The 72,089-nt window shown below is 36.2% G+C and overlaps 4 protein-coding genes, 1 non-coding gene and 1 pseudogene across 5 annotated transcripts; 4 read left to right on the forward strand and 2 right to left on the reverse strand.

Moving 5' to 3' along the window:
• The first annotated feature begins 203 nt into the window (after nucleotides 1-203).
• Nucleotides 204-276, forward strand: TRNAV-UAC (transfer RNA valine (anticodon UAC)). Its single transcript has one exon. It is a non-coding gene; the product is annotated as a tRNA-Val (tRNA).
• Nucleotides 277-1,304: 1,028 nt separating this feature from the next.
• LOC136233333 (general transcription and DNA repair factor IIH subunit TFB2) lies at nucleotides 1,305-6,945 on the reverse strand. The gene is made up of 15 exons (XM_066022968.1): nucleotides 6,484-6,945; nucleotides 6,220-6,387; nucleotides 6,040-6,108; nucleotides 5,553-5,640; nucleotides 5,284-5,384; nucleotides 5,149-5,194; nucleotides 5,000-5,059; nucleotides 4,241-4,309; nucleotides 4,037-4,120; nucleotides 3,868-3,951; nucleotides 3,474-3,559; nucleotides 3,224-3,314; nucleotides 2,463-2,543; nucleotides 1,857-1,931; nucleotides 1,305-1,714 (listed from the first exon to the last, which is right to left on the reverse strand). Exons 1-15 carry the CDS (start codon nucleotides 6,594-6,596, stop codon nucleotides 1,580-1,582), a joined length of 1,350 nt encoding a protein of 449 aa, XP_065879040.1. The 5' UTR covers nucleotides 6,597-6,945; the 3' UTR covers nucleotides 1,305-1,579.
• Nucleotides 6,946-15,849: 8,904 nt separating this feature from the next.
• LOC136232086 (uncharacterized) lies at nucleotides 15,850-20,489 on the reverse strand. The gene is made up of 5 exons (XM_066021122.1): nucleotides 20,331-20,489; nucleotides 18,918-18,971; nucleotides 18,232-18,335; nucleotides 17,609-17,647; nucleotides 15,850-16,320 (listed from the first exon to the last, which is right to left on the reverse strand). Exons 1-5 carry the CDS (start codon nucleotides 20,404-20,406, stop codon nucleotides 16,174-16,176), a joined length of 420 nt encoding a protein of 139 aa, XP_065877194.1. The 5' UTR covers nucleotides 20,407-20,489; the 3' UTR covers nucleotides 15,850-16,173.
• Nucleotides 20,490-27,632: 7,143 nt separating this feature from the next.
• LOC136234253 (allantoinase) lies at nucleotides 27,633-36,108 on the forward strand. Its single transcript, XM_066024066.1, has 16 exons — nucleotides 27,633-27,894; nucleotides 27,980-28,073; nucleotides 28,170-28,290; nucleotides 29,189-29,262; nucleotides 29,400-29,476; nucleotides 29,882-29,918; nucleotides 29,992-30,077; nucleotides 30,340-30,399; nucleotides 30,632-30,777; nucleotides 30,910-31,036; nucleotides 31,152-31,307; nucleotides 31,410-31,520; nucleotides 31,596-31,706; nucleotides 31,851-31,949; nucleotides 32,105-32,253; nucleotides 35,844-36,108. The coding sequence occupies exons 1-15, from the start codon at nucleotides 27,805-27,807 to the stop codon at nucleotides 32,231-32,233; spliced, it is 1,518 nt and encodes a 505-aa protein (XP_065880138.1). The 5' UTR covers nucleotides 27,633-27,804; the 3' UTR covers nucleotides 32,234-32,253; nucleotides 35,844-36,108.
• Nucleotides 36,109-46,870: 10,762 nt separating this feature from the next.
• On the forward strand, nucleotides 46,871-55,505 carry LOC136232456 (uncharacterized). Its single transcript, XM_066021635.1, has 6 exons — nucleotides 46,871-47,442; nucleotides 47,518-48,478; nucleotides 48,567-49,091; nucleotides 49,626-50,087; nucleotides 50,398-50,690; nucleotides 54,775-55,505. Exons 1-6 carry the CDS (start codon nucleotides 46,955-46,957, stop codon nucleotides 54,776-54,778), a joined length of 2,733 nt encoding a protein of 910 aa, XP_065877707.1. The 5' UTR covers nucleotides 46,871-46,954; the 3' UTR covers nucleotides 54,779-55,505.
• A 12,035-nt stretch (nucleotides 55,506-67,540) lies between these two features.
• The window catches only part of LOC136232024 (uncharacterized), a 4,560-nt pseudogene continuing 11 nt past the window's right edge, over nucleotides 67,541-72,089 (forward strand).

Here is a 72,089-nt window from a genome sequence, read left to right on the forward strand (position 1 = left end):
ATATTTTGATCAAAGTTACTGAGTCTGAGACTCAGAGGGATTCGTTTCCATACCAAATCATTTCATTTTCAGGAACCAAAACAAGTTAACTATCAAATGATAGTAAAATGAGAAATGGAAATTTCTTGGAACCAGGCTGTGTTAGGGTCGTTGGAGACTATTATATCCGTTATATATAAGTGTTAACTATCATGTCCATCCAAGCTGCTGTGGTGTAGTGGTTATCACGTCAGTCTTACACACTGAAGGCCCCCAGTTCGATCCTGGGCAGTAGCATTTTTGTTTTTCCTCTTTTTTACAACTATTTCGCAGCCTTTAGCTCAAATTTTTATGCGGAATGAAATGAATTCAATTAAATTATTGATTTATCTGTTTTAAATTTTTTTAAATAATGAATTGAATGAGATATTAAAATCAAATTCCTTTAAGATCCATCAAAATAAATATCTCCAAACAAAATTAAATTATTGATTTGTCTGTTTTAATTTTTTTTAAATAATGAATTGAATGAGAAATTAAAATCAAATTCCTCTAAAATTCATCAAAATAAATATCTCCAAACAACTAGTTTAAGTTGTTCAAGTGGTTTCTTAAAAAACAAAAAAAAAAAAAAAAAAAAAAAGTTGTCCGAGTGGTCTAATTCATTAAAATTAGGTAGTGCTCATATATATACCAGTTATTACAACCAAATCAATTCAACCGGATCAAACCGTTTCAATCAAGGGCGGACGACACTATGGCTGAGGCCTTGCCCCTAGACCGCCCAAAAATACATTTTATTATGATGGATGAATGATTTTGACCAGTTAAAATTCTCAATCCAGACCAAGAACTCCCTTTATTTTCCAAACCCATCAATCCCTTCTCAAACAATTTAATTATAGATGATTTTCATAATCTGAAAAAACGAAATATATTATGGATAATATAATATATTTTGATCTGGCAATAAAAAAACAAATTACTAAAATTTTTTACCCCCTTCCAATCCTTAGAAATCTATACCTTTAAAAACCAACCACTAATAAAAAATATATATTTTATTGTTAATATAATTTTTATTTTATTATAATACAAAGTTAAATGAGAACAGAAACACTATTTTCATAAGATTTTTGGAAATCGGTTCCGATTGAACCTGTAACCTTTAATCTTTTCCAATCCTTTTAACCGATCCGATACATAAAGTAGGTTTCACATGACTGTCACTACAAACTCACTTCTCCGCAGCAATAGTTACTATATCCATCCCATCGTTCACAGCTATTAGTTAAAAACTAAACCAAAAGAGGAAAAATTTAGCATTTAAACCAAATAACAATAACCATTATGATATCACATATTAGTGCTAAAAGATGTGAACCTTTTGAATTTTGAGTAAAATGTTGTAAAACGCTTAAGACTGTCTAACAATCACAGGTTTTGGATGTGTATTTCAAAAATGTAACAAGGCGATTGCTTGTTCTCTCTTTCTTCTTTCTTCCTAGTAATAACTTATAAGTTTCTTGGGCGATTTGGAATATATACATGTACTCGAACTCGAACTCGTTGTCTCAATATTCACAATTGACTCGCCTGACTACTTCTGTCCACGTATAAACTCTCTCATGTTCATGTGAATTTCTGCCTTCACTACTATCCGCATTTTCTTTGAATCCTCCCAGAGTAAACCGCCCCACTCGCGTGCAAAGTCACAAGCCGCCTCGTAGACATCCTGGAGAGCCATGTACAACATAAGAGCATGAAAAGGAAAAAATCTAGAACGGTCTGGGACCATTCAAATGTTGATATGTCGTCCAGGACTAGACCAAACCGACCAGACCAAACTGATGCAAACAAGAAGATGTTTGACTTACCCTGGAGGGGAATTCATCATAGAGATGTGCAGGGGTCGACTCAACTCTATTCAGATCTGATTCCCAAAGTCTTATCTATCAAAACAACAACAAAAAGACCCACTTTGAATAGTTTGAAAATCATTCCATTTAGAAAAGACCAGATAAAAATCACCCATGACCCCTTAACTTTGACGTTGATGACCCTTGAACTTCAAAACTAGACATAAAAATCTCTGAACTTTTGACATATATTAACATTAAAGTCCAAAAGGCTATTGACCAGTGTAAATAACAGTTGACCAGGTGAATTGTCGGTATCACACTGATTTGTTCATGGACTATCATGTTAGTAGCGCCAAAATTGAGGGGCCATGGGTGTATCTTACCCGTGTAATTTACTGGCAATTAACCTAGTCAACTAGCATTTACATTGGTCAACGGCCATTTGGATTTTTATTTTAGTATATGTCAAGTTCAGGGACTTTTATGTCTGATTTTGAAGTTAAGGAGATATCATGTTAGTAACGCCAAAGTCAAAGGGCCATGGGTGTATTTTACCCAAAAAAACACCTATTGAAACGCCATCACAATTGAAGATTTTTTTTGTTGACATATCATCTTCACCTGATCTGTAACATTTTCAGGCACAGAAGGTAATCTCTCTGCAACACGTGGATGAGCATTCTGCTGAATAAAAGAAATTATCTGCAAAGGAAAGAACGAAAGTAAGCTGTAAGCCGAAGCATAATAGTTCCTTAAGTTGCAAACCAGGGGAAAGAACAAAAAAGAAAGAAATGAAAAGATTTTCATGTTAGACTTCCAACATTCCAGCATCAATGAACATCTAAAGACCTTTTGCAAGAGAGTAATCAGTTGATGTGGGAGTAGCAAGGATAGCTTCGATTTGAAAGTTATCGAACATCATGAATTGTTCACTGAGGAAATGGGGATGGCAATTTCTGACATGATAACACGATTTATAGTGACAACTCGACGACTAACATGAGACGATTGACACGGTTATCATTTTTCTTACATTTATATCATATATAATTATATGAAACATATAGATAACATAACACGATTTTGGCACGATAATCCGAAATTGCCACCCCCAGTGGAGGTGAGGAGGAAGGCGCAAGGTTAAATGTAAGTGCCAAGGCATGATTGGGAAGACCATGGCACCTAAGTGCAGGGTGTCAGGGATAAGGCACAAGCATGTGGCTCACAAAGGTGAAGCACGGAAATATAAATATAAAATTAAAACCAACTTTATTACATAGACAATTAGGTATGCATATACTTGGGTACTCAGGATTGAGCCTCATGAGCCTTCAGCCTGAGGCATGCTTTTAACTACTGTAGAGGGAGGTTGGGAAGCTCACCTGATCTGCTGTGATGCCATTTTCGAAAGCATTATACAAACTTTCTTTTGTTATTGCTCCAACAATAAGGTTTGGCAGTTGATATTCTACCCTGCAAATACAATCAGAACGCTTTAACTTCCTTACTTCGCAAATCAACAACACAGTAACCATAGCTCTGAGAATACGTACAAAGCAACTGTTTATGAGATAATACATATGAGCTAGTAGATTCAAACAAATAGTTCTTTATTTTTCGGCGGTCACATACCTTGCAAAAAGACGAAGAATTTCGCTGTGCAGCTTAGATGTTGAGTATGCATACAACCTAAAGTTTGTTTCCACCATAACAAATCCCTGAAAAGATGAATAAGCAGTGTAAGATGATGTCACAAATAACTCCCTCTCTGTCCACTATCAGGTCCATGTGTAGGACACTTCTGGTTTTCCAAGGAAGTCACTGAAATTGTCATTTTGGCACATTAATCTACATTTTTTTTAACTGCACTGAAGTCATGTTACATTACAGTGCATAATAAAAGCCACAACAATGACCAGGAGGTAGATGTAAATAAAAAAATCAAAGAGAAGGGCACACTGCCGAGAAATGAATTGGGCCAAAGGCCAGGCATTCACATTATTGATATAGACATCATTTAATGTACCTGTTTTCGTGATGAGGAATCTGTTAAGCTCACTGAAAGATTAGTTGCCAATTGAGTAGGTATAAACCAACTCTCTTTCCTGCCCTGAAAAAACAGATATTAATAAGCAGGCAATACTTGTCACCTGCAACATCACATAGAAAGCTTATTTAATAACAGACTAGATCACCTGCTGAAGTTTAACCAGTCCCAAGTCTCCAAGGTCTTTTATTGTGGTTCTCTGAACCTCAGTCAACGTATTCATATTATATCCCTAATTCATGAAGCCATAGAAAATACAACTCAATGTCAGATTCAATATCAGATGTTTATTTTTTTGCAATAACTGATAATCCATGATGACAATTATAAACTGCAAAAATGCATTCAATACCTTGCCAGTGATATGAAAACTAAGCTCTAGCAGAAAGGACATTAGATCTGCAGGATCTATACCACGTTCCTGAAGCAAAAAAGAGAAAATCTGAATATAAGATAGACAACACGGAAAACAAAATACATAAGATACATGAAGTGGAACAAAACTGTAATTTGTAGCACAAATAAATTAAACATCTAGCTACTATGAGCTTAAAACAAGTTTAACTGAAGGCAGGTTCAATTCGCATTACCCATTGTTACAAAAGTTCAGTGTAATACGCCAAGCTGACCAAGAATACACAAAAGTTCAATGTCATATACAAGTGATGAGAGGGCTTGGATGCTCATTATCCACAAGTCTCATACTAATGTTAATCATAGCCATGAATTAACAAAAGTTTTCAGCTGCCAGTAGTGCCAATTCTTACTTCTTACCAGCAACATAAACAGTAAAGAATACAAATATTCACAGATTATATTAATAATAGTTGAAAGGAGATGAACAAGCAGGCCGTTTTTTTTTATCTTAGAACAAGTTTTGTGGAACAGAAATTCTAACCATGTAGACATGAAAAGAGAAAAGAAAAAAGATGTCATATGTTAACAGTAAATAATAATAGTCTATAGGCTTAGTAGAAATTTAACTATACTAAACTAAACACATGGTTAAACGCTAAGATGGTTCTATATGATAGAAATCATCAGAAGTCTAGTACCAGTAGGGGCAAGAGACAGAAGCAGAAATATCTAAAGTGAGCTTACAGATTCAAACCTCAGAATTAGAGATATATTCCCTGATAATGTACCATAGTTGTCCATTTGTATCCATCAGCTGTAATTGCAAAGGTTCAGAAGATATTTCAAATTCCAGTAACAAATAATAACTAGGGAAAGTAAGTCCTTGTGTAGCATGATACACACCAGAAACTGGAAACCACTCTCTGTCAATCGTGGAGCTTCTTTATCCCTATAGAAAAAGGCACATACTCAGCACGTCATAACATGAAATGCTGCACAGCATCAAAACAAAGGGCTGCATGCAACAAAAATGAATACCTTTGACTCAAAAGACCTCGCCGAAGAATATTTATCATGGAAGAGCTGAAGTTAGTAAGCTTTTCTGCTTGGCCCGAGTTTATAAGTTGCAGCAAGAAACACTGGTTGAACAATAGCAACCAATGAGAGAGTGGTATAAGCGAATCAATGGCCCAACTAAAACACTGATATTATTTCATATTGAAGCGATAATGTGGAAATGATAACTATCATACAGTTCTTGATACACAATGCTGAAGAGGAGTACATATTGAAAATAAATTTCACACCTCCCATTGTCCAAGAGCATATGCCTCAAGTTCCTCCAAGCTTGGAAGTTTTATAGTTGAATCCATTGGTTCCCTTGGTAAAACTCCACTGCGGTGATGACAATTCAATGTTGAGCACCAATAATAAGCTAAGGTTCCCACATGATGGCATCAATTAGTGGAAGAATAGTACAACTTAATAGTAGATAACTTCTTAAGAAATAAAAATTCAAAAGACCAAGTGTTAGCTTAAGGTCATGTTGATGAGCTAAAAAGCAGGAACAAAAGTTGCAGAGAAGAGGAAAAAAATAAACATACCATATAAAATAAGATAGTTTTCAATCTCTACTTATCAGATTGCCATTGATTTGAGCCAAATTTCTATATGCAGCATAAGAGTTCAATGAAATACACAAAGGAAGAAAGGTTATCTCATATTCTTCTTCAATTGAAACCACTACTTAATTAATAAATGCATTCTAGTTATGATATTTGATATACAACTCACCCATTTATTATATGCTTCCTGAGGTGAGTTTGAAATGTAGGATTTAATCTATAGCTGGTTTCCTTCTTCCTGCCAATGTTCAAATTCACTATTTCAGCGAAGAGCAAAAGGTATAGCAGTGAACAACTTTTTGCACATATCATCTTCATTGATCAGAATCCAATAGATTAAGCAGGTTACCTTTCCACAGTTTCAGTAAAAATTCTCAACTGAATCAAACGATCAATTGCAACCCTATGCTTGCTGGATCCATCATCGAGAACCCACTCCTCCAGTGTCTTGGCTGATACTGGACCATCTATGTACAAGATTACCAGCACATACTTCTTCGCTAAAGGAGGCAAAGACCTAAAAATCATATTCGATCAACATCGTTCATTGAAGAATGAACAATAACAATAATAAAGTAATACCAATCACAATGTGAAGTGAATTGAGAAGGACCTGAGGATGGCTTGGCAGATGAAAGGATTGGTGTAAAGATGATCGAGCTTCATTGCTGGCAAAGAGCCCACCATGTCCATAAAATTCTTAGCAATGATTCTCACCTGAGGCATTTTCCCCTTTTTTTGGGATTATCGTTCCACCGGAATAGACTTCAGTTGCTCTTTTAGGGTTCTTATTTGATGGAAGCTCTAGATTAATGGTACTTGATATTCACGAAAGCAACGGCGTTTAACGGTTGTATTCCTGCTCGCCGGTTTCTGCTCTTGAGGAAGATGGAGATAGGTTAATAGGAACGAACTTTGAAATGAGGGATGATGCTGGAGTTACAATCCTCTGCAACTAGCTACTATGATAAACCAATCTACTTTTCTGCTATATCTTGATCTTTGTAGTTGTTACTCGCCGGACCAGTCAGAACCACTTTCGCCGGAGACTAGTTTGATAGGCGGCGTTTATATGCGCTATATATCTATAGTTTTTTTTTTTTTTTTTTTCTATATATCTATAGTTTACTCGCGCAAATATTTGTTATCGGGTGTTGTTAAACCCAGCCCAAATTCCCACCCCTAGCCCCGTGAAAGAACGAAAATACCCTTTCATGGGTTTTGGGGAGGAAAAAGCTATTTTTTTGCTCTCCCGACACGCGGACGTGTGCCTATCACGCCTCACCTTGTGGTCGGGCGTGATAGCCCCACGCCTCATCGTGTGGTCGGGCGTGATCGCTACACGCCCGACCACACGGTGAGACGTGGGGCTATCACGCCCGACCACAAGGTGAGGCGTGATAGGCACACGCCCGCGTGTCGGGAGAGCAAAAAAAAAATAGTTAGTCCGTTATTGAATTAAATCCGTAAATACCTGTTACGTAAAAAAAATTAGTCCGCTGTTGAATTAAACCCGTAAAAAAATTAGTCCGCTATTGAATTTAACCCGTAAATACCTGAATTAACAAAATAAAAATTTAACTAAAATTAACAAAATAAAGATTTAGTTAAACTAAATTAAACAAAATAAAATTTACAACAACTAAAATTTACAACATAAAAATTTTAGTTAAACTAAATTAAACAAACTAAAAATTACAAAAATTAATTAAATTAATTAAAACCCATCGGGCGTATGAACATCACGCCCGACCTATGGTGCGGGCGTATGAACATCACGCCCGAACCATAGGTCGGGCGTATGAACATCACGCCCGAACCATAGGTCGGGCGTGATAGCCTCACGCCCGAACCACAGGTCGGGCGTGATATTCATACGTCGGAACCGTAGGTCGGGCGTGATGTTCATACGCCCGACTGCGATTCCGGCGTTTTTAAAAAATCACCCACAAATTCAATTTTTAAGCTTAAATCAAAAAACAAAAACGGTAAATCTTATTATTTTCGCTTTCCCTTTACGGTTGTTGTTACACTCCATGTTTTGGTTTACAAATTAGTCCGGATTTGATCAAAGAGTATGTAGGGTATTTGAAAGGTTTTGTGTTTTTTCAAATTTTGGGTAAAGGGTAATTTGGTCTTTTCATGGGACTAGGGGTGGGAATTCATGGATGGATTTAGTAATCCACTTGTTATCCAAAAAAAACTGTATTCTTCAAAAATAAAATAAATAAATAACTATAGTAAACTATGCTAATAAATGTTATTCATTCAATCTACTGTAAAATTATAGGGTTAATTACATATGGTTTCATCAATTTTCAACGCAAATGCAACAATGTGGTTTGTAAAATTTTACATTTGAATTCACTTTGTCAGACTTCGAAATGAAAATTTTCAAGAATTGAATGATATTTTAAACAATTTTAATTCTTCAATTTTTTAGGTTTGAGGTTATTGTTTGTGTATGACAGGAAAAGTTAATGTTTAAAAGAAGAAAACTAAAAAAATGTGATTTTGAAAAATTAAAAATATGGTATGATACTAAACAACCTTAATTTTTATAAATTTTCATTTTGAATTCATTATCGGCCAAATTTGACAAATTAAAAAGAAATGCAAAATTTATAAATCACATAATGGCGTTTGTAAAGAAAAATATCACAAATAATCATCTGCAAATCTGTATAACCACATGACATCTACTTGTGATTAACACAAAATTATATTCTTTACAATAAAAAAAAAATAAGATTTTTATAGTTTTTTCTTATGAACATAGTAAAAAAGTACAAATTTATCAGGGATGAAATGAATAATATTATTGAATTTTACATCATTCATTTCTCAAAACAAATAAAATTTGCATGAATTAAATTATTAATTTACAATTAAATTGTTATGACATAATTATTGATAAATTTTTAAATTGCTGTGACAGGGCTGGTGTCTGATGCGGGGGGTAAGGCACCACCGCTGTCGAGAGCTGATGCTGGGCAGGCCGTAGCAGCCGCCGGTGATGCTGGGCAAGGCAGGTTGAGCGCCGGCAGCGCTGATGGGCACTGCGTATTGAGCGCCGGCGATGCTGCTGGGCAGCTCAATTTGAGCGCCGACGCTGGTTCGGGCACTGCCAGCAGGGTGCCGGGCAGTGTTGGGGCTGTGCAGGATGGGGCGGCGGCAGTGGTGCAGGCTGCCTCGGGACAAATCCAGGAAAATAAAGGGATGTCGGATAGGTTTGGTGATGAGTGTGGGGTTCAGATTCAGGGGAACGCAGTTTCCCATATCTAGGGTTGGGATGAATGGATTAGGGCAAATTTCTTGGAAGGATACGGTAATGGGGGTGGTTGAGGAGGAGCCTTGTATGGAGGAAGTGTTGATGGAGGGGGATTATGATGAAGTGTTCTCTGACTCTGATGAAGAGGATGGTGAACAAGACGATCCTCTTTGTCATGTGATTAGGCTTTCCTCAGCAGATAAGCGGGAGCTCAGGAAAAAGTGGAAGATTTCTTTAATAGTTACTGTGCTTGGGAAGAGAATTAGCTTTAACTACTTCGCTCATAGGATCCAAGCTCAGTGGGCGAAGAAAGGTAAAGTCAGTATTACTGACTTAGAGAATGACTATTATGTCATTAAATTTACTCATGTTGAGGATTATAATGTTGTGATCAATGGGGGTCCGTATATTATTTCCAACCATGTTCTGGCCTTGCGGCCTTGGGTTCCCAATTTTGATCCTCATGATTGCTCGGTGAACAGGATTTTGACCTGGGTTAGGTTTCCGGGCCTTCCTATAGAATACTATAGTGAAAGTTTTCTCAATAAAATAGGAGGTCTGGTTGGGAAGGTTCATCATGTGGACAAAACTACAGTTGGAGCTATTAGAGGTAAGTTTGCAAGGGTTTGTATTGATGTTGATCTTGCAAAACCTCTGTTGTCAAAATTTTGTGTTCATAACAAGGTGTACCTTATTGAATATGAAGGTCTACATAATATTTGTTATGATTGTGGTATGTATGGTCATACTCGGGAGGGGTGCCCTAAGAGGGATAAGGTGTTAGTAGAGGAAGCTGAGGGTGATATCGGAAGAACTGAAGGGATCCAAGGTGATGGGGGGAATTTTGGAGCCTGGATGGTGGCAAAGAGGTCTGCTAGACGAAGGACTCATCCTCCAGTTGTTCAAAATCGTCCCCCTGATATCAACCCTAATATAAAGTCTATCCTGCCAAATCCTACTGCTAATCCTAGTATTAAAGAGAAACCTAACCCCAAAGTCAAGGGGGATTCTAGGGCTGCTTCAGGTATCACTTCAGGTTCTAGATTTGGAGCCCTGACCATTGAGGAAGTCCAAGATTCTGACCAGGTTGACGAGCATATTGATCAAAGCATGCCAAGATTAGAATCTGTAGAACCATCAGTTAAGGTGATTGAAACTGTTAACCCCCTCTTTGTCTCCAAAGGTGAATCCCAGGTGGGGTCCCAAACTTTAGCTTATCAAAGGAAGAAGAAGATAAATGAGTTTAGTATTCCTAATCAGGGTGGTGATCCTGGTATTGGGAAGACTATGGGTGTTAATAAAACTAGTATGAAAAAGCTAAAAGGGAAGCAAAAAGGTGGCCATAATTCTATGGTTTTACCAGATAAGAGAGGGCCTGCGGGTACCTCGGCAAGGCTCTCAGGAGCCCCTAATAAATATATGGCTTAGGTTTGTGGGTATGGTCAGTTGTCCTCCTTTCTATGGATTTGTTGCTTTAGAATGTTAGAGGTGCGGCTAGCAAGGCTACCCGTATCCATGTTAATGATTTAATTAAACAATTTAATCCGTCTTGTTTTGCTTTAATGGAAACTAAGATTAGTGGAGATAAAGCAGACGAGGTGGTTAAAAAGTTTAGGAACTGGAACTGTGTTAGATCGGAGGCTATTGGTCAGGCTGGTGGGATTTGGCTTTTCTAGAAGCCAGATCATGTTCATTTCGATATAATCAGTATGAATAAACAGTTTATTCATACTAAAGTGAGTGTTTCTGGTAATAAACCCTTTTTTATTACCCTGGTGTATGCGGATCTTGTGCTGGCCAATTGGAAACAGCTTTGGGAGGTTCTTTACTCTATAAGTATTAACATAACTGAGCCTTGGTTTGTTGTTGGCGGCTTTAATGATATTGCTTTTATGAGTGATTAGAGAGGAGGTTCGCATCACTATGTTAACCGTTGCCTCAACCATAAGAATAGCATGGATTTATGTGGGCTTTCTGATCTAGGGGCTTCTGGTCATAAGTTCACTTGGAAGCGCAATAGTACCTTTGTTCGGTTGGACAAAGTTTATGCTAATGTTTCAGCTCAATCTACTTTCCCTGAAGGTTCTGTGTTAAATCTGCCGTTCCGACATTCGGATCACTGTCCTATCTTATTCAGGCTTATGAGAGGTATTAGACCTAGGGGGGAGAGACCTTTCCGCTATCAGGTGGCTTGGGAGTCTCATCCTCAGTTTAAGGATTTCGTTCAAGATAATTGGAAACCTCACTCAAATGTCCTTCAAGCTGCTGATGGTTTCAGAAGGAATGTGCTGGGGTGGAATAAAAAGGTCTTTGGGCATATTATTAGGAGGAAGAATAAATTATTGAATAGAATTGAGGGCATTCAGCGTAGGTTGGAGGTTAGGTTTGATCACAGTTTGGATGGCCTTTTCAGAACTCTTCAGAAGGAGTTGGAAGCTGTGCTTAGGTAGGAGGAGCTTCTTTGGTTTCAAAAGTCTAGGAAAGCCTGGATCAGAGATGGGGATCGAAATACCAGGTACTTTCATCTCTCTACCATCATTAGAAGACAGAGGAATAGGATTGATGCGATTAAAAACTCTAATAGTGATTGGGTTTATGAGGACGAAGATATTCGGAACTTGGCTCTGGATTTCTATAGGGACCTGTTTAAAGAGGAACCTGTTGATCTAGATAAGGCTCATTCTGTTGCCACTTTTCCCATGGTGGGAGAGGATAGAATTCTGGAGGCCTTCCATCCTATATCCCTGAAAGATATTGATCAAGCCATTTTTAGTATTGGGGCTACTAAAGCTCCTGAGATTGATGGCCTGCCTGCTGGCTTTTTCCATAAACACTGGGAGGTTGTGAAGGAAGGTATTTATAACTTGATCAAATGTGTTTTTAATGGCTCTCAGGATATCGGGCTGGTGAACAGAACCCTTCTGGTTCTGATTCCTAAAGTTGAGAAGCCTTCTTCTTTCTTACACATGAGACCTATCAGTCTTTGTAATGTTTTATATAAGACTATTACAAAGATGGTGGCAAACAGAATCCGTTGCATTCTTCCTGAGATCATTAGTCAGAATCAGGGAAGCTTTGTGTCGGGTAGACAAATGATGGATAATGTGGTGATTGCCCAAGAGATGGTCCACACTATGAAGATCAAAAAGGGGAAGAAAGGTATTGTCGCTCTTAAGTTAGATCTGGAGAAAGCCTATGATCGCATTAACTGGAGTTTTCTGATGGAGAGTCTGGAGAGAGCTAGGATCCCGGACAATTGGAGAAGGTTAATAAAGGTTTGTATTTCTTCTCCTGTTTTTCAAGTTTTGATTAATGGGGATATGTCGGAGGAATTCTCTCCGGGCTGGGGTATCCGTCAAGGGGACCCAATGAGCCCCTTCTTATTTGTTATTGCAATGGAAAGGTTGTCTCACCTAATCCAAGATGCTATTGATAATGGGAAACTCCACCCGGTGGCTATCAATAAGTTCTGTCCCTAGATTACTCACTTGTTCTTTGCGGATGATGTTCTGATCTTTATGGAAGGTAATGAAGAGCAGTTAAGTGTTATTATGGATATTCTTGATTGTTTCTATTTTGCCTCTGGTCAGAAGCTCAATGTCCAGAAATCCAGGCTGATGTGCTCTAAGAATATGAACCAAAGAGCCTGTAAAAGAATGAGTGAGATGTCAGGCATTCCTCTGACTCGCTCTCTTGGGAAGTATCTGGGTATTCCCCTCCATAGTGAGAGAGTGTCGAAGGTGTCTTTTAAAGATACTTTGGATAAAGCTAATATAAAGTGTGCCACGTGGAAAGCTAAGACTCTCTCTCTCGCTGGCCGTCTTACGTTGATTCAATCTGTCAATTGTGCGACCCCCAATCACATTATGCAGGCTTGTCATCTTCCGGAGCATGTGCTTAAGGATCTTGACAAAATTAATCATAGGTTCCTGTGGGGAGAAGCCGAGGAGGGGAGGAAGATCCATCTTGTTCCTTGGAAGGAGGTTTGTCAACCAAAGGATATTGGAGGTCTGGGCATTAGAAAAGCCAAAGATAATAATAAAGTCTTATTAATGAAACTCCTGTGGCGAACGTGGCAGTCTCCTTCAGCTTTGTGGGTTCAGCTTTTATGCGGTAAATACCGGAAGGACAAGGTGTTTGGGGGTCCTAAGGATAGAGTGCTTAATTGTTCCTTTCTTTGGAAAGGCATTAGTGCGGTTTTTGCAGAGTTCTGTTCAGGGATTGGTTGGAATGTGGGTAATGGCAGGTCCATCAGTTTCTGGAAGGATATTTGGATAGGGAAAAAGCCTTTATTAGAGGTTTGTACTTCTAGACCGCCGTTGGACATTCAGGACTAGAGGATTGCTGATGTAGTGGCGGAGGGTGAGTGGATTTGGGCAAAATTTGAGTCATATCTCAGTCTGGAATCGCTCCTTACAATTAGAGGTGTTCAGATTAGTAGTCAAAGTGAAGACAAGGATAGTTACTGTTGGTCTTTGACGAACAATGAGGCCTATTCGTGTAAATCTGCTTTTCAGGCTTTCTATCAGGAGTCGGATACCTCGACCCCAGGGGTGTGGATGACGATTTGAGCTTTAAAAGTGCCTTACCGTATTAGAAGTTTCTTGTGGCTTGGGGTTAAAAATAGATTGCTTACTAATTCGGATAGAAAAATGAGGCATCTGGTGGAGTCTGGAGCTTGTGGCAGATGAAAAGATTATGAAGAAACTTTGTGTCATGCTCTCAGGGACTGTGAGAAAAGTAAAGAGGTTTGGAGGAGAATTCTCCCTAGGGATTTGCTTTCTTCTTTTTTAGCCCACTCTGAGAATGATTGGTTTGTGGATGGGATAAATGGGATTCTTCTGCCTGAATTGCATCAGAGTGTTCTTTTATTTGTGGTGGTTTGCCATCAGATTTGGAGATGGAGGAATGAGGAGATCTTTGGAGGAAATATGGTGTCTGTGCCAAATGTTTTAGATTTCTTTTCCAGAAAGATTAGCACCTTGGTGGAGAGCTTTGTTGAGGATCCCTTTGCTAGGACTACTCAGAGGAAGGAGGTCCATCTTTTAGGCTGGTGTAGGCCGGGCGAAGGTGTGGTGAAGCTTAACACTGATGGTTCTTGTCTGAGGGACGGGAGAATTGCCGCAGGAGGAGTTCTTAAAGATGATGGTGGCAAGTGGGTTTCTGGTTTCTCTCAGAATTTGGGTGTTGGGTCGTCCTTTTCTGCAGAGCTTTGGGGGATCTTTTCTGGCCTGAGATTAGCAAAGAGTCTGGGGTGAAAAAGCTTCTTGTGGAATCTGATAACCTTGAAGCGGTCAAGTTGATCTCTGCGAGCAATGCTTCTTGCTTTAGTAGCCTTAACTTAATTAAAGGCATTAGAAGGATTAGTTCCTCCTTTGATTCCATTAGTTTTGCTCATATTTATAGAGAGCAAAATCGTGTAGCAGACCGTCTTGCGGTGGAAGGGCATTCTAGAATGTTGGGTCTCTCTTTCTTTTCTTCTCCTCCGACCTTCATTTCTGCTTTGATCTTGAAGGATGTGGTGGGGGTCAGTTTTCCTAGGCTGATCCCGGGCTGAGTGGCTTTTTGTTTTGTTTTTTCATTTCTTATCCTACCCAAAAAAAAAAAGGAAAAAAAACTACATATAGTAATTAACAAAAACAAGAAAAATCAAATACTACCTCATAATACTTTTTGCTTTCATAAATCTACACAGCACATTTGGAAAAAAAAAAAAAAACAGCTAAATGAGTTCTTTCAAGAAAAAATTTATTCAATGTATAATTTCGTAAATGATCACGAATTTTGAACTTTACGAAACTATGGGTCGTTTGGCTCACCGGTTTCTGTTTGCTTGTTACTAATTGGTAGTAGATATTAATTGATTTTTCTGCTAAAAGCAATTATTTCAAAATTTTACAAACATTTTTAGTATAAGATGCAAAAATACTTTTAACATTTACAGCTACAAACAATTTTGCTCCTAAAATCTAAAATTGTGCAATTTTACCCCAGTTAAGAGCAATTTTACTAGTAACGTTAACACGTTGGGTCAATTTGAGAAATAATTTGTCAAAATGTCTTCTAGGTCATAAATATTGTCCTCTAAACTTCTCATGATTTGTAACATATCACAAACATATGATTAGACATGAAAAAAAAACTAAAAATATATTGCCTATTATACGAGTTTGACAAAAAAAAAATCGAATATTTCGTCGAATTTATAAATATGCAATTAGTGCATAATAAGGAACAAAATATCTGTGTTTTATAATAATGTTTGAAATTGAATCAACTTAACAACGTTAGGAGTAAAATTGTTCTTAGTTGTCAACGTTGAATAAAATTGCACCATTATAAACCTTAGATTTACTCCTGATGATAAACGTTATAGATATTTTTACACATTCTACCAACATTTTTTTATCGGTTGTTTAAAATTAAAAAGAAAAAAATAGTTTCGAAAAACAGAAACAAACAAGCACTCATATAAATAGTCCTCAAAATTTGTTTTCCTCTTTATCTTTTTACCAGAAGAAAACTCATATTTGAGTCGAGACATTTGAAATATATTTTTTCATACTGAAATAACATAATCAAAATTTTGTTTCAATTCTGTTCAAAGAAACAATAATATTATACATATCAAACTTTTATAAATCTTCTCATTTAAAATCATTGTCTATCCAAGCAGAGGGTAAAACTTATTTCACCAAAATAAACAAATTCATGCTACAGCAGTACAGCTGATTTTCATAACCACATATATAAAATTAGTTTGATTTTCATAACCACATATATGAAATTAAAATTTATGGCATACATTAGGACTCGAACTCATTAACTTTACAATTGTTAATTCAAGGTGTGCTACAAAAACCTTGTAATTTGCCCTCAAGGATAAAACATAAGTTACTTACTACCAACAGAAAAAAGGGCCTAAGACTGGGAAGAACCATTGTTGAAATCTTCTTGGGTTATGAATCTATCAAAATTTGATTAGGCTTCTCTATCTTCTCATCAGTACATTATTTTCAACTCTCCCCTTTTCTATGCAGAAGTACAAGGCATGTCTTCAGCAGGTTCACCGGGTTTTTTGGCTAGCGGTGGCGGCGGCTTCCGAACTGCAGGTGAGGGAGGAGGCTTGCACGGCCTGTTTGGACGAACCTTGTCTACTTTGTCTGGTTCCATACCGAACTGCGATCCAGAAACAACAAGAATTTCATTATTGCATAAAGGGAATGCTACGGAACCAGGACAGGGTGCTGATGCAGCCCCTCCTGAGACGCAACCCCAACTACCGTAGCACCTCTTAGGGTGTCGTTGGCAGCTTGGGGCCGTGACCCCCTGGTTCTTCTCCTTATACATGGCCATATGAAGTGTTTATGTATTTACAAAGAACATTATCTAATTCTAGTTTGCAAGTATTTCGGCAAATAATTTCATAATGATAATTTGAACAAGTGACACCTGAAAAATGATTCAAAAAAAGTGAAGAGATAGGAGGGAGGGAGGCGAAGGCGGTTCTGGTGAAGGGGGAGGGGAAAAAGTCATCAGAAAACTCGTTCTTTCTTCAACTTATTCATACAATGGGGTCGTTGATTCTTGTGGATCGTATTTAGCAAGTAATGCCAATAGAAATCCACACCATGAATCACCGACACTTCTAAAAGGTTAACGTACGGGTGTTGGACACTTTGGGGACACGGACACACCATCTTTTTTTTTTTTTAATATGGACACTTGGGGGACAAGAATCCTTGAGTTAATTATGTAAAATAAATATAGGATTCTTTTTTAACTAACTTCACAAAAAAAGGATTAAAAAAAAAAACTAAACATCTAAACCCTAGATTGCAGCCAGCCACACTATTATCCCTCTCTCTATATTTATTCCGTTAGGTCTCTTTTTCTTTCGATTTCCTATTTACAACTCTTTCCCCTTTTCTCTTCTTTTCTTCAAAGTTCAATCAATTTGGCCCTTTTAATTCCATGGATTATATAGTAATATATCTTTTCAAAATTTTCACTATATATATTATATAATTTGGTGTCTTTGTTTACCGTACTTGTACCCGTATAAGTACTTCATAGAGAATGACATAAAGCAAGATTCTACTATCTATTACATGAAACTAAAAGATAGCATGACAAACCAAAACAAAATGGGTTATGGTACAATTTTACCCCAATGTTTGTTGGGAAAATCATATTAACCCCTATCAATTTTTTTTTCATTTTCATCCTCAACGTTTTTCCCCTAGCTCAATTCCTTCTGCAGATTTGTAATTACTGATAGATTTTGGTTCGTTGGTAATTTTCATCATCTGTAGTTACTTGAAAAGGGACAAAACTGAGCTACGGTAAATGTTGAGGGAGAGAGAGAAAAACTAATTATTAGGGGTTAATATAATAATCCCCAAAAGCTTTGGGAGTAAAGTTGTACCTTAACCCTAAAAAAGGATAACCATGAGAAAAAACTCACCTTAAAACCACAGCCAGCTACACAGGCATGGAAGCATTCCTGTATGAAGAAAAAAGATCAACAGGAATTTAATTACAAAAACCATCACTCATTTTCTTTATGATCAATGAAATGCTTCCTTCCACATTATATACTCTCATCATTGAGAACAAAAATTCCCGAAAATACCAACTTCTACCATAAAATTTGACGAACAGTGACTCTAATGGACGATTAAACAAGTGAAAAAAATCTGTTAAAAGTGCTTAAACATGAAAAGGGTTGAAGGTGGTTAGCTATCTCCCAAGAACAACCTCTCTGTGATTTACTGTTCTTCCTCAACATTTGTTATATGTAACTGTAAGACAACCACATTCCATTTTAGCCAGGGAAGCAAGATTCTAAGGATATCGCTGTCCATACAGGATTAAAAAAATCTCGGCAGTCGTTTAGCTGGAGCTCAATGTGCCATGGCAAGATTCTAAGGCTACCGCTGTCCATTTACAGGATTAAAAAGTTCGCCACAGTCGTTTAGCTGGAGCTCAATGTGCCATGGCATACCCATTATCATAGACTACTACTACTACACTAAAGGTAGTTTTGCTTCCCCTCTTAACACTGTCTGTACATATCGGAAAAATTACCTCAGAGTAACCTGCAGCTCCAGGAGATCGGTCAATGTAAGCACTCCACTGCTGATCCTTAAACACAGGATCCTTGTAGCATATCTCATTGCACTCTGCCAAACCTGGAGGTTTGTGAAGTCAGATCCAAAAGCAGTTCATGTAACCAGAAAACGACACTACAAGGTAATATATATTTCCAAAAGCAGTTCATCTAACCAGAAAACAACACTACACGTTAATATATATTTCCAAAAGTAATTCATTCAACCAGAAAACGACACTACACGTCAATATATATTTCCAGAAGTTCATGCAACCAGAAAACGACACTGCACATTAATATATATTTCCAAAAGTAGTTCATGTAACCAGAAAACGACACTGCACATTAATATATATTACCAAAAGTAGTTCATGTAACCAGAAAACGGCACTGCACTTTAATATATATTTCCAAAAATTATATAAACTGAACCAAAAACGACACTGAAACACATTTTTGTCTAAAATACAGTTAAATCTAGTGAAATTCCATCCTTGTATTGCATAAATTGAAACGGATAAGAATATACGAATCATTTTCAAATAGAAACAATATCCCGATTCCTGACTTGGAGTAAGCCTATTGAGGTATCAGATTCTCTAGAAAAGCATAACCTTCAACTGTCAAGCATATGAAGTAGAAAAGTAGCTGAAGTACTCACATTCTTCCCATGTATCTCCATCAGCATCACATCCCTTCTTGCAAAATACTCTCCCTGCAAAAATCATATTGGTTAGACAGATTAAAGTTAGATTTTCTGTTGACCTATATCCATCTAGATTTTGGATATTCAGAAGCAAATGATTAAGACCGAAATTTGCAGCAAGAAGTATCCAATAGATCCTTATGATCTTGCAATCGCAATTAAAAAGGTTGAACAAAATGACTAATCTAATTATTCGAACCTAGTAAGTTGCAACTTGTATAATGTGCAATAACTTGAATATAGAAAAATGCTAGGTTTGATCACCTCTGCGTTTAAAATGCCGTTAGAAAAGCTCACAAGTAATTAATATATTCTAAATTTAATAAAAATTAACTTAGCAAATTAACTTCACAATTAGGTGAGTTAATTACATCCATGGTCTCCTAACTACCAGAAATGGAACATAATTATCATAACACTTTAATTGTTAACGAAAAACCCCAAGCCGTTTCACTTTTGTTTCTTCTGTTGACCGGAAATCAGTGAACCTATTTGCTCGAGATGTCGTGTGGGTCTCAAGTCACTACTATTTGGACATGAGAATTAAGGATGCAAGAAATTAATTTTTGTTGTTTTTTTATTTCTCACATGGTTAAAAATGGTTGACATGTTATCCAAGTGGCACCTCCGGAAAATGACAATTACTTGTTTGGTCAGAAGAGTCCTCCGGATATTTCGGTCTCTGATTAGTGATTATTCATAAGAAGAATAAGATAAATTTTATCAAAAACCTTTCTCTAAAAATTGTTAGGAAAGTTTTATTTAGGATTAAGGATGGAAAAAAAACTGTATTTTTCAACAGAATGATCCGTTCAATAAGGGATCATATGTTTTAGCTAAATACTGTTCTTTATCTTTAGTTTTACAATTACACAATCTAGTCCTTTTTTCAGTGTCTTTGAAGCAAGATATCCTTTATCTAGGGCTTGGAGTCTGTTTAGAAATCCATTACATGGATTTTTTTGTTGTTATTGTTGTTCATTCTTGTAATTCCAGCAAACAGCAAAGGATTTCTCATTACAAAATAAAGAGTTATGGTAGTTTCGTTCCATTTATAGTTGGAGGAATATGAATATGAATGTAAATATGTAATTAATCCTGATTATCACCATATATGAAGCAACTCCTTTCCTTTCAAGCACTTCTTTTTTTTCCAAAATTATGCACTTCATATATATGAAAACACGCATATAATTACAAAAATCTGCAACATTCATCCACTAGTCAAGTCAATTGATTAGAAATGCACCATTTAACGACAATAAATACCACATCTAAGATCTAATAACGATGAACGGAGAGTAACTAGAATCAATGAAATTTAATTGAAAATAGAAGGGATAAAGAGGTAGGAGAAGGATTACAAACATGGAATCTGAGTGAGAGCTGCGTACTTGTGGGTACATTCATTCCCACAAGGCGGTGCCCATTGCTGGGGAAGCATCTTTTCCGATCCTTTTCACGAGCTCGTTATTTCTCGCTGCTAACGGAGGGCTTGCCGATGAAAAATTGAAAATGAACAGAAAGACATTGAAATTATTCAGGACTAATTTGGTATTCAGAATAAATACAAGGGTATTTTAGTCTTTCTCTCCTGTTTTTTTGGGACTCTTGTTTCGCTTTGATGGTGGCAGTGAAACATGGAATTCTTTTTCTTTATTTGTTTAGATGGGTTATTTTTGGTTATTTAAAAGTTTTTATCTGTTTTTAGTCAAAAGAAAAAAAGTTTTTATCTAAAATTATGATCTCAAAATAATAATAAAAAAATTTGAAGAATTAGATAGAACCATATTTCTTTAGAATACGATTTTTAATTTTCTAAATTATAATTTTTACATATTTTTCTTTAAACATCTATTTTTTCTTTTCTAACCAAACAACACATAAATAATCTCAAAACGAAAAAAAAAAATTCAAGAATTACTAGGATATCATTCGTACCAGTTTTATAATTGAGGGTTATCTCTGGAGTGATCAAATTGACCATCACTAAAAAAAAAAGCAATTTTGTTAGTAAAACGTAAGGTTCACGACCATCATATTTAGTTTTGATGGAGCCATAATGAAAATATATGTAAAATTCAAGAATTATATGTAAAATTTACCCCCACAAATTTATCTTTTAAGTAGCAGAAAAAACACAATTTATATAATTATGTTTATTAATAAAATTCATTATTTAATATGGTGAAACTTCTTTAAAATTGCACTGTGGTTATCAATAAGAATTAAAATCTCCTTCGTTCTTTTTTTTGCGATGTTGCAATGGAGATGAGAAGTAAAATATTTCAGCGAAGATAATAAGGCTACTAATTTATAATAATATAATATTTTAATTTAAATAATAAAAAATTTATCTTTTTAACTGCTCGTAATATATTAACAATATATTTTCATACATTTTTTTTGAAACAATATATTTTCATACATAATTATATAGAAAATGATAAGTTACCTATCTACCATAAATTATTGTCATAATATTCGCTAAATTAATATATTAAACAAATTACTTGTTACATGTTACATTAAAAAACCAATAATGCTAGGGTTACAAAAAAAATAAAACCAATAATGTATCGTTTAACTATATTTCATTAAACTCTCTCAAAAAAATTATATTTTTCACTAAATCAATTAAGGTTTGTTTGAGTGGTTAGGGCATGGTATATGCAGAAAACTTTAGGTAGAGGAGGATCCACCTAAAGAGTATCGTATGACTCTCGAATTAAGAAATCGGATAAATTATAAAAATATATATATTTTTTTACTAAAATAATATATACTAAAATTAATTATTATTTTTTTATCAAAAAATTTAACTATTAATTTTTTCATAAATTTTAGTTTTATTGATAGGTTAGAGAAAATTACTATTTTATTTATATTTTATTTACTCGGTCATTAATTAATAATTAAAAATTTAATAACAAATATCACATAAAATAAATATTATATGAAATGTATTTATTATTTCAAAGTTAAAGTACTTAGATTTGTTTTGAGAAAAAAATACTATGATATTATAAATTTGATTGGATATTTTTTAATTAAAATGTACTAAATAATTATATAATATTTATTACTAATATTATTTTTAGGTGCCCGCTATGGTTACTTTGTTTTTTACAAAGTACCGTTACTTGGTGTGTTTTCACCATTTGATGATGGAGCATAAAATTAATCCAATGGTGAATATGAGCACCAAGTAACGGTACTTTGTAAAAAACAAAGTAACTATAGGGGACACATTATTTTTATATGAACATAATTCTTATCAAAAAAATATTAATATAATAAAAAAAATTATATACAACTTAATTAAATATATATAAATTATTTAGTGATATAAGAATAAAGTTATCATTTTATACAAATTTTATGAATGGATAACTGTTTGGCTGATATAATATGCACAAACTACTTAGGTAGCAATAAATTAGTTACCCTAGTAATAATGTATTATTTCTAGGATGAAAACTTATTATTTGGGTTCATTACACCAAAAAAAAAAAACTTGTTATTTTAATACTATTTTATGAATAGTTTTTAATTTAAATATATAATAAGTTGTGTATTTTTGTATGTCGGAAAAAACAAACAAAAAATTATGAATCACCCACTACTTTCTCTTGTTTGTTTTTTTTTTTTTTTTTTGCCGAATAAAATAAGATTTTTTTTTGAAACAAATAAAATAAGATTGATGAAACAAACTTCATTCATGCATGCCATTGTTTTTTAGAATTGTGACAACGACGGTTTCACCAGAATTTAGTCATTATTTTTGTCCTATTCACTTTTGAAAATTGGATAGAATTATAATGGAATAAGGAGAGTCCTTAGATCACAAGAGATTATATAAAGGAAGACAGCAAAACGAACCCCGTTTAAACTGTTTAGGTATTTGAAATCGAAAATTCATTCCGATTTTCTTCGATTAGTCTATCTAAACGCTTTTCTTATTCTAAGACGATTTTTAATCGATTGGGTTCTGCCTAGACCACCTCAATGCTGCTTAGAGCATTTTGAATGATTTATACTCACAGCTACTCAATATACATGTAACATCATCAATTTAATAAACATCATTTTATTAAACTATCTAACTCTAATGGTTAAACTCTATAACCACTCAATCATAATGGGATCCACCGATCACAAAAGATCCACCAATTAATTAAACCAATCATAATGAATCCATCAATTAATTAAACCAATCATATTATTTTAAAAATAAAAATATATAAATATATAAATAATTAAAAAGCTCAATAAACATTAAGTGGTTGATAAAAGCTCAATATATTAAACTCACTCTAATGGAAGAGAGTTTATTAAATGAGCATAATGAGTGGTTCATTATATCCATTGGAGATGCTTTTAGAAATGATGGACAAAAGTATTTTTTTATTATAAATTTATTTTTTGTTTTATTATAATTCACTTTTGAGTTGTTTCAATTATATTGTCGTTCAAATGTTAATGTTTGCATATTTTTTAAAATATATGTTACAAATGTACGTATTTTTTATATATTAAATAATTTTATATTATTATTTTTAGATAGTATAATGTATATTTTAATTAAATTTATATAACAATTTGTTTATTAGCAAATAAAAAATACAAAACTACAAATTCGATTAATCACTAATTAATCATCGAGGGTCATGTCTGCCCAACTAGCGCCTAGCATTTTTACAACCTTAGCTATATGATAAGATGCGCACCTAACGGCATAACGATCTGAAACCTTAGGACCAATTGGGTGATGACATTTCTCAGGACGTTTACTATATGACATGGTACACCACCTGACGTCATAGCAATTTGAAGGTTTTGGAATAAACCGAATGATGATATGTGTTCAGTGAGTCATTAAGGGTTTACTAGACCTGTTGCTAGCAATGTGCAATTGACTGAGGACTCCCTTATTCACAGTCAGCCTGACTCCCTTGTTCACAGTCAGCCTGATCAACATAGAAGGTTAGTGGGGAAACTTCTTTATTTAGGATTTACCAGACCTGATATAGGATTCATAACCCAACAGCTTAGTCAGTTTATGGCCAATCCTCTTGAAATTCATATGCAAATGGTAATGCATGTTTTAAAATATCTTAAATGCACCTGCACCTTAGGATTATTTTATCTCAGCAATATTGATTTCAAACTTAATGCTTACTGTGACTCTGATTGGGGGAGATGTAAGACTACTCGAAGGTCTGTAACAAGATATTGCATCCTTCTTGGAAACTCTCTTATTTCCTGGAAATGCAAGAAGCAAGGTACTGTTACTAAATCTTCTGCAGAGGTTGAGTATAAGGCTATGACTTCTACTGTTTGTGAAATCAAGTGGTTAGCCTATTTGCTCAAGGAATTTAACATTGATTTGCTTCTGCCAGTTCTATTACATTGTGATAATCAGTTTGCAATCTATATCGCATCTAATCCAGTGTTCCATGAACAAACAAAGCACATTGCTATCGATTGCCATATTGTGAGAGAATGTCTAGTGGCTGGTTTCATTTCTACTGCTTATGTCACCAGTAATTATCAACTTGCTGATGTCCTGACTAAACCATTGAGTTCTCCTCATATACTGCCCAGTTTAATTAAGTTGGGATTAGTCAATCTACCATCCTCAACTTGAGAGGGGGGTGTTGAAATTGATGTTAGGTCTATGATAGTTAGTGTGGAATTGTATACATGTTAGCTTTGTTCTTTAGTTGAGAGCTGTCCACAGCTGTCATTCTTTTCTTTTTATATAAATGGTTCACTATTGTATTCTTCATCAAGATCTTTTGGTATAATAATATAGAGAGATTTTTGTCTCTCATTCCATTTCATGAATTCTAGAGAATCCCTTGTTGTTGTGCCTTTTTGTTGTTACATACCACTTCGCAAATTTGGTTAAAAATACGTCCAGATTTCGCATATGCTAATTAAAATCATCAACTAAACCAACGTTAGCTTCACAGACTTCGTGAAATCAACGATTTCGTGAAGTCAGACGGGAGGGAGACAGACGTGTCGTAAAATTACAAACATATTGAGGGTATTTTAGGAAAGTCACACAAAAATAGTCTAGATATGTAGTAGGTCGAGTAGATGAGTTAAATATGTAAATGGGTCTCCCATTTAACCCAATTTTGTAATTTTCCATTTTAATTTTGACTATTAATTTTTTCATAGTTTATTGATTTTTCGGTTTTAGGCTCGTCACGTCAGAATCATTTAGGTAAATCCTCTCCCAATTAAAATTTTCTATGTACATTAAAACTTGAACTCGGTCGATATCTAACTTAAGCGACTTGACCTTAACCACTAAATCAACGGGTAAATTTCATCTATGGTGTACAACCTTTACCCTATTTCACACTTTGGTATACAACCTTCAATTTGTCTCACTAATATGTATGAACTTATAGGTGACCTCCCACTTTGGTGTATAGCCGGTCAAAATGACCGGTCAATGCCAGTCAACACGCCACCTAAGCTTTTTTCATCCTACTCATTTACAAAAGTGGGATCCATTCTTAAAAAATTACTTAAATACCAAAATTCCATTAATTACTAAAATATCCATATTTTCTGTATGGAATTCCTCTATTATCAAAGCTTTCACTGTCAATTTCTTCTCTAGAAATTTCATCCGCCCTACTTTCTCTAACTTCTCAGATCTAATGGAGAAAATGGCTAAAGCTGAAATTATAAGTATAAGCACACTAAGAAAGATATATCTCAGACACCTCCTCGAATTTCAATCAAAGGAGCCGAGCTCCCTTTGCGTTTCCTCTACTTGTCCAAAACACCCAATTTCTGCAGCTACAAAATAAACTCGCATGGCCTCATTACTTGATCTTCAATGCCTTGTACAGAAACCATCGCAACCTTATGAAGTTTTGGTTTCTGGTCGGCCCGAGACTTCTGGATCAGCTTCCGCATCTCCTTCTAGGAATCACCAATCCTCGCCGGCCCATTCACCTTGAAACGGTGATAAATGGTCAATTTTGTTGGATCAGAAACATGCAAAGGGAGAGGTCGGCGAAGAGAAAAGAGGCAAGGATTTGGTATCAAAAGTGTAGAATGAAGGGATTAATAGATTTTATTGGATTAGTGATTCTGTTTTTCTGTTTTTCGGGGTTAATTCTTTCATGCTTTTGCGCATTCTTTCATGCTTTTGCGCCTTCAACATCATCGGATTGTTGGCCTCCAAAATTATTCTTCTCCAAATTCTTCCATTCCGGTACCCACTGCAAAACTCGATCATGGGCTCAAGCCTTTCTTCTTAAATGAAGTAAATGAAAGAATTAAAAATTTGATGTAACTATTTAGGCGTGAAAGACACAAATCAGACTAATTAGAGACTAGTTCAATTTTTGAGCTGTTCAATTCTCCATTGGTTAATTTTTTTTTTGTTTGAGAGAGCTCTGTTGCTTTAGATTTAATTCAACTCCACTGTTAAAAAAAAGGAAACACTTTAGTTCCAGTTCTTATGTGTTGAGATTATTTTACTCTTAATAATAATAATAATACTAATACTGGACTTGAATTCAATGAGAAACCTTCTACATCAAAGCCAATAAAGCTTAATTACAAATGAAAATGAATGAGAGAGAAAGAGAGAGAGAAAGGAGTTAAAGAGAGAATGATAGAGAGAGAAAGGGAAAAATGGAGAGACGAAAGAGAAGGATGGAGAAGGGACAAACAACATGGGTATTTTAGTAATTAATAGGATTTGGGTATTTAAGTAATTTTTTAAGAGTGTGTCCCACTTTTGTAAATGAGTAGGATGAAAAATAGCTTAGGTGGCGCGTTGACCGGTCATTTTAACCGGCTATACACCAAAGTGGGAGGTTACCTATAAGTTCGTACATATTAGTGAGACAAATTGAAGGATGTACACCAAAGTGTGAAATGAGGGTAAAGGTTGTACACCATGGATGAAATTTACCCCTAAATCAACCTTAATTCGTTTGATTTGATTATTAATTTTTAACTTTATTAACTTGTTGGATTAAAATACCCTAAATATCTTTTAGGGTAAATATGATCACGTGAATTGAATAGAAACATATAATAAAATGGATAAAAAATGGAGAGATACACCTCTATGTGAGTCCAACACAGAGATTTACATATAACTATGGTTTACCGAAAAGATCAAAGCAAGTTGATTTTTGGAATCTTTTAAGGAGGTTGTCTTCGTCTTCTAACCTCCTTTGGTGTTATATGGATGACTGTCTTGTTGAAACCGATGTAGAGATGGTGTTTTTAGATCTTAATCAATATGTCTTCAAGTCTTATTACAACCTTGTTCTTAATAATTATAATAAATTGATTAATTCGTTTAATGATATTAATATCATCTTTATTAATCGTTCTGCGAATAATATTACCTATAAATAGTATCAGGACTGATGGAATAATATACTAATCCTCCAAAATTTTATGGTTGAAATATTGTATAGCATGGTCTTTAGGAAAAAATAAAATAAATCTTTCTCTATCAAATTAGGCAATAGCTGAATTGGGTGGTGAGAATTGACTGCTACTTTATTCAAAAAGCAAATAGTTACAAAACTTTTAATATTTGTTGAAAGTAGGAATCTATTTTATTTTATCTTGGTAATAGGAATCTATTATATATTTAAAAGAAAAAAAGTTAGGAATCCAGGATAACGTCAGCAAAAATGAGTGAATCTCACAAAAAAGAAAAGAAGAAAATTCGCTGATTGGACAACCGTTCTTCACTTTCCGACGAAACTCTCTCACTGCTGTCACATCCAAATTGCAATTTCTTCTTCCTCCTTCCAGAGACAACGACGAAGCAGAGAAACAAATGGAACAACTTCTTCTATGGCGGATACTACCTTTTCTAGCGCTTTTCGCTTCCTCTTTCTTCTTCTTATTCTTCCTAACTTCTTCCAAGGTAGACTTTATGCCTTCAATTTTATCCCCATTGTTGGGTTTTGCCGATTTTCACTTGCTAATGTGATAATATTGCTGTTTCGCAGTTGTCTGATAGAGATTGCAGTCTTCTTCCTTATAGCCATTACTGGTTAACTAGTGAGAGAATTGTGACACCAGATGGAGTCATTTCTGGTGCAGGTGTGTATGTTTGAACTAATTCTAATTTCGTTATAAGGACTTTTTTGTTTGATTTTGTTATTTAGAAAGCCCTATTTGGAATTTTTGATTGAGCAGTTGAGATAAAGGAAGGGAAGATAGTTTCCATTGTTAAGAAAGAGGATTTACAGGGATATTCCAAGGTGGGACAGATAATTGATTATGGAGAAGCTGTTGTTATGCCTGGCTTGATTGATGTGTACGATTTCCGAACTCCTTGCTTTCATTTTCTTTTTCCTATTTGCTTTGTGTTGATTGGAATGGTTTAAGGGTGTCAATTTCTGTCACCTATGTTGCAGGGGAACTCCCTTTTCAGCAGTGTTTCCGTATTCTGTTTCCTTTCCATTTCCATTTCCGTTTTCTGGCTATGTTTTGAATGCTATGTTTTAGAAATAGTGTTTCCTGTATTCATTTCTGTTTCAGATTCCGTTTCCATTTTCTTCGTAACATAGCCTGTCATCATAACACTATTTACATGAATAATCTGATTAATAGGATAGGTTTGACACTATTATCAATTTTTTTTTTTTTTTTTTTTTTTTTTTGCATTCTTATTAGAATGTAACTGATTATGATGCTCTGAATTGACACACAACATGAATTTTGCAAAATGATTTTGTAAATTGCACTCTAATTGTATGAATAAAGGGTCATTTTGCCATAAACTTAGCTTCCACCCACATTATTTAATTAGAGAGCTATATGGCTTCTTTTATATATGAGTCAATCCTCATTCTTTAAGCTACCTTTCAGAGTGAGTTAATGGATGGATATTTGCTTCACGCTCCAAATGGTTCTGGATGTGAGGGTTGTGCGTTAGCATCCCACATTGTTTAATTAGGGAGTGATAACAACTCCTCATATATGTGAGACAATCTTCCTCCTTTAAGGTACCTTTTGGGGTAAACTGAAAATGACATGTGTCCATACATACGATTGGTGGTTTTATTGACACTTATCAAAAAGAGCTAAATGACTCTTGATCCCTAATTGTATCAACAAATCAATTTTGCAATTTCCTCCAAAAGATAGCTGTGAACAGAAAGACAAAGAATAGTATCCCAATAATTAGGCTCTTTTCAATATAATTATGGCAGGCACGTACACCTTGATGACCCCGGAAGAGCTGAATGGGAAGGATTTCCTTCGGGAACTAAAGCAGCTGCTGCTGGTATAGTTTTCTTCCAACTCGATTCATCTTTATTCGGCTAGAAGCTTCAATTTCTGTCATACGATTTGCTGCTGCAATGCAATGCCTTATCTTATTCTTTTTTCTCTAAATATATGCTTTCTCTGCTCCAACTACAGGAGGCATTACTACGCTGATTGACATGCCTCTTAATAGCGACCCTTCAACTGTTTCAGTGGAAACTTTGAGACTCAAGGTATTAATGAGTATATGATATCTATTTTCACTGTGTAAAACATCCATGAGTTTCAGTGCTTTAAATAATGATACAATGACAAGAATAACCAAGTATCAGCCCCATCTAGTAAGGTCACCTATATGGATTCTTCTTTTTTAGTCATCTCATATTCATTGATTTGTTTGCTTCTTAGTTCTTTATTTGTTTGTTGGGATTTGGGTGTGCATTGGTTTGTAGGGATGTCAATTTCTGACTCGACAACACGATTTACAGATTTACAAAGACTATTCGCTTGACATGATTATCATGTAGAATGTATACATCATATAATACGATAATCCATTTTGACACCCTTATTTGTTTGTGGTGGTGCATTTTATATGTTGCTAACCTTTTCCTTTTTTTTTGACATGAATGTATAAGCTTGAGGCTGCAGAAAATAATATCCATGTTGATGTTGGTATGCTCTTCAAACTATATCTTTTGGATGCCAATATATTTTAGGATCTAGTTATTGACTATGCTATTAACAGGTTTCTGGGGAGGCCTAGTTCCCGAAAATGCATATAATGCAAGTGCTCTCGAAGCTCTCTTAAGTGCTGGTGTTCTTGGTTTAAAGGTAACAATTTAGGATATGTTTCACTTCTAGTGTTCTTGTCAACAGATCTTTGGAATGTATTATTCATGTTGCTCAATAGAATAATGTTCTGTCCTCAGTTGAAAGCTAAGGCGAAATTTTTTGCTCATTATTTTCAGTTTGTGATCCAAATTCCCTATTTGATTTCACCTTTTCCTAATGTTTATTGTGCTCTTCTCTATTCTAAGTTTTGGTAGTTTGAATTATATATATGCTTATAATTTCCCCTGTTTCTGTTGTGTAGTCTTTTATGTGTCCTTCCGGGATCAATGACTTCCCCATGACCAATGCTAGCCATATCAAGGTTTGTTTCTTGGTGCATGTTTCAAAAATTTGTCCTATTAATTGCCCTGTTTTCTTCTATAGATTAACACAATCGCCAATCACATGTCAATATTTTTTTGAATTTGACATCATTTCGTAATTATCCTTTATTCATTCACATAATTATTTCCTTTTTAAAATCCTTTGTTTAGCTGATTTCTACAGATGATATTTTCTGTTTCGGTTATATTCTTACAGTTTTACCTCTTTAGGAGGGACTCTCTGTACTAGCCAAGTATAGAAGGCCTTTACTTGTTCATGCAGAGATGCAACAAGAAGATCCGGAGAGCTATGCAGAAGATGGGGTAAATGACCCTCGACATTATTCGACATACCTTAGGACTAGACCGCCTTCTTGGTAAGATACTGACTACTATCGCGTCAAGAAGCGACAAATTGTTAAAACGTTTAGTTGGTTGATCTATATTTTAATTTTCTGGAGATCACGGTTAGTTATAGAATCTAATGATATTGACCATTCCTTAACCAGGGAGGAAGCAGCTATTAGAGAGCTGTTAACACTATCGAAAGACACACGGATCGGTGGTCCGGCTGAAGGAGCTCATCTTCACATTGTTCATTTGTCCGATTCAGGTTCCTCCTTACAACTTTTAAAGGTATGCTAAAGGTTTCCATTTTCATGTCATCCAGACTATATGCACGGTAACCGGAGTTTGATAAACTCGACTGAATTTCATTTGTATTGTCTTCTTGGCGTTTCTATTTTCGCAGGAAGCGAAAAGGAGTGGTGACAGTGTGACTATTGAGACATGCCCCCATTACTTGGCCTTTTCAGCAGAAGAGATTCGGGATGGAGATACGCGCTTTAAATGTTCTCCACCAATCCGTGATGCTGCCAATAAAGAAGCCCTATGGAAGGCTCTGCTGGTATACATAATTCTAGGACGATGCACTTGAATCCTGTGAATCTTTTTTTTCGTTTTCATTTTCTACTGTCTCTGTTTCTAGCTGATACCTATTCATTTCCAGAAAGGCGACATCGACATGCTAAGTTCTGATCATTCGCCAACAACGCCAGAATTTAAACTCCTCAATGAAGGTGACTTCTTGAAGGCCTGGGGTGGAATATCATCATTGCAGGTTTGTGTTTTTACAGTTTACTATTTTCGTCTTAATGGTTCTGCGACTAATGCGCTTTCGCTCGAGAGTATGCAGTTTATGTTGCCTGTGACATGGACACATGGGCGAAAATATGGAGTCACTTTAGAGCAGTTAGCATTGTGGTGGAGTGAGAGGCCTGCTAAGCTTGCCGGACAAGATTCAAAGGTGAAAGAAATTTTTCGCCTTTCCCTTTTCATCTTATGGACGATACGAAGGATGAGCTGAATAAGGCATTAAACAATTGAGAAAACATGAAACGAATTCGTGTCTTAGATTTCGTCTCAACTGAATCCGAATTACATTTTGCAGGGGGCAATCAAAGTTGGAAAGCATGCAGATATTGTGATATGGGAACCGAATGTGGAGTTTCATCTCAATAATGATCTTCCTATATTCCTTAAACATCATGTACACCTTCTAATCTTCCTTCTATTCTTCTTGTTTCCTTAGAGCAGCATATTCAGCTGCTGTTCGACTGGTCTGTGACGCATCTTAGCGTCATTTATACGAACAAGTTTATCGTTTTTGTGCTTTGCCTAATATGTGGAGTGTGTGTAATACAGAGCATCTCAGCCTACATGGGGAACAAACTTTCAGGGAAAGTTTTAGCAACTTTTGTTAGAGGAAACCTTGTCTACAAGGAGGGAGAGCACAGTCCTGCTGCTTGCGGTTCCACCATCCTAGCAAAATGAAGGCCATGAACTAAACAAATGTAAGCCACAAAACCATATTTTACCCAAATGCTTACTTACATGCCCTGTTTCCTTCTCCTTAACAGGCAGAGATTCCCATCTCCACGGAGGATCCGCTCTGATGGGGAATCCTAAAAAAGGTTCCTCACGAGCGGGGATGGAGAATTTTTTATCCCCGAAGTTGAGATAAGGAGATTTCCATCCCCACAGCGCGGAGATAGATATAGATTTTTCTCCAATTCATATACAACAACAACAAAGCCTTAGTCCCGAAATGATTCGGGGTCGGTTAACATGAACCATCATATAAAACCGTGAAATCAAGTCGTGTCAGCAACACAAATTCGCTCCCTCCACTCCGTCCTATCCACTACCATATTTTCCTCAATTCCCAGTAAACTCATATCATTCTCGATCACCCTCCTCCAAGTTTGCTTAGGTCTTCCCCTACCCCTCACCACTACATCCCTTTGCCACTCTTCGGTCCTCCTAACCGGCGCATCAAGCGCTCTACGTCTCACATGGCCAAACCACCTTAGTCGGTTTCTCTCATTTTATTCTCAATAGATCTAACCCCTACTTTTGTCCTAATTATTTCATTACTCACCCGATCCTTTCTCATATGACCACACATCCATCTCAACATACGCATCTCCGCCACCGACATCTTATGGATGTGACAGTGTTTCACTGCCCAACACTCCGTACCATATAACAATGCTGGTCTGATTGACGTGCGGTAGAATTTTCCCTTCAATCTATTAGGCATGCCGGGGTCACAAAGGAAACCCGTAGCACTCTTCCACTTCGACCAACCAGATTTAATACTATGAGCAACATCTCCATCTACTTCTCCATCCGTTTGGATAATAGATCCTAAATACCGGAAGCAATCCGAGGCCTGAACAACTCTCCCATCTTGGGTGATTGTCCCTGCCTCCCTATTCCTATGGCCGCTAAACTTACACTCCAAATATTCTGTTTTACTTCGGCTCAACTTAAAGCCTCTAGATTCTAGAGTTTGTCTCCATAGTTCAAACTTCCTCTCCACTCCTTCTTTCGTCTCATCAACCAACACAATATCATCTGCAAACAACATGCACCATAGTATAACATCTTGAAGTGAACTTGTTATTCATCCATAACGATGGCAAAAAGAAATGGGCTTAGTGCGGAACCTTGATGCACTCCAATCGTAATAGGGAACTCTTCTGTCTTCCCAACACTAGTACGTACACTCGTGCATGCTCCCTCATACATGTCCTTTACGATGTCAATATATTTTCGCGAAATGCCTTTCCTTATCAAGGCCCACCAAAGTACTTCCCTTGGTACCTTATCATATGCTTTCTCCAAGTCAATGAAAATCATATGCAAGTCTTTCTTCTTATTTCGATAGTGCTCCATTAATTGTCTCATTAGATGGATGGCTTCCATAGTTGATTTTCCTGGCATAAAGCCAAACTGGTTTTCCGAGATCTTCACGTCCTCCTTAGCCCTTGTTCGATCACTCGCTCCCAAAGTTTCATAGTGTGACTCATTAATTTGATTCCTCGATAGTTGGCACAATCTTGGACATCGCCTTTGTTCTTATACAAAGGGATTAAGATACTTTTCCTCCATTCCGATGGCATCTTATTGTTTCTCCAAATTTTGTTGAAAAACGTCGTCAACCATTCGATTCCTCTCTCTCCCAAACATCTCCAAATCTCAATAGGGATGCCATCAGGTCCTATTGCTTTCTTCAACCTCATCTTATTTAATGTCATTTTGACTTCACCCTTTTGAATTCTCCGCAGGCATTCATGATTTATCATATTGTGAGGGATACTTATATCTCCAACATCTTGTCTGCGATCTCCATTAAATAAGTCATCAAAATAGGACCTCCATCGTTCCTTGATATCCTTATCTCCAACTAGGACTTTCTGGTCCACATCCTTCACACATTTAACTTTTCCAAGATCTCGCGTCTTCCTATCTCTCATCCGAGCAATTCTATATATGTCTCTTTACCCTTATTTCGTATCCAATCTTGTATACAGATCCCGATTCACCTTTGCTCTAGCATCTCGTATGACCTTCTTTACTTCCCTTTTAGCCTCTTTGTATTTTTCATAGTTCTCGTCACTCCTACATTTCCCCAATATTTTATAGGATTCTCGCTTACTCTTTACTGCTTGTCGTACTTCTTCTGTCCACCAAGATGTGTCCTTACCCGGTGTCATGCTACCTTTAGATTCCCCTAGAACTTTCTTCGCTACTTCCCTTAAACCATGCTCCATCTTAGTCCATATCGAATCTATATCTAAATCCATATTACAAGTCCAAATATCTTTTTTGGTCATCTCATCCACAAATTTTTGTTGATTCTCCCATTGAAATTTCCACCACTTAATCTTAGTCTCCACTTGTGGTGTTCGTTTTCTTATACATTTCCTACTTCGAAAATCAAGCACCACTACTCTATGTTGGGTTGTCGTACTCTCACCAGGGATCACCTTACAATCAATATAACTCTTTCTCCAAGCACTCCTTACTAAGAAGAAGTCAATTTGGCTCGCATTACCGCCACTCCGATAAGTCACTAAGTGGGATGTTCTCTTCATAAACCATGTGTTCATGATACTCAAGTCATAGGCTGATGCGAATTCCAAAATATCATTTCCTGCTTCATTATTATCTCCAAAACCATACCCTCCATGCACATTCTCAAACCCATCTCGCCTAGAACCCACGTGTCCATTGAGATCACCCCAGTACCATCTTTTCATTCCTAGGAACCTGTTGCACCACTTCCTCTAAGTCCTCCCAAAAAGCTTGTCTTATAGAGACATCTAATCCTATTTGTGGCGCATATTCACTGATGACATTCACAACCTCATCCCCTATCACTAGTTTAACACTCATAATTCTATCGCTCTTCCTAGACACCGCTACTACATCATCAATATACTCCCGATCAATAAGAATACCTACTCCATTTCTACCCTTATCCTTTCCTGAGTACCAAAGCTTATAACCTCAATGAGCTATCTCTCTAGCCTTGGCTCCAATCCACTTGGTTTCTTGTAGGCACATTATATTTAGTCTCCTCATCTTCATAACATCTACAATTTCAACTAATCTTTATCAAAGAACCTATGTTTCATGTCCTAAAGCGTAACCCCTACCATCACCGTGGACTAGCTTATTTACCCGCAACCCTTGCATATTTGACACCACCCCCGGGTCCTGGGGTGGCGCGCCGCTTCGGGGCGACGACCTAGCAACCCTTGCACATTTATCACTACACCCGTGTCTAGGAAGTGCAGCGCGTCGCTGAGTAGGGAACGCCCCCACGATATTTATATTGTGGTTCATGTCATAAGATGTGGCTAAGTTTTACGCTGGCCGCCACAAATCTACCGCAACCCTCCTCCTTTGTCCGAGCTTGGGACCGGCTGTAAAGGCCACCAATTGACCCTCACAGGCGGAGTTTTTTCTCCAATTCATATACGAGAACAAAAATCTCCAAAATATTAGAGGATCTCGTCTTCGCTACGTCCCGTTTACAATTATAATTTTAGCTACCAACTCTTTAAATAATAAACTTTTTTTTTTAATACAGGTGTGAAACAATTTGCAGCTCATCCAAGTTTGGGCCAATTTCAGCAGTGTGTCCATTCCCATCACAAGTGTAAATTATTCTATAAGTGGTTGGATTGGACATTATTGTAAACTCTTAATTAACAAATAAAGAAGGTGTTGATGTAAGTATGTCAAACTTTCCAATGCAGTAATTCTGATTCAGACAATTATTAGGAATAATTCCTTAAGGTTTGAATTGAGGAATTTGAATTATCAAAAGTTAAATTAAAGAAAAATAATAAATCCAAGAAGATCTACAAAATTGTTAAGATGATTGAAATTGAATAATGCAAGTTGCTTGAATAAATAGAAAAATACAAGGAGGAAATGAAGTAAAAAGGTTTAAAGTATTATTTGATGCTTAACTTATAAAAAAGGTTTATGTTTGACTCATTATCTATTATTTTGTAATATCAATATATAGCAATCAATCACATTTTATCCATTAATAAAATTTGATTCAATTTTGATGACACATGTGTAAAGAAACTCGTCCAATCGTGCATGGGGTGATTACTAATCATGTATGAAATATTGTATAAAATTTGAGGCAACTAAGTAGATTGATGAAATATTATAATAATTGTGTTACGATTATCAATCATCCAATGCAAACTAATCATAGATCTTTTTATATACGCGATAATTTCTATCTAAATTGGACCAAGATTGATTTCTATATATCGGAGGTCAATGCCAAAAAATAACAAGTTAGAGGCCAGACACAAACATTTTTTTTATAGATTAGGTCAATGTTACCAGACTCGATCCCAAAACAGAATCGAATATGACAGTGAGATATCACCACAGATGTTTATGAGCTCAGAGTAATGTCTCACAAAATAAGAAAAATAAAAAAAATCAACAATAACAAAGTTTCCTAAAAAACTTTAGCTTGACCAACCGAGCTTTTTTAAATCACAATTCAAAATATTAAAATTTAAATTAAGTGATTCCAAATTTTTTTGAAACTTAGGACATATAGTAATCTTAAAATTAATAAAAGTAGAACTGAATCTTAATGAAAATGGTAAAAAAAATTAGTTTAAATTTGAAAAATGTATAAATCGACATATACCTATTGTTTATATCATAATTATTGATGTCTTGTCTTGTCTTGTTATAAATGATATGAGTGTGGGTTTATCTTCTCCTTTTACTTTACAAGAGTTTAGAATAATTCTGTTCCAAATGCACCCGAATAAGTTTTTAGGGCCTGATGGTCTTAATCCAGACTACTTTGAACATTTTCAGAATTTTAGAAGCCTTGAAATTTTTTATGCTTACACTAGCTGGTTGGCTCGTAATGAATTTCCAACCAATCTTAATGACACTATTATTCCCTTGATTCTTGAGTGAGATAACCCACTTTATATGGCTGAGTTACAACCTATTTCTCTATGTAATATACTTTACAAGATTATTACCAAGGTTCTGGCTAACTGTTTGAAGGTCTATCTTCTTGAGCTTATCTCGGAGAGTCAATCCTCTTTTGTGTTTGAGAGGTCTCTCATTGATAAAGTTATCATTGCTTTTGAATCCTTGTATTACATGAAATGAAATTCTAAGGGAAATAGGGTGGGGGGGGGGGGGGTTGCTTTAAAGTTTGATTTCAACTAAGCCTATGATAGGGTTGCTGAGGTTTTCATAAGGATGTGATATCTCATATTGGTTTTAATGATTGTAGGATCAACTAGATTATGATATGTGGTACTATCGTGTCCTATTCTATTTCTATTAACGGCTCGCTTTTAATCCTTTCTCTTCGGGTAGAGGTTTAAGGCAATGGGATCCACTATCACCTTATCTTTTTTATTCTGTGTGAGAAAGTTAAAACAAAGCTTATCTAGAATGCTAAGGTGGAGGGTAAAAGTCATGGTTGTCGTGTATGTCATGGTGCTCTTATAGTGTCTCTCATCTTCGTTGTATCGATGAAAACTTTTTGTTCTTCAGTGCTACTTTGGAGGAGAGTTAGGTGATTGCAGCAATTATGTTGAATGATGAAACTGGGTCAGATCAAACAATCAATCTCTTTAATTTTGTTTAGTTCTAATATTAAAGCTGATGTTTGTGGCTCTATTTGTTCATTACTTAATCAATTGGATTATCTTCTGTATTATACCATACCTTATTCTATTTCTATTAATGGCTCGTTTGTTGATCCTTTATCTTCGGGCAGAGGTTTAAGGTAAGGGGATCCACTCTCGCCTTATCTTTTTTATTCTGTTTGAGAAAGTTATAACAAAGCTTATCCATAGTGCTAAGATGGAGGGTAGAATTCATGGATGTTGTGTACCTTATGGTGCTCTTATAATATCGCTCATCTTTTTTTTTTTCGATGATAGCTTTTTATTCTTGAATGCTACTTTGGAGGAGAGTCAGGTGATTGCAGCTATTCTGTTGGATTATGAAACTGTGTGAGATTAGACCATCAATCACTTTAATTCTAGCATCTTTTTTAGTTCTAATGTTAAAGTTGATGTTTGTGGCTTTATTTGTTCATTACTTAAGGTTCACTCGGCTCATAACACGAGGCATTATCTAGGCTTGCCTTCTCTTATTCGTAGGTCTAAGCACATTATTGTTTTAGTTCCTTAGAGACATGCTTAGGAAAAGGTTCAATAGCTGGAGTATGATTTTTTTTTTTATCGAATGTTGGTAATGATGTCTTACTAAACTTTGTCGTTCAAGCTTTACCTACCTTCTGAATGAGTGTGTTTCTTCTGCCTAGGTCTACTTGTGATGACCTATAGAAATGACGAATTCCTTTTGGTGGGGTATGAAACAGAATGACAACATGAATATCCATGAGGTTTGATAGGAAGGATACAAGAGGGTTCCATTTTAAGGACTCGCATGATTTTAATAACTCGCTTTTGCAAACAAGGTTGGAAGTTTGTCAATCAACCTCATACTTTGGTTAGTCGGATCTTCAAAGCTAAATACTTTCCAAGGAATAATTTTCTTTCTTCAAAATTAGACATTAATCACAGTTATATTTGGAGGAGTGTGTGAAGTTCTATTGATATGATTGGTAAAGTGTTGAGATGGAGATTTGGCCCGAAAGACTCTATTCAAGTGTGGAAAGACCTTTGGCTGATTAATGATGATAATTTTTTAGCCACCTTTGATTATGTCTTGGGTATAGAGCATGCAAGGGTTTAAGATTTCTTTATGACGGGTTCAAGAGTTTGGGGTCGAGGTGGGGTCCATGACTATTTTAATCATGAAGTTGTGGCCATTTTCAATATGATTATCCCTATAAATGCCTCGACTGATAGACTTATTTGGCATTTCACAAAGAATGATTGTTTCTCTTCTAAACCAGGGTACCATATCCTTCATGACAATAGAAGCAATTTGTGGGATCTTCCTCTTCCTCCTAAAGTCAAGTTATTTATGTGGAAGCTTGGAAGTAATTGCGTTCCTACTCAATACAAACTTCTTAATAGTCATATGGATGTTCCGGTGAATTTTCTTTTGTGTGATAGTGAAGTTGAGCACGAATGGCATTTATTCGTTGAGTGCCAGTTTGCTAAACTCTACTGGTCTACATCTGGTGTGACTGCTCCAACGGGTAATTGGGAAAGAATTGAGGATTGGTCCTTTGATATTTGCTCTTTGAATGATTTGGATGTTGCATTGCATGTAACACTGAATAATTTGTGCTTGTTACTTACAACCGCTGTTAAAAGTAGTTTTCGTTTCTTTTTGGATTGGAAGCTAGTCTGTACACGTACTATAGCTAAAGTTGAATCAAAATAACTCATGAAGTTTAGTGAGACTCCCGATCAAATGGAAGTCGCCAGACATTAGTCAATTGAAATTTAACATACATGCTTCGATTTTTGGTGATGAGAATAAAAGTAGATTAGAGACTGTTGGGTGTGTAATAGTATCTGCTCTGTGCACTATCATTGTGTGGATTATTTCTCTTGGTTTCTATAATATTTAATTCGAAGTTGATGTTAAGTTTGTAGTCGATTGTATTCATCTTCAAATTGCGATGTGTCTGAATTTAGAGTTATTATTCGAAAGTGTAAGGAAATATTTCATTTTAGTTCTAATTTTAGAGTAACATTTGTTCCTAGATTAGTGAATGAAGTTATTATTGCTAGATATACTTTTTCCAAGATTAAGGATTGTTCCTAATTGGTTTGAGAATTCTTTGTAAAAAAAACCTTGTTTGATGAGAAATTATACTATACGTCGGGCATACCACATCAGATTTCTATTCACACAATAAACGACCTCTATAGCTCCATTCGTACTATTAGAAGAGAACACACACAAAAAAAAACTCTCAATAGTTTCATCTCCATTACAGAATTGATTTTCGTTGTCTTTTCAATCTAATTAAAGGACGCATAGAGTAGGAAGAGGCGGTGGTGGAGGATAACGAACGGAGATCTGGTGGCCGGGGGAGCAGCAGACTGACGGTGGTGCTGAGAGGAATACACAGTTGAGAGAAAACAATTTGGGGTTTTACCTAAGAGAAAATAATTTTGGAGCAGAGAGAAAGAAGAAGGTAGAGACGTGGTCAGATTCAAAATTAAAAAAAAAATAAATATTTTAATCTTTTAATAGTTTATCCATATGTTTTGTTATTATTAGACTTAGCACGTATGCCCGACACATAATATAATTTCTCTTATTTTTTTTTTTGGTAGGAAAGGAAAGAAAAAAAAAACAAACAAAAACCAAGAAAAAAACCTAACCCGGGATTAGCCTAGGGGAGCTAACCCCCACCACATCATCCAAAAGGAGCGAAGATAGGAAATCAGGAGGAGAAGAGAAGGTTGTAACTCCCAACATCCTCTTATGGCCTTCTGCCACCAGACGATCAGCCACCCTATTCTGTTCTCTGAAAATATGGCTGAAATCGATGGACTCAAAGGAAGAACACATCCTTCTAATACCTTTGATTAAATTTTGGCTATTTAAACAAATAGCATTATCGTCAGATATCATTTTGATAGCTTCTAGGTTGTCAGATTCCACAAGCACCTTCTTTAAACCCAGACTCCTAGCAAGCCTAAGACCAGAGAAGATTCCCCAAAGCTCTGCAGAAAAGGAGGAACCCATACCCAGGTTCTGCGTGAACCCAGAAATCCACGCACCACCATCGTCTCTCAGAACTCCACCAGCAGCAATTTTACTGTCTTTATGATAAGAGCCATCAATATTTAATTTAACCACCCCTTCACTAGGCCTACACCAACCCAAGAGATGGACAACCTTCTTCTGGATCGGTTTAACAAGAGGGTCCTCTTTAAAGCTATCAGCAATAGTAAAAAAAAATTTAGAGAAGAACTCAACCAAATTAGGAATAACAACATTCTCTCCCCCAAAAATCTCAGCATTCCTCCAATTCCATAGCTGGTGACAGACAATTGCAAAGATAATGTCACCATTCTCAAGATTGGCCAATAACTTCCCACTAACACCATCGGCAAACCAGTCAAGATCAGAGTGGGAAAGGAAAGCAGGCAGTAGCTGGTTAGGGAGAATTTTCCTCCACACCTCTTTACTCCTGGCGCAATCTCTAAGAGCATGGCAAATAGTTTCTTCCTGCCCTCTGCATCTACTACACGCACCAGACTCCACCAGATGACGTCTTTTTCTGTCTGTATTAGTGAGCAGCCTATCCTTAACCCCAAGCCACAGGAAGCTCCTAATGCGGTAAGGAACTTTCAAAGCCCAAATAATTTTCCACACTTCAGAGTGAGGAACCTCCAAATTTTGATTGAAAGCCTCGAAGGCAGACTTACAAGTATAAGTCCCATTCTTCGTTAACGCCCAACAGTGGCTATCCCTATCTTCTTCTTTGCTACTAATCTTAACTCCTCTAATTCTCAGGAGAGTTTCTAGACTAAAATAGGATTCAAATCTTGACCAAATCCAATCACCCTCTGAATCCACCACATCAACTATCTTCCAATGTTGGATACCCACGGGAGGAGGGGAGATACAAACCTCTAACAAGGAATTTTTACCAATCCAGATATCATTCCAGAAGCTGATAGACTTTCCATTTCCCACAGCCCAACCTATCCCCGAGAAAAACTCTGAAAACACAGTACTAAGGCCTTTCCAAAGAAAGGAAAAACTAATAACTCTCTCCTTGGGCCCCCCAAAAATCCTATCTTTTCTATATTTCCCGCATAACAAACGAACCCAAAGAGAGGAAGGAAGTTGCCACATCCTCCACAGAAGTTTCATCAGTAAAACTTTGTTATTGTCCCTGGCTTGTCTTATCCCCAGGCCTCCCATATTCTTCGATTGACAGACCTCTTTCTAGGGCACAAGGTGGATCTTTTTCCCCTCCGCAGAGTCCCCCCACAGGAAACGACGATTGATTTTATCAAGATCATTAAGAATAGGCTCAGGCAGTCTACAAGCTTGCATAATATGATTAGGAGCCGCACAATTGACAGACTGAATCAAAGTAAGGCTCCCTGCCAGAGACAAGGATTTAGCTTTCCAACTGGCACATTTGTTATTAGATTTGTCGAGAGTCTCTTTAAAGGAGGCTTTAGAAACTCTCTCACTATGGAGGGAAACCCCCAGATACTTGCCCAAAGAGTTGGTTAAAGGAATACCCGAAATTTCACTTAGCCTTTTACAAACTCTCTGATTCATGTTTTTAGAACACAACATCCGGGATTTCTGGATATTGAGCTTTTGACCAGATGCTGCGCAGAAACAATTAAGAATATCCATGATTACAACAATTTGCTCCTCACTACCTTCCACAAAGAGCATAACATCATCTGTGAAGAACAAATGAGTAATCGGGGGATAGAATTTATTAATCGACACCGGGTGCAACTTACCATTGCCAATAGCCTCTTGGATAAGGTGGGTCAATCTTTCCATTGCAATAAAAAATAAGAAAGGGCTCATAGGATCCCCTTGACGGATGCCCCGGGAAGGAGTAAACTCCTCCGACATATCTCCATTAATCAAAACCTGAAAAACAGGAGAAGAAATGCAGACCTCAATTAAATTTACCCAATTATCCGAGATACCAGCTCTCTTTAAACTATCCAGAAGAAAACTCCAGTTAAGGCGGTCATAAGCTTTTTCCAGATCCAGCTTCAGAGCCACAATACGCCTCTTCCCCTTTTTAATTTTCATAGAGTGAACCATCTCCTGGGCAATAACAACATTATCCATCATCTGCCTCCCAGGAACAAAGCTACATTGATTCTGGCTAATAATATTAGGAAGAATACACCAGAGTCTATTGGCCACAATTTTGGTAACCGCCTTATAAAGAACATTACAAAGACTAATAGGCCTCATTTGTAAGAAGGAAGAAGGCCTCTCAACTTTCGGAATCAGGACCAGAAGAGTTTTATTCACCAGCCTAATATCCTCGGAGCCACTAAACACTCCTTTAATAAAACTATAAATACCTTCCTTCACAGTCTCCCAATGTTTATGATAAAAACCTGCATGAATACCATCAATCCCAGGAGCTTTAGTAGCCCCAATACTAGAGAAAGCCTGATCAATCTCTTTCTGGTCAATACGGTGGAAAGCTTCCAGAACCATACCATCCTCCAATCTGGGAAATAAAGTCCTAGAAAGAGCTTTATCAAGATCCACACTTTCTTCTTTGAATAAATCTTTATAGAAAATAAGGGCCAAGTTATGAATATCCTCGTCCTCATAAACCCAATCTCCATTCAGATCTTTAATAGCCTCAATTCGATTCCTATGCCTCCTAATAATAGTGGAAAGATGGAAATACCTGGTATTGCGATCACCATCTTTGATCCACTCCTTTCTAGACTTCTGAAACCAAAGTAACTCTTCCTGCCTTAGCACCGCTTCCAATTCCTTCAGAAGAGTTCTAAGAAGACCATCCAAACTATGATTAAACCTAACATCCAGAATACGTTGAATGCCTTCCATTCTGCTCAGAAGTTTATTCTTCCTTCTAATAATATGGCAAAAGATGTTTTTATTCCATCCCACCATATTCCTTCTAAACCCCTCAGCAGCAAGTAGAACATTAGAATGAGGCTGCCAATTATCCTGAACAAAGTTTTTAAACTCAGGGTGAGATTCCCAAGCCACCTGGTACCTAAAAGGTCTATCCCATCTAGGACGATGACCCTTCACCAGCTTAACAAGAATAGGGCAGTGATCAGAGTGTCTGAAAGGGAGATTTACCACAGATGCTTCAGGAAATCTACAAAGGGCCGCAATATTAGCATAAACTTTGTCTAAACGAACAAAGGTACAATTACGTTTCCAGGTAAATTTATGACCAGCGGCACCTAGATCCGAAAGCCCACACAAATCCATACTATGCTTATGGTTGAGACACCGATTCACATAGTGGTTCCCACCCCCTCTTTGATCGCTCATAAGGGCGATGTCATTAAAATCACCAGCCACAAACCAAGCCTCCTCCATACTCGTACTCATAGTATACAGAACCTCCCACAACCTTTTACGATTGGCCAAAATAGGATCAGCATAAACAAAAGTAATAAAGAAATGTTTATTACCCGGATAAACCAACTTGCTGTGAATAAATTGTTTATCCATACTAACAATATCAATATGAACACGATCTGGCTTCCAGAAAAGCCAAATCCCACCAGCCCGGCCAATAGCTTCCGATCTGATACAATTCCAATTTCTAAACTTTCTAACCACCTCATCAGCTTTAATACCACTGACCTTTGTTTCCAACAAAGCAAAACAAGAAGGGTTAAACTGTTTAATTAAATCTATAACATGGATACGGGTAGCCTTGCTAGCCGCTCCTCTAACATTCCACACAAACAAATCCATCACAAAGGAAGACTACTGACCACAGGCCCCACACCCTAAACCAGATACTTAGCAGGGGCTCCTACGAGCCTAGAGGAGGTACTAGACGGCCCCCTTTTTTCCAAACATTCCAAGGAACTTTGGTTATTTTTCTGATTACCCTTAGGTTTTTTCATACTCATCTTATTGACACCCATAGGCTTCCCATTTCTATGCTCAACACAGTTTTTCGGGATACTAACCTCTTTGTACTTCTCATTCGCCATTGGGGCATGAGTCTGGGAGCCATCTGGGGCCTCAACCTTGGATTCAAACAGAGGGTTAACAGCCTCCACCTTATTTGCCTCCGGCTCAGCAGACTCTAATCCTGGTATGCTTAGCTCCAGTTGCTCGTTCGAAAGGTCAGAGTCTTGAGCATTCTCAATAGAAAGAACCCCAAATCTAGAACCTGAGCCGATGAACTTAGCGTTACCAGTACTTTCTTTCTCCTTTGGGCAGGGCTTCTCCTTAATCTCAGGACTGGTCTGAGGAAGACCATTATCCTTCCTAATGTCAGGAGGATGGTCCTGAACAATAGTTGCACGAGTCCTTCACTTTCCCGTCCTCTTAGCAACCATCCAGGGACCAAAGTTTCTCCCATCTCCTTGAATTCCCTCTTCTCTCACTCTAACGGTCTCATCTACCTCAACAACCTTCTTTTCCCTCTTAGGACAACCTTCAAAAGTATGACCAAACATACCACACTCATAACAAATATTATGAATACCTTCATACTCAATGAAGTAAACTGTATTCTGAACACAGAATTTAGACAGAAGGGGCTTAGCAAGATCGATATCAATACATACTCTAGCAAACTTACCTCTAACCGCCCCAATGGTAGTTTTATCCACATGGTGAACTCTACCAACAAGCCCACCAATCTTATTAAGAAAACTTTCATTATAATATTCAATAGGTAGTCCCGGAAATCTCACCCAAGTAAGAATCCTATTCACAGAACAGTCATGTGGATTAAAGTTAGGGACCCATGGCCTTAAAGCAAGAACATGATTAGAAATAATATATGGACCACCATTAATCACAACATTATAGTCCTCTGCCCTAGTAAATTTAATCAATAATAGTCATTTTCTAAGTCAGTAATAGTGACTTTCCCTTTCTTAGCCCACCGTGTCTGGATTCTCTGAGCAAAATAGTTAAAACTAATTCTTTTTCTAAGCACCGTTACAATTAATGAAAGCTTCCATTTAGCCCTGAGGCCTCGCTTCTCTGTCGAGGAAAGCCGAATCACCGGACATAAAGGGTCATCTTGTTCTCCATCCTCAATATCTGAATCAGAAAAATCCTCCCCCGATTCGTTTTCTATAATACATTCGTTTAACAAAGGCTCCTCCTCAACCACTCCCATAACCGTATCTCTCCACGAATTTTTATCAAAACTTTGTTCGTTAATATATTTATTAATATTTTTGTTATTCTCCTCACCGATAACCCTAGAACCCAAATTCTCAACGGAACGGGCCTCCTCGGCAGCCGCAGAAATCCCACCGCCCACCACCATGGCGTCCCAAGACCCCTGGCCTGCCAGTCCACCCCCCTGGACTATCGCCCTATCTCCTACCCTTTTCCCACCCCCACCCCCATCGCCCTCACCAATCTCCTCTGCCGCAGGAGCCACCACCCCGCGCGACCCGCTGCACACCACTACTTCCCTGCCCAAAACCCTCGTTACCCACCCTACCCACCGGATCCGGACGCTGGAACCCCAACGAACCTCCCGATCTGCCGCTCCCCTCCCTCCTTCCCCCAGCCGATCTCCCTCCTCTCCCCTCCTTCTCCCCATCCGACTCTAGATCCACGCCAAACCCTTTCCCAGCCACCCGATCCACCATCCCCGGCACAGATCGCCCCCCGCGCCGCCTTGCGCCCTCTCCGCCGACCTCTCCCGCACCCTCACCCTCTCTCTCTCTCTCTCTCTCTCTCTCTCTCTCTCTCTCTCTCTCTCTCTCTCTCTCTCTCCATCCGCGTTTTTTTTTTGAAACTCTCCTTCTAATATTTTTATGACAATAATTTTAATTTCTGTTGTTTGATTATTAATAAAGGTTCTCTGATTTTTTAAAATAAAAAAAATAAGGAATTTAATAGGTGGCATGATTTCCACGTCATCACCTTTTCAATTAAAAACCAGATAAGATGAAGCAAGAAAATACCCAGTAAACTGGAAATGAAACAGGTGATGGAAATTCAAATCTTAACAATGATAATACTTCTCCATTAAAATCGAGCAACAACAACATGGAACTTTCCAATCGCTTATTCACCCTCCAAAAATCCCCAATTTCGTTCTTCAAACCCTTCAAAGCACCTAGAAAATCCATCTTTGCTCTTGCAAACTCGGCAGTGTCACCTTCACCTCATATCGCTCTCTCACGCTCCCTCCAATCCGAAACCTTGAAATCCCTCGAATGGAGTTTGCTCTGCGAACGGCTCTGTCCCTTTACGTCAACCTCTATGGGTTCTTCTGCCGCTCGAAACGGAGCTATTTCCATCGGCAAAAGCCTCCAAGAGAGTCGTAAGTTGCTCAACCAGACAGCTGCTGCATTGGCGGTGATTCAGTCTGGGCCTTTTGATCTTTCAGGTATTGAGGATATTACGAGTATTCTCGAATCTGCGGTTTCCGGCAGCTTGCTCACGGTCGGTGAGCTATGTGCTGTGAGGCGGACTCTGAGAGCTGCAAGCTCAGTGTTGGAGAGTTTAAAGGACGACGAAAATTGCTTGGAAAGGTATACATTCGTCATCTGATTCATAAGAAGCATTTCATTTTTGACAGCTTTCTTTTACCTTTTTTATTTGATTAGGTATTTGCCTCTTCTTGAAATACTTGAAAGTTGCAATTTCCAAGTAGAGTTAGAGCAGAAAATAGGATTTTGCATAGACAGCAATCTCTCGATTATACTTGATAGAGCTAGTGAAGAATTGGAGTTTATTAGGTCTGAAAGGAAAAGGAACATGGAGAATCTGGACAATCTTCTGAAGGGAATATCAACTCGGATTTTTCAGGCTGGGGGTATTGATAGGCCATTTGTAACTAGACGCCGTTCTAGGGTGTGTGTTGCAGTGAGAGCTTCCCGCAGATATTTGGTTCCAGATTTTGTGATTCTAGATGTTAGTGGTTCTGGTGCAACATACTTTGTGGAGCCTGATGAAGCTGTTGAATTGAATAACCTTGAAGTGATGCTTTCAAACTCTGAAAGAGCTGAGGAAATTGCAATTTTAAGCTTGCTTACATCTGAAGTAGCAGAATCAGAGAGAGATATAAGATATTTACTGGACAGAATTGTGGAAATTGATCTTGCTTTTGCTAGAGCTGCTTATGCTCAAAACATCAATGGAGTCTGTCCAATTTTGACTTCAGAGGAGCGTATAGATGAACCTCCCAATAGATCAAATTGTGTATTTTCTGTGGATATTGAAGGTATAAAACATCCATTACTTCTTGGCTCATCTCAAAGATGTTTGTCTGATGTCCTTGTGTCCAACCCTGTGAGTTCAGAAGAATTGGATGGTGGAGATAGTGTAACGACAAATGAAAGCTTTTCTCAAAGCATATCTGAATTTCCTGTGCCAATAAGCATTAAAGTGAAGTATGGGACTAGAGTCGTAGTCATATCAGGACCTAACACTGGAGGGAAAACTGCTTCTATGAAAACTCTGGGTATAGCATCTCTTATGTCAAAGGCCGGCTTCTTTTTACCTGCTAAAAATAGCCCAAAGCTTCCATGGTTTGATCTTGTTCTAGCAGATATTGGGGACCACCAGGTAATAGTTTCCCTAGCCTATGGGAGATATGTTGTCAGTTCAATTGATTGGGCCGTTTCATTCTGACTGTGCTTTTGTTTTATTGAAGTCATTGGAACAAAATCTCTCAACCTTTAGTGGTCATATATCACGCATTTGTAAGATCTTGGAAGTGGCCTCAAAAGAATCCCTTGTCCTTCTTGATGAAATTTGTAGTGGAACTGATCCTGCTGAAGGAGTGGCCCTTTCTACCAGCATCTTACAGTATATTGCAGATCGTGCTAACTTAGCTGTTGTTACGACTCATTATGCTGATTTAAGTCTCTTAAAAGATAAGGATGCTCGATTTGACAATGCTGCCATGGAATTTTCTCTTGAAACCTTGCAACCTACCTACCAGATCCTGTGGGGAAGTACTGGTAATTCTAATGCATTAAGCATTGCCAAATCTATAGGTTTTGATAGCAACATAATTGTAAGTGCTCAAAAGTGGGTGGAGAAGTTAATTCCTGAAAAGCAAAAACAGCGAAAAGGTTTCCTGTATCAATCACTAGTGGATGAGAGAAACAGATTGGAAGCTCAGGCGAATGAAGCTGCATCGCTGCATGCAAAAATTATGGAGCTCTATAATGAGGTCTGCTTTACAAATTTCAGCTTATCATGACATTTATTACTTGGTTCATTTGCATGCTTTGCGAGTGTCTAGATTTTTGTTTCCTGCTTCAGTTGAATTCCAGTTAAATCCTCAACATTGATGGTGGGAATAAATTATTTACTGGTAGGGCAACATTTAGGATCACCTATTTAGGATATTGTTCAACTAATTTGATTATTGGCTCCAACATTTATTTGCACCTTTATCCACCTGTCTGATCCATATGATGATTTCATGAATCAACTCCTAGTTCTACTATTGCATATGGATGTGAATGTTTTGTGAATTTCCATTTAGGGTTCAAATGGTTCCCGAATTAGCTTCATCAAGACTTGATAAATTTAACATTCAGTAACAAAAAGAAAGTCATATGTTTAGGACTTCATAATTTTTGTCAAAAAAAAAAAATCTTCAGAAATTTTAATGGATTTGAAAATAGAAGAGAAAAAATCGTGTGTGATATTCATTTGCTATGTTAAGCTACTAAACTTTTTCTCCCTTTTTATTGATCAGATTCAAAATGAGGCGGAAGATCTTGATAAGCGGGTGGAAGGACTCATGGCAAAAGAAACCCAACAGGTCCAACAGGAACTAGAGGCTACAAAGTCACAGATAGATCTTGTGGTACAAAATTTTGAAAATCAACTCAAGAAAGTCAGTCCAGATCAGTTCAATTCTCTGATTAGGAAGTCAGAATCAGCAATTGCATCCATTGTTGAAGCCCAGCGTCCTGCAGACATTCTCCCTGCTGATGAAGCAAATGTTAATCTGTATACTCCGCAATCTGGAGAGAAAGTTCTTGTAAAGGCACTGGGGAATAAGGTAGCTACTGTAGTAGAAGCACCAGGAAATGAGGAGACAATATTAGTCCAATATGGTAAAATAAGAGTTCGTGTAAAGAAAAGTGATGTTAGAGCTATTGAAGGAAACAAAAAGAGTAGTGCAGTTAATCCGGTCCCGCAAAAAAAGATCCAGGTACACAAGATAATGCTCTGCGGCCAGCATTCCTCTTGCTTAACTGATAGGCATTTCATTGAACTGAATTCCTAAGAAGCCACTAATAGTTTCCTTTTCTAGCAATTTCTTTCATTAAAATGATGGATCGTTTATTTCTTTTTTCAAAATTATTGGGTGTCATATAAAATACCCTCTCAATGTGTGCTCTTTGTTGCTACCTTGTTGACTATAAGGATTTTTTCTTGGCAGTATTTGCTATTTGGTGTCTACTTGACTAGAAAAATGAAGTCCAATTGTCCTAAATCTCTCTTCTTGGTCCATATTTCAGGGACAGAAGAGTCCGTCAGAGCTCCCCAAAGATGGGGAGGATTGTTATGGCGCAAGGGTTCAGACATCAAAGAACACTGTGGAACTTCGGGGTATGCGAGTGCAAGAAGCTGCACTCCACCTCGATATGGCCATTTCAGCTGCAGAGCCGTATTCAGTTGTTTTTGTTCTACATGGCATGGGCACTGGAGCTGTTAAGCAACGTGCACTGGAGATACTAGGAAAGCATCCACGTGTGGTCAAATATGAACCAGAAAGTGCTATGAATTTCGGATGTACAGTTGCTTACATCAAGTGAGTACCTGGACATGTTATATACATGCGCCTAGACGTTCAATTTCAAAGTTTGATTTGCAAATTGTGTGAATACCTCACTAAATCACCTTACTTTATAAAAAGTATATATATGTTTTCATTTGTCGATTCCCTTCCTATGAATGCGATGCAATCATGTCATTCATCAGTTCACTTGGTGCCCCATTTCTTTTTGGACTTCACCAAAAGGGACAAAAATTTTTTTATTAGCTTTCAAGCTTGAATTTTGACTGGTAATAGTTTTCAACTTCTCCCACCCTTCAGCAAAATTGATATAGGGCCATGGTAGTAGAAACTTTCTTCCATTCTAGCTGTCATTACAAAGTAGCCAACTCTGGATTTACTAGGGTGCTCATTTTTTTTTTGTTGTTGCTGCGTAGTGCACCTGTCCGCCCTTTATTGTATATTTATTTTCTGAGATAATTAAGTCATTCTTTTCTATTTTCATATATATACACACATATTGCCTCACATATATAAGGACTCATATAGCTTCCTAATCAAGCAATGTGGGATATTTAACAATATATATAACTAGGCCATGATATGGTAAAGAAAAAGCCTAAATTCTCAGTGGTTTATGTGTGAATATGTATATATGTTATAGTGATAAGCATAAAATTATGTTTCTTTAGTTTTTATTTGGCTAAACAGTTACATCAGCTTTCAGCCATTATTCCATATTTAAGAAAAACATGTTTGTTCTTTGTTCTTCTTAAATTCAATTTGTTATTAGCAGTAGGAAGATATAGAAATATCATATATATATATATATATATATATATATATATAATTTATAAGTTTCACACATATATTTAAGTTATAACTCGCCAAATTAATTAAATCCTTGAGACAATATTTTCAGTAACATATCATTTTTCAACAAATAGTGATGGAGTTTAAGATTATTGAAGAACCCCACTAAATAGTTCGTAATTACATGCATCCTCAATTTTTGAACTTCTATTGGTATGTATGAATGTTAGGACAAGAACATCAGCCAGCATTTAAACATGAAAGGTTATTTATGGTTTCTATGCTTAGAAAAATTAGCCTTAGCCTTAATAAGATATCCCTTTGATAGTGATCAATTATACCCTGGTTCTCTTTGCCCATAAGCCCCATTACTTTGGCTTCCATGAGGACCATGACCATTCATCTTCATCCAAATGGGAATATCTAGGACATAGCGTGCACCATCTACCCCGCAAGAACCACTATTTGGGCAGTTTATTGGTAGGCAATTCAGAAGCTTGCCAGATGATTCTCCAGCATTTGTACACCGAAAAGGCCGAGTGCCCTTCCCCGGTACCTTGCACCAGTAGGGAGGGCTGCTATCAGGTTTTTTACTATATCCTTCACAACCATAATTATTTGGACAATTCATTGGTCTGCAAGTAACAGTTTTAGGAGGAGGATTTCTATCATTTTGCCCATTATTTTTGCTGCCAATTCCACCAGTCCTGTCACAGGTACAGTGACAATCTTTAGGTCTACTAGAGCTTCTGTAATCTCTGCCATCACCAGCAGCAGCAGCAATTCCTTTGCTTCCTCCTGCACCACCATAACCGCTGCTGCCACCTCCAAAACCGCTGCTGCCACCTCCAAAACCAATACCTCCACCATAATTTCTTACTCCCCCGCTGCCACCGCCACCAAAACTAAAACTCGGATTGGCATTGCCTCCACCATAAGCTCTTACTCCCCCGCCACCACCTCCGCCAAAGCTAAATCCTGGTGAATCATAACCAAGACCGTTGCTACTTGTTTGTCCACCACTATCTGTGCTACCACCTTCACCACGAAAACCAGTGGTGCTGCCGCTACCTAGTCCAATCCAAGAGGGAATATCTCCCAGTGACCATCCCAATCCAAAACTGAGTTTCTCAGGTGCATAAGTTCCCTCATCCTTCTTTGTGAGGACTTTGTCACTGGAACTGAGTGCAGGCGTTGACATAAGAAAGCAGATGATGTAAATCCATTTCAGTGTCACCATTTTCTCTGTAGTCTGCATAATTGCAGTGGCTGACATGTGCAGAGGCTGATTAATTTATATAAGTATAGTTGCATTGGTTTGTGAAGTGTTTTCCTTTTTTTAGCAGGTTAGTAGGCATAAAAAGGGTAGTGGTTGAGAAAAGATTGCAAGAAAATAAAATGGTTTTCTGCAACTCTCTTATGAAACCTTGGGGTCATGCTGCTTGTATGAGCATAAAATTAGTAACTGAGTCCATGTGCATTCATATGAGAAAAAAAGACGGACCATTTTTCTTCATTGAGTTTTGCAGCTGATCCTTCATTTTTGGTAACATGAATTGGTTCTCTGTACTGCATAAGATGTGAACTGTTCAGCTGTTTTCAGTTTCTGTTAATACAATTTTTTTTTTCTCATCTATCATTAGAAAAAAGATCCTTGTCTTTTTAGATATTTTTCTTGAAAATAAAAATTAAATACACACATATAATGTTATCCTTTAACAAATGATAACCCATTTACCAGAAGAGGAAAATCTATATGACATATTGAGCCCTTTGATGAATTTTAAATCACACACATTATTAAGCAGAAAAACTAGTTGTGAACATTTCTTCTGTATTTGAATTGCATTTGTAACAGTTCCAAAATGGTTTTCATGTCTGATGTGGCTATAGAAAACTGTAAAAACCTCATTTTGAACTATAAAAAATATAATTTCAGACGCAGATGAGATGAGTTACTTATTTGTAACCGAGTTTGATTTTGACAGCTAATTGTCTTGTTAACAAGGAATTCAATGTGTATGATTATAATTGATTGAGGACTCTATGTGTTAAATTAAAAGATCAGGGTCTCAAGATGCTTTTTGCCTCTATTCTATTTGGCGAATTTGTTTGAGAGATGCACATATAGATGCATGTAAGGACTTGTTTGTAGTGGTCTTGTTGTACACATAGAAACAGTGAGCAACACAAAGGCTCTCAATATCTAGCTTACTGGGATGCAGTTTTGTTACTTGTTGCTTATCGCCTATAGTATTAGGTTGAGCAGGGATTTTGGAGATTCTTGAACCATGTCGAATATCCGAATAAAAAGATCTAGAATTGGATTTAACCTTTGCTTTTTATCTTTAGGATTGAATCGAATTGTACCGTTAACTTTTATTAGGTACAATTTTAGAGATTTCCTTTCATAGCTTAGGGTTGAGCATGTATCTTGGAGATTCTTGAAGCGGACAATACTTAAACAAAAAGATTAAAAATTGGATTGAACTATTGATTTTTATAAGGACTGAACCGAATTGTACTGTTGACTTTCATTAAATATGGAGATTTTTCAAATCCTAGGATTGAAGCGAACCGATCTCATCCCTACATAGTACTGAAGTGTGAGTTCTAAAAAGAAACATGATCTTCACATGTATTCTTTTTGTTCTACAATTGATGTCTTTTAAGGTTAAAGCACAAGAATTAAGAAATGCAATTAATTTTAACTAAAAAACTTTATTACCCTTGTATTAATTGCATCCACTAATTAATGTTCATCTATTCCCAAAGTAAATAGCAACGTAAATATGGTATATTTGGTAAAAGTCAAATTAATGTGTATGGATTGAATCAAAACGTCATGTATTACAACAACAACAACAACAAAGCCTTAGTCCCGAAATGATTCGGGGTCGGCTAACATGAACCATCATATAAAACCGTGAAAATCAAGTCGTGTCAGCGACACAGATTCGCTCCCTCCACTCCGTCCTAGAAAGACATCTATTATGGAACAGAGTGAGTATATGTTTAATATATAGTTTGCTAATAATCAATATCCGCATATAAACATATCCACACTTTGCCTTCCTTGTCAATAACATTTTGTTACTATGAAATCATAAGCTGCTAATGATATTTCTTGTTATGACAATCAAACTTAGAAAAATTTATTTCAGCTGCTAAACATGTAACAGGAGTGATTATTACAAATTTGTATGAAGTTTGATAGTGCTTAAAAGAACAAAAAACTGTTTCATAGTCTATTGCTTGCTATGGATGCTTTATCAGCTATGTTCGTTATGATCTTCATTCTCTGCAGGTGATAAGGATGAAGTCTTGCTATGGCCATTTCCGTCGATCAACTTAGTCAGCTGTTGGATTGCAAGGGCGAGTTGGTTTATAACTAAATTATCATATACTCCTTCATTTAGCCTCCCAGCACCATCTATGACAAAGAGGTCGACTTTGCTGGTAGGAACCAAATGATTGTACTCATCACCCTGTTGAGTTTTCACCTGGGATTTCCTGGTAGGAACCGAGTTGAAATTGGTATCTATATGATCAACATTGCTGGACTCGACGAGTATGGTTTCTGGAGGCTCTAGAAAAGGTTCAGATGATATGGTGTTGGACTCGACGAGTATGGTTTCTGGAGGCACTAGAAAAGGTTCAGATAATATGGTGGCCGAGTCAGGCTCCATGTTCTTGCCTACTTGGACTTTATGTTGATGCGGAATGTTCACCGGATTCATACGAGCAGAACAGAGTCCTGAAGTAAGTGAAACAAATAAAGCTAGGTAAACCCATTTTATTGTCATTTTATGTTAGAGACCTCAGTTTGTGCTTTTGATATGGTTGTTGTAGGACTCCATATTTAGGGATAATTTATATAGTAGATTATCTTGAGATTTATGTTTAATTCCATGGTTATGGCATGAATACAGAAAATGTAGCATCTGCACTGCTTTTTTATGTGCACAGCATAAAGAATATGATAGCTTTAGGGGTTATTATATTGTATAATAATTGAATAAGATCAAATATTATGGCATGACATAACACAAACTTTGCATTGTTAATTTTATTTATTTATTAGAAAGGCTGAGTTTGTGGGCGAGCCTTGGCGCAACTGTAAACGTTGTTGTCGGTTCAAGTCTTAGGAGCGGCCTCTTGCCAAATAAATTGGTAGGGGAAGGCTTGCTCCCAATACATCCTTGTGGTGGGACCCCTCCCCGGACCCTCGCTTAGCGGGGACGCGTAGTGCACCGGGCCGCCCTTATTAGAAAGGCTGAGTTTGGTATCTTAAGAGTTCTAAAATTAAAAACACAGCTTACTAGTAGGTAATTATTTTTCTACAAATTTAAAATTTATTTATTACTACAATTTGTAAAATCGTTAGTTTATTTTTTTATTTCATTAAAAAAATTTATAACACATTCCGTGTATTGTACGGTTTTCGCGCTAGTTATTTTATATATCCGCTAGTTATGTTGGTTACTACTCCCTGTGTTCCATAATGTTTGTTTTTTTTAAGTTAAGACACGAGAAATGTAATTAATGTTAACTAAAAGATTTTTTTGTTTTATAAAAAAAAAAAGATTTTTTTTTGTTACCCTTCATTAATTGCATCCATTAATTAATTTTTATCTATTTCTAAAATAAAAAGAGAATTTAAATAGGGGTATATTTGGAAAAAGATCAATTAATGTACATTGATTGAATCAAAACGTCAAACATTACAGAACAAAAAAATTTCTCTAAAAAGACAAATATTATGAAACGGAGGGAGTAGTATATATTTATATTATATTATATTATATTATATTATCATATTATAGAAAAACATATTCAGATAAAATCTATAAGGATATAAATAGTAGGTTTTTATTATTATTCCGTAAATAACGTTGGTTAACATTCAATGTTTTTGTAAGAAAAGAGTTAGCATTATTTTTATCCCTATTTTCGTTCCTTGTTCCTCGAAGGGAATCACCATTTATCTTACAAAAAATCAGTAATGACTAAAATAGCTAATGTTACTAGATATTGACTATCCTTCTCAAATTTTTCAAACCACAAAAAATTAAAAATTGAAAACAACCAATCATCTAATTAAAATGTAGTTAATCATCCAAAAAAATCAATTATCACGGGAAATAATCGGGGATCTCTATCAGAGATTAACGGGCGGAGATGGGGATCTCCACATGTCGGGGATACCTTTCTTCATCACTACCCTATCCCCATCACGGAGGATAAAATTATCTCTATCCCGGTTTCACGGAGATCCTTATCAGGGATTCTCAGAGCGGGCTACCGATGTGACCGGAAATCTATCCCCGCCCTATTTATATCCCTAATAAAACCGCTGCTTGGAGGCAAACCATCGAGTCTGGTGAGGAACACTGCTAGGATTTAGCATGGCAATCCTTCCCATCCTTAAAAAAATTTCATTGTAGATTTCATAGCAGCAAAGGATGGAACTAAGGCCAGACAAGATTATTGGGCTTTTTTAAATTCTATTTTCTTAAAAAACTACCATTTTAATTTTTTTTTTAAACTAAAAATACAACTTCATTAATAAACAGGACCAGCGTCCTTATGAATAACGTTTGCAAGCCATGTAGGCATTACACTAAAAACACTATCGTTAGCGTTGGAGTAAGCCCGTCTTACTATTAAATGGGCAGCCCTATTCGCTAAACGAGGAATAAAACATAATTTGAACCCAGAATGAGAGTTGATTATGTGGCCCTGCAATCTTGTATAATCGAACCAAACTCCGAATTGTCGTGTCGATGAGAATTAACCGCATCAACAACCAATTTGACATCCGATTCAAAGACAACATGAACAAAGTTTTGGCTAGCAAGCCAACTCAAACTCGTACGTACCGCAAGTGCTTCGATGATCTTTGGCTCCTTTATGGCGTTGATTAAACAACTGCTCCCGAATAGAAAACTGCCTGACTCGTCCTTTACAACTGCTCCCAAACCACAACTTCTATCTCCCGTGAAAACCGCTCCATCTGTTTTACACTTAATGGAACCAGCAGGTGGCGGACTCCAAATTGCAGTTGTCCCGGTCCTCGAACGCGTTCCAGCAGCTCCCAATAAAGCAGCGTCCATGCGACCCCGACCTCCTTCATTAGTCGTAGCTATAACTCCTATATCACCAGAAACTGCAGCGACATCTCCATTCGGCCCAGGTCTTCTACACGGGGGAGCCAGGAAAGCTTTCCAGTCTCTGGTATCATCAAACACGGTTCGCCAACTGATATCCGTCGGCCACCATTCTTCTCGCCAAAGCACTCTATTCCGATGCTCCAAATTGCTTTCAATCCGCAGCATATTCTGACTAATTTTGTTTTGTTTTTGTTTCACTTTTTTTTTTTAACCATATACTTTTTCTTTTAAATTAATTGAATGTGTATTTTTATCTCCAAAAACTATGTCATTTACTCTCTACATCTAGCTTCATTGACTAGTTCTCCAATAAAGCCACCTTCTCCAAGATAACTATAAAGGGTTTAAGGTGGGAATCACAACTGATATTGTACATGCGGATACACTATCCGACTCTAATGAAACTACTCGTACTCTGTATAAAAATATATGTAATCAAAATCGTTATTCGTGACGGGTATGAGACGAGTATGAGAATACCTCCAGAGTACTCGGTACCCGTCATAAATCTTTTATATATTATAAAATATTATTGTTTTTTAGATGTAAGATGCGAAATTCAAATCCTAATTTTTTGTTCTTCAACCATTAAGCTGCTTTATTCTTATTGATTAATGTTTAATTTATTCAATTTTTAGATGAATGATTTATTAAATTTATACTTTGTTAAATTTGTAATATTTTTTGTTTTGTGTATTGATTTTTAACGGGTAAGGGTTCCGCGAATTAAATGAGACGAGTATGTGATGTAAACGGTATATACCCGTGAGGGTAATGGGACGGGTACGAGTAATTAAAAAATAAACGGGTAAGGTTTTAAATTGATATTACCCGCGAATATCCTACTCGTTGCCATCTATAGTTTAAGGTAACTTTCATCCTCAAAGCTATGAATAACTTCTCATTAAATGCTAGGAGGCTCTTTATTGGGACAACATATGTGTTATTAATACATTATTATTTGAATTTAATATCTAAGTGTTTATGGAAAAACATCATCCTCTCGAGCGGGTAAATAATTTATTAAGTCATTCTGTTTTGAAAAACGCATTATAAAGTCTGTATCTTTTATTAATATTAACCCGTTAGTGTTTTTGTCTATTTTTTTTAGATTTTTAACCGAACATATCTTAGCTTTCAGGACAGGCATAATACACTACAAAATGACCATGTTACTCTGTTTATATTAAATAGACAAAATGACCAAAAAGTTAACGGTGAGAAAGGATATGGACTTTATAAGGTGTTTTTCAAAATTAGGAATAAATTATCCTTAACATCTAAAATGGTGCAATTTTACCCCTAATGTTGGTAGCCAAAAGCAATTTTACCCTTAACACTGATAAGTTGGGTCAATTTGACAAAAAAAATTCAAATATTTCTCCGAATTTAAAAAATACTAATCTCCAATTCTATATTAAATCACAACAAATATGAAATCTTTTTTTCTAAAATCAACTTACGTGCAATTGGTGCAGAATAAGGAACAAAATATCCGTGTTTCATAATAATATCTGAAGTTGACCCAACTTTAAAAAATACTAATCTCCAATTCTATATTAAATCACAAAAAATATGAAATCTTTTTTTAAATCAACTTACGTGCAATTGGTGCAGAATAAAGAACAAAATATCCGTGTTTCATAATAATATCTGAAATTGACCCAACTTGTCAATGTTAGGGGTAAAATTGGTTTTGGCTACCAATGTTAGAGGTAAAATTGCACCATTTTAGACTTTAGGGGTAAAATTGCTTCTAGATGTAAACGTTAGGGTATTTTTGCATGATATAAAATTACTTAAAAGTAAATATGTCAATTTATTTATTTATCTAAATTGTATAAAAGTTTCATATCCCGTGCATTGCACGGGTTTTCGACTAGTATAAATTTATAATTTATTCATAAGGTTAATGAGGTATAACATTATTAAATAAAAATCATTAAAATGAAAAGTCATAAAAATCATTATTAAACATTATAACCCTTAGTTGTCACTGAATTGTAAAACGAAAGTCTCTCTGTTCTTCCTTTGTTTTTCCTTCTTCACCATCAGCCCCTCTCTTCTCCTCCTAATCAAATCCGCGATTGCTTTGGGATTTCGTTCTTCATTTGCTAGACGTTGGCTTCGGATTTCTATTGCTCTCTATTCTCCCTCTTCATGCAAACATCTGCGATTGCTATTTCTTTAGGTGTTCTTCAAATCTTCTTCCTTTCTTGAAACATGTATTTTTTTTTTACTTTTTTCCTTTTCTTTTGGTCGATGCATGTGTTAAATCTGGACTTTTATGATTATTTTTATGATACGTTTTGGTGATTTGTGATCTGGATTTCCTTTTTGTAGTTTCACAATATTTTAGCTTCTAAATCTAGTTTTTTTAGTTTATGTTATTTTTTAATTGATCAAAGTTTCGAAATTTTGATATTAGAGTCATGGATTGAAATTGAAATTTTGATTTATGTGAGATTTGCTATAAGATATCCTGCTTTATCCAAAGTTGTAAAAGATGTTTTTGCAATTCAATGCTCAATTGTGGCTTCTGAATCTACGTTTAGTACAAATGGTAGAACTTTGGATCAATTTAGGAGTTCTTTAACTCCTGCTACAACTGCGGTTTTGATTTGTTATCAAGATTGGTTGAAAACTTCAACTCAAGCTTTCAAGCATGAAAAAGAAGTTGAAGATCTTGAAACTATTGGAGAATGTAATATTTACTTAGCAATTATATTTTATAGTTTTATTTTAATTAAATGTTTATGAATACTAACTATATAAATGTTATTTAATTTTGTAGAAATTAGTTTTGATCTTGAAGTTGCATCGTCTCTTTTATCCATATTTCAATTGGATATTTAAGGTTTTTTAAGAGAAACAAATGCACTTTGGTAAACATATTTTTTTCTTTTTACTTTTTGCTGGTGTGTTGATTAATTTTATTGAAGTGAAAGCTAATTAATTTAACATTTGTTGATTCACTAATGTGATAAATTTTATATGTCCATGTTGATGTTTGACTTTTACCGTATTTCCTTTGGAAAACAAGGAATTTATTGTGTTAAGAAGATTTAGTTACAAATTGGGATGATGATTAGAGAGATTGTGGTCTGATCATATTTTACTAATGAAGTGTTGTCCTTTTGGAATTAAAGGTTGTTTATTTTTATCGATTTGTTATTTTATAACTTTGATTTTGTGGATTTTTTTAGCCTTGTTGTCTACTATAACTTTTAATGAATGTTGTTTACTTCTTAAAAAATATTATTTATTTCAAGTTAGGTAAGATAATAAAATTCTATATTTTATTATCTTGTAAATTAAATTCTTAATTTATTTTTTAGGACATAAAATATTAGATATTTATCCGAATCACCGAAAAATTATATTGGATTGGACCAGAACCGAATTTCCGAATCTCCGAACTGGACTGGACTGAAATTTTGGGATAGTTCAATTCTGGAGATTTATTCTTTTAATCCAATCCTGAAGATTTTCTTTTATTAATCTCCCAATTTCAATCTAATACTGGAGATTCATGAATCCCCGACTCGGACCAAACTGTGCCCAGCCTTGTGAGTATGAAGCATTGGAGATGCTCTACATTTTGACTTTTTGTACCAAATACTTAAATGCGCCAAAATATTGCTCAACAACTTGATCAACAATTCTTTCAGAAAAAAAAGAACTTGCTCAAGAATTTCCTTATATACTGTTTTCTCCTTTCAAATACGCAGAAAGCAGACGCGTTTAGAAGGGAATCTAAACACACTACAAAGAAAAAAGCTTAAGGTTTGTTCTTTTCCTCCATTTCGCTCAAAATCCCACACCACCGACTCATCTACTTTCCATTCTTTTGTTATCTAACAATAATCACTCAGAACCTCTCTCAACAAGTACTTGATTTTAGTAATTTATCTTCCATCTTTCTCTGGTAAGATTTTTTATTCTGGTTTTCCGTTGTTTCTCAATTGGGTTTATGTGTTCTTTCTTTAGCTTGAATTGGTAGTTGATTACAACAACTGTGTTTTGTTCAGTTCATTTTGATTATAATTTTGATAAATGGTTTTTGTAGTTCATTTTTTATTTTGTTAGACTTGGTCTGCATTTTCTTGAATCTGGATGCTTCAATGAATGGTTCAGAAATGTGAAAATGCAGGAGACTGTGGTTTTTTCCTTTCTAATGCAGAAATGTGAAAATGCAGAATTCTGGAGTTGAAGAGAGTGTTTGAAAATGATAGTCGAACATGGGGTTTAGTTGGTAAGGCTGCTAGAGTTGAAGAGAGTGCATATAACACTAGAAGAGTAGGAAAAAAAAGGCTAAAGTATCATCTCTCAGTGATCGAGGAAAAGCTCATGTAGTTGTTCGAGATGAGGAGGAAGAAGAAATTGAGTTTGTTGATGACGATGAAGAGGATCAGTTTGATGCTCAAGAGTTTGATGATGCTTTAGATGAGGAGTGTGATAGTGATGATGAGGAGTGATGGATTTGGAGAGTTTTGATTAGGAGTAGAACTTAAAAATTAGTATTCAACTTTAAAGTTTTCTAATATGGGGTTTATTTTGCATTTTCAAATTTATTTATGCTTAAGATATTTTCATGATTTAGTATTCAATGCATTTTTATGTTAGTTTTATAGTTTTATTATTTTTATTTTTGTAAGTACGACTTGTCTCGCTATGGCGCGCACCATCGCCGTGTGCCATGCGCCAAGGCTCCAGGACCCCTTGCTCTTTAGTGCGCCATGCGCCTTTAATAAATATGGTTTCATTAGAAAAGAAAGTAACATTTTACAATCTGTTGTAGGTTGTATCTCACAGAAACCGCGTTAAGCTTTATATGTATATGTCTATGTTGTCACCTGATATTCAAAGATTTACTTATGGAGTAGCCTCGTCGCAATGAGATAATACCTTTTTTGTTGCATGTTAGCCATGAAATATTTTTCATATGTTGTTTTTGGTTGTTATTTCTATATATAGCTTTGGTGATTTAGCCTCAGTTAGTTACTTGAGGTGCATTCAGTTTCCTATAGTGATAATGTGTTATGAACACGGGTTTGGGATCTTGTTATGGGACCTTGTACCCTAAAATCCTCTAGGACAGAATGCTCATAACCTTTTCTTCACCTTTTTCAGTTTTGAAATTTAGCTTGGAAGCATCAAATATGAGCATGAGATATGATGATAACAATGAAAAGGCATTGAAAGGTCTGTTTGGGGCTTTTGGGTCGACGTTTTCTCTTCAAGATATAACTTCTACTTATCACAAAGCAGACCAGATGTCGGATTTGGCCGGTGAAAACCTCGAGATGCAGGGAAGAGGTTCTACTTCATCGGAATTTGCATCTCATAGAAAACTAATATTTGTGGAATCTTTCCGATCATATGACAATGTCTTTGACAAATCACGTCGCCCCAATGGAAAGGCCAGAACTCGAAAGCAAAAATGGCGTCCCATTTCAGGAGGCACTGTTTCAAGCGTTCTTGGAAAAGATTACGTTAAGCCAGTGCCAATAGCCAATGGTAGTGTGAGAACCAAACCAACAAAACTGGACACAAAGGAGTTGCCAGCATCTGTACTATGGGGAGAGGAAACTGGACTGAATCCGTCAAAGAATGGTCAATTACAGAAAGAAACTGAAGATTTTGTCTTTAGAATGCTAGGGGGTGGCTTTCAGCTTGAAGAACATCTGATTCAACAAATTCTTGGTAGTCATGCTATATTATATATGTATATATGTTTATATATGTATGCATGTGTATATTATTTTCTGTTTTGTTTATTTAAAATAGGATACTTTTTCTTCAGCATTGTCTTTTATTCGCACTATCTTTTTGTTGCGATGAATGAGTGTTTACTGAGAAAACAATTTTTACTTTTAAATAAATGAGTTGTCATACTAAAGAGAAGAAAAATATTTATACAATGTAGGTTCGTCTAGATTATTGTAAATTGTTAAAAAAATAAACAATTATATTATTTATAATGAAAACTTACTACTATATTATTTTTCAATGCAAGAATTTACAAAAATTACGAAGCGAAATGTTGTATGAAGAAAAATGTTATTCGAATCATTATGCTCAGTTTTTCTAATAAAATAAAATAAAATATTATAATGCTTATTACTTCACTTTATAATCTAATTAATAAAAAATATTATTTTCAATATAATACTAGACATATATTAAATTTTGTGTTAACTATTTTTTGAAGAACAAAAAATTATACAAAGTTATTTTTCAAAATAACTTTTTTTTTGTAAAGTTTAATTGTTTTAAAACAAAAGATTATTATCATTATAAGAGGAAGAAGTTTAGTAGAAAGAAAACACATCAAATAGATTCAAACAACAGACCAAAGAAGCCAAAGGGAATTCTAGAGTTGAAGAGAGTGTTTGAAAATGATACTCTAACATGGGGTTTAGTTGGTAAGGCTGCTGGTGTTGAAGAGAGTTTTTGAAAATGATACTCTAACATGGGGTTTAGTTGGTAAGGCTGCTAGAGTTGAAGAGAGTGCATATAACACTAGAAGAGTAGGAAAAAAAGGCTAAAGTATCATCTCCCAGTGATCGAGGAAAAGCTCATGTAGTTGTTCGAGATGAAGAGGAAGAAGAAACTGAGTTTGTTGATGACGATGAAGAGGATCAGTTTGATGCTCAAGAGTTTGATGATGCTTTAGATGAGGAGTGTGATAGTGATGATGGGGGGTGATGGATTTGGAGAGTTTTGATTAGAAGTAGAACTTAGGAATTAGTATTCAACTTTAAAGTTTTCTAATATAGGGTTTATTTTGCATTTTCAAATTTATTTATGCTTAAGATATTTTCATGATTTAGTATTCATTGCATTTTTATGTTAGTTTTATAGTTTTATTATTTTTATTTTTGTAAGTGCGCCTTGTCTCGCTATGGCGCGTGCCATCGCCGTGCGCCATGCGCCAAGGCTCCAGGATCCTTTGCGCCTTAGTGCGCCATGCGCCTTTAATAAATATGGTTTCATTAGAAAAGAAAGTAATATTTTACAATCTATTGTAGGTTGTATCTCACAGAAACCGCGTTAAGCTTTATATGTATATGTCTATGTTGTCACCTGATATTCAAAGATTTACTTGTGGAGTAGCCTCGTCGTTATGAGATAATACCTTTTTTGTTGCATGTTACCCATGAAATATTTTTCATATGCTGTTTTTGGTTGTTATTTCTTTATATAGCTTCGGCGATTTGGCCTCGGTTAGTTACTTGAGGTGCATTCAGTTTCCTATAGTGATGATGTGTTATGAACACGAGTTTGTGATCTTGTTATGGGACCTTGTACCCTAAAATCCTCTAGGAAAGAATGCTCATAACCTTTTCTTCACTTTTTCCATTTTGAAATTTAGCTTGGAAGCATCAAATATGAGCATGAGATATGATGATAACAATGAAAAGGCATTGAAAGGTCTGTTTGGGGCTTTTGGGTCGACGTTTTCTCTTCAAGATATAACTTCTACTTATCACAAGGCAGACAAGAAGGCAGATTTGGCCGGTGAAATCCTCGAGATGCAGGGAAGAGGTTCTACTTCATCGGAATTTGCATCTCATAGAAAACCAATATTTGTAGAATCTTCCCGATCATATGACAATGTCTTTGACAAATCACATTGCCCAAATGGAATGGCCAGAGCTCGAAAGCAAAAATGGTGTCCCATTTCAGGAGGCATTGTTTCAAGCGTTCTTGGAAAAGATTACGTTAAGCCAGTGCCAATAGCCAATGGTAGTATAAGAACCAAACCAACGGAACTGGACACAAAAGATTTGCCAGCATCTGTACTATGGGGAGAGGAAACTGGACTGAATCCGTCAAAGAATGGTCAATTATAGAAAGAAACTGAAGATTTTGTCTTTAGAATGCTAGGGGGTGGCTTTCAGCTTGAAGAACATCTGATTAAACAAATTCTTGGTAGTCATGCTATATTATATATGTATATATGTTTATATATGTATGCATGCACTTTTAAATGTATCTTATACACTGTATGGGAGTATTCCGGCCGTACGGGCCTCTTCCATCTCATTGGATGTTTAAATAGCATAAAAAACCTCTTCTGGCGAATCGTAGTATATTCCCTTATGTGAAATTTCGCCAGGAGCCTCCACATAGAACTTAATCCAAGCTGGAATCGAGTCTTTTATGTATATTATTTTCTGTTTTGTTTATTTAAAATATGATACTTTTTCTTCAGCATTGTCTTTTATTCGCACTATCTTTTTGCTGCGATGAATGCCTGTTTAGTGAGAAAACAATTTTTACTTTTAAATAAATGAGTTGTCATACTAAAGAGAAGAAAAATATTTATACAAAGTAGGTTCGTCTAGATTATTGTAAACTAGTTAAAAAATAAACAATTATATTATTTATAATGAAAACTTACTACTATATTATTTTTCAATGTAAGAATTTATAAAGTTTACGAAGCGAAATGTTATATGAAGAAAAATGTTATTTGAATCATTATGCTCGGTTTTTCTAATAAAATAAAATAAAATATTATACTGCTTATTACTTCACTTTATAATCTAATTAATAAAAAAATATTATTTTCAATATAATACTAGACATATATTAAATTTTGCGTTAACTATTTTTTGAAGAACAAAAAATTATACAAAGTTATTTAGCTTACCTCTGCCTTGGAAGGTCATGGGTTCGAATCACATCCGGGTCTGGTGGAGATTTTTTTTTCTTCTTTAATGTAAGCACCTTGCGCAAATTTTTTTTTAAAAATAAAACAAAAGATTATTATCATTATATGCAAATGATATATAATTAAAAAAACATTAAAAGTTAAATTTTTGTACAAAAATTTAATCGATTCGCGCAACGCGCGGGAAAAATACTAGTAAATGTATGTAATATATAATGTATAAAATATCAAGGTTGTAAAAAAAGTTAGGCGCTAGTCGGACGGATATTGATCTCAAGGATTAATTGGAAATTAGTCGAAGATTGATTGAAGATTGGTCGGATTTATATTTTTAGATTTTTCGTAATTTTTGATAAATAAAATATTATATAAATATAATTAAAATATGAATCTTACTATATAAAAATGATAATATAACATGTGATTTCATATGGTGGAGTGGAATGAATTCTTATCATGTTATATGGACAAAAATACTCCTTTTCACTTAAATATATGGAATTATAAATATAAATCTATCCGTTTGGATCTATCTTTGAATTACCAAATTTACGTGGTCATTAGGGTGCATGTGAACGCAACCCGCAACCGTATAAATCTAATATTAATTAATGAGTAACTATAAGTTAGTACATGCAATTATTATAGTTTTCTTTTTGCCATATTCTATTAACGAATAAAAAAGACATAATATCCATTTCGATCCCCAAACTAAAGCTTCAAAGTTAATTAAGACCCTAAACTATTAAAATCAACAATTAGGTTCCTGAACTAATAAAAAAATCATCAATTGAGTACCCATTCTAAACAAAAATCATCAATCGATACCTCATCGAAAATTATTCGATTGAACAGTTTTAGACACTCTTCCCCATACTCATTTTAAACTAACACAGAGATTATTACAGTCTATATCAAATAGTCACAATTTCTGATTTTAAGATATGATTAGGACTCAATTGATGATTTTTTCTTAGTTTAGAGACCTGATTGATGATTTTGATAGTTTAGGATCCTAATTGACTTTGAAGCTTTAGTTTGGGTATCCAAATGAGTGTAATGCCAATAAAAAAAACAATGATGATTGATTAGTTTCATGTCTATAATTGCTAAATCTAAAACTTGAAACTCTAAAAACAAAATATGGAAGTATCAAAGACTAATAATTAATTTCTTGAAGGATTAAACTTGCATTTAGTTTCATGTCAGTTCTCTTCTTCCATTTGCCATCACTTTCGCGCGAAAATGAAGATTCCTTCACACTTCTCACACAAAATCCTTGTACATTGTTAAACCCTCGAGATGATCTCCCATCAGAGGTGTATCCCCCAGCTCTACTCCAATCAATTACGGTGGTTGGGTCGATGATGGTGATTCGGTTAGCTCTGGTGAGTCAACTCAGCTTCCTGATTTTTTTTTTACAAGAAGTATGTCTTTGTGTTTCTGTTGGGTATTTCTGCGCTTTCGCGGTTTCTAGAGTTAGGTTTTTTTCAACAATTATTGTGTTTCCTGCTTCTGTTTTGATCTTTGCTGTTGGGTTTCCATTTGGGTTTTCGCAGGGGTAGTTTGGGCGGATTGCAGAGTTTGGTGAATTTTTTTAATGATTTGAAGGTTATGTTAGTGTTATTGAATCAATTCAGTGAATTCTAGAAATGTTGTTGAGGCCACAGTTGAGAGTGTAGGAGACTATAGCATAGCAATGTAATTGCTGAAACCCGAAAGGGACTGTTAAGCAAGGGGCTGAAAATGGTGCATAGCATTGTAGTTGAGAGTATTAGAGAAGCAGGGTTTGGACTATTGCAATTTTTTGGTGGTTTGTTTGGGGAGAAAATGGTTGAGTCCAAATCTAATAAAGTGAAGGGTAAAGAGACTGTTAGGCAAGGGGCTGTACAGGGTTTAGCAAATGATTAAAGCCAAGAAAAAAGCTCAATTCTAGATATGAAGGACGGAATTCTTAATACTGTTGGGATAGTGAACGAAGAATTAGAGTAATTGCAGAAGATGAACTCTGGGAAAAAGACTGTAAAGAGAAAAGGATATGATGGTGTTTATCGAAGTAGCAGATTGCAGTTTTTGGATAATCATCATGTCCCATGAAAGACAAACCAATGGATCTTAATTTCAGTTTTGAACATACAGAAACAGAAGCTTGCTTTGTGAAGCAGCAGATATTGAAGCAATCTAGTCAAGTGAGAACTCGTTGGGAACTGAGAACTCGCCTCTCAAAAAGGAATCACTTATCAGTTCACAATCGGGCTAGAAGGTCAAAATCGTAGACGAAAAAGTAACAAATAAAGACAAAGTTGCATCTTCTCTTATTAATGTGTGAAGAATGTGAAGAAGTTCTTCTAGAGGCAGGCAGAAAATATAGGCTGGCATTTTCAATTGACGGAAACATGTAAGAGCCTTGTATAATGGGGGACTTGCTCTCTCATTTCGTGCTCAATTGCAATTTTGGGATAAGCATCATGTCCCATGGAAGACAAACCAAGATAGCGAAACTGAGACATGGAAATTGTGTGATAATATGTGCGAGTCAATGGATCTTAATTTCAGTTTCGAACATACAGAAACAGAAGCTTGCTTTGTGAAGCAGCAGATGTTGAAGCAATCTAGTCAAGTGTACAGGTCTTCTCACGGTAGGAAGATTACAAACATGAAATCTATATATCTCAAGCCGAAGCAGAGGGGCTTTATGATAATTCTTGTTTGACCAATCGCGAGTCCATTATGGAGACTGATGTTGTTTCCCCATCTTCGACAATGGTTTCGGACAATCTGGTGTTTGATAAATATCTTCCAGAATCTAACAACGTTCTGAAACAAGCTAAAGACTGTATAAGGGGGAAACACGATGAAGAACATGTGGAGATCATACTGTACAAGTCAGCCAAGTTACTTTCTGAAGCCGTAGCCATGAAGCCCATGAGTCTGTTGGCTGTTGGCCTATTGGGAAACGCATATCTTCTTCATGGAGAATTAAAACTGAAGATCAGTCGGGAACTGAGAACTCGACTCTCAAAAAGGGATCACTTATCAGTTCACAATCGGGGTAGAAGGTCAAAATCGTAGACGAAAAAGTAGCAAATAAAGACAAAGTTGCATCTTCTCTTATTAATGTGTGAAGAATGTGAAGAAGTTCTTCTAGAGGCAGGCAGAAAATATAGGCTGGCATTGTCAATTGACGGAAACATGTATGAGCCTTGTATAATGGGGGACTTGCTCTCTCATTTCGTGCTCAATTGCTTGCTGATATTGGACCAGTAAGTACTCATCGTTAATATATCGAGGCTACTTTGATATTTTGTCAACATAAGATCTGCTTAATTTAGCCTTTGGTAGTGTGAATGTCAATAGTTTTGCTCACTTAGGCGGGTCGTGTTGAAGTATTTTAGCAAGTGAGATTGAATTATAAGTTATATTTCTTTCTACTTCGTGAATTTCAGGAAGCCGCTTTTGATGCTGACGAAGTGTTTTCGGTTGCAATGGACATGATGTCTAAAGGCAATAAGCACGTGATGGTAAGTAGTTGTTTCTCCTTAGCTTAAAATACTATTTACATCACACTCACTTAATGCAGCTCCAAAGTACAGATTCGATCTAGTTTTACGAGATAATTTATGCATCTGTAGCCATGAAGTGTATAAATAGCATTAAATAGCTGCTACACAAGGAAAGTTTTTACTAGAACTTTTATGTTCATCAACTCATTTCTAGTTGCATTTTAGGAGATTCGTCTCTCACAGCATTGCAATACATTTTGGTGGCAAAACTATATATTTTTGGTAGCAGTATTTCTAAAAATTTAGTCATTTAGCTACTGAAGTTCGATTCGGTCACATTCCTCCTTGTTAATTTCTTATTATCGAAATCCAGCCTCCTCATTGAAGTTGCATCACATGGCTGTTAAGTGCCATGCCTATAAGCTGTGAAGACGCCATATGTGTCATTTAACAGGTCATGTAATGATGGTGCCATCGCTGAGGGGTTGAATTTAATCAATGTGCAGAGCTAAATATCAGGAAATCGAAGTTTAGGAGCTAAATGTCAAAATTCGGCAAATATAGAGACCATTCATGCAAAAGAGAATAATATTGGAGATAAGAGTCAAAGATAGTTAATCAATCTAAGATACTGATGTCAATGAAAGGAGTAACTTGGTATTATTGACTTGTAAGAAGTGGAGTTAGGACAGACAGTCTCGGTAACCAGCGTCTATTCCGATGATTAAGTTAGCACATTATCTTGGAGAGAGAGAGAGAGAGTATTGTTTCTTTTGTTGCTGTGTCTTACCTTGAGACCATGAATGTCCCTTTTCTAGTGGCCCGAATTTCAATCCTGGATTTCGGTGGAAATGTGTTGAGCACACTTGTTAGGTTTGATAGGGCATCATCTTAGTCTATTTAGGTAAATATGCTAAGCACCCACGTGATAAATGGACTAAGTACGCTAGACGGCAAGTGTCAATGGTGTTTTTTTTACTTGAGAATATGAATGAGATGAAAAACTTGGTATTTTCTTTCCAATTAGTAGCTGAGTTACAAATTAGCTTTACATTCCTAATAAATTAGAGGACATCACTTCCACAAGCATATGGAGGTGATTTGCTTGTGAAGCTGTCTCAAGCTTGTGCTTCTCTGCTCATTCTTTTGGAATATTTTGATCGGAGTTGTGTATTTTCGTTATTTTTCCTCGTGGCATGCTTAGATCCACCATTCTTGAATGAAGACCTCTGAGGTGGTTGAGCAGTGGCGTGGACCATGTTAGGAACCTGATAGAAACCAGGGAAACAAACATTGTGAAAGAAATTTAGAAGACAGATTGAAGTATGAGTGAAATATTAGTATAGAATATTACCTTCTCCATCTGATTTGTTTGTAAAACATAGGGTGGCTGCCGGGCCTTGAAGCAAAGGCTTTGAGGCAGTTTTTTAAGCTCTGCTTCAGCTTTCCCCTGCTTAAAAGAAACAGACAGTCATCATTTGAACAACCATTATTATCTGATATTGACAACATGTGACTAAAAAGGCTTGAAATCCTATGTGTACCTTGAGTGTTGTTTGTAGCTGCGCTCTACAATTGTGAATCTTCCTGATAATTCTTTTAATTTCTCTAACAGGACTGAAATTCATTGACTTTGGGGGCTTCTTGCTGATTGGTTTTGCAGCTGTAAGTTGTTCTTTCAAGATCTGGCTTGAACATTCCTCCTCCTCCTCCTCAACAGCAACTATTTCTTCCTCCTCAACAGCAACTATTTTAAGCCAGATCCCGAAAGATAATTCTATCTCCTCCTCCTCCTCCTCCTCCTCAACAGCAGCAACTACTTCCTCCTCCTCAGCTGCAACTATTTCCTCAACAGCAGCAACTATCTCCTCCTCCTCAACAGCAGCAACTATTTCCTCCCCAACAATAGTGAGTGAAGTGCATTCGGAACCTTGTGCTCCAACTTGAGGATCATCGGTCTTGGGTGCAGCAGTGTGTGCCTCAAAAACCGCTCTTTTCTGCGCTACAGAGCCAGGTCGACATAATCTTTGAGCCTCTTCAACATGAGAAGAAGTGGACCATTTGTCCGAAACAGAAGCAGATGCAAAAGAGTAAGAGTCGATCATGAACCTTCCAAAAGTGATAGAGTGTCCAAGAGCGTGCAATATGGATTCATAATTGAAATTCCAAATTAGTTATTTGAACAAAAACATGTATGAAATATATTATGGATATGGATTTATGGACTGACCTCATTGCAGTCATAGCCATAGCTGAATGATAT

The sequence above is a fragment of the Euphorbia lathyris genome, chromosome 6 (assembly GCF_963576675.1).
Source record: "Euphorbia lathyris chromosome 6, ddEupLath1.1, whole genome shotgun sequence".
Lineage (NCBI taxonomy): Eukaryota > Viridiplantae > Streptophyta > Magnoliopsida > Malpighiales > Euphorbiaceae > Euphorbia > Euphorbia lathyris.

Coding starts and splice junctions, on each gene's coding strand:
- LOC136232086 (XM_066021122.1), bottom strand. CDS start 20,406: ATGCTTCCCCAGCAATGGGCACCGCCTTGTGGGAATGAATGTACCCAC. Junction 18,972..20,330: donor AGCTCTCACTCAGATTCCAT/GTTTGTAATCCT, acceptor TGATTTTTGCAG/GGAGAGTATTTTGCAAGAAG. Junction 17,648..18,231: donor GAGCTGCAGGTTACTCTGAG/GTAATTTTTCCG, acceptor TTCTTCATACAG/GAATGCTTCCATGCCTGTGT.
- LOC136233333 (XM_066022968.1), bottom strand. CDS start 6,596: ATGCCTCAGGTGAGAATCATTGCTAAGAATTTTATGGACATGGTGGGC. Junction 5,195..5,283: donor CGAGGTCTTTTGAGTCAAAG/GTATTCATTTTT, acceptor CTTTTTCTATAG/GGATAAAGAAGCTCCACGAT. Junction 3,315..3,473: donor ATTCTTCGTCTTTTTGCAAG/GTATGTGACCGC, acceptor TTGTATTTGCAG/GGTAGAATATCAACTGCCAA.
- LOC136234253 (XM_066024066.1), top strand. CDS start 27,805: ATGGAACAACTTCTTCTATGGCGGATACTACCTTTTCTAGCGCTTTTC. Junction 30,400..30,631: donor CCAATGCTAGCCATATCAAG/GTTTGTTTCTTG, acceptor TTACCTCTTTAG/GAGGGACTCTCTGTACTAGC. Junction 31,950..32,104: donor CTATATTCCTTAAACATCAT/GTACACCTTCTA, acceptor TGTGTAATACAG/AGCATCTCAGCCTACATGGG.
- LOC136232456 (XM_066021635.1), top strand. CDS start 46,955: ATGGAACTTTCCAATCGCTTATTCACCCTCCAAAAATCCCCAATTTCG. Junction 47,443..47,517: donor GACGAAAATTGCTTGGAAAG/GTATACATTCGT, acceptor TTATTTGATTAG/GTATTTGCCTCTTCTTGAAA. Junction 48,479..48,566: donor CAGATATTGGGGACCACCAG/GTAATAGTTTCC, acceptor GTTTTATTGAAG/TCATTGGAACAAAATCTCTC.